Source organism: Denticeps clupeoides, chromosome 11, assembly GCF_900700375.1.
Source record: "Denticeps clupeoides chromosome 11, fDenClu1.1, whole genome shotgun sequence".
Taxonomy (NCBI): Eukaryota; Metazoa; Chordata; class Actinopteri; order Clupeiformes; family Denticipitidae; genus Denticeps; species Denticeps clupeoides.
The window spans coordinates 11,661,671-11,733,759 of record NC_041717.1 but is presented as its reverse complement, the minus strand read 5'-3'; the positions used below and the strand labels follow the sequence as shown (position 1 = coordinate 11,733,759).

At 42.7% G+C, this 72,089-nt stretch overlaps 2 protein-coding genes and 1 long non-coding RNA gene across 14 annotated transcripts; 1 reads left to right on the top strand and 2 right to left on the bottom strand.

Annotated features, from left to right (window-relative positions):
• Window positions 1-17,333: 17,333 nt before the first annotated feature.
• Window positions 17,334-50,648, bottom strand: gapvd1 (GTPase activating protein and VPS9 domains 1). 11 transcript variants are annotated; one of them, XM_028996553.1, is made up of 29 exons: window positions 50,460-50,648; window positions 43,599-43,817; window positions 42,566-42,833; window positions 41,842-42,417; window positions 41,029-41,115; window positions 40,811-40,945; window positions 39,613-39,805; window positions 38,299-38,379; window positions 37,524-37,681; window positions 36,976-37,105; window positions 36,568-36,729; window positions 36,185-36,358; window positions 33,888-34,025; window positions 30,092-30,226; window positions 28,773-28,892; window positions 28,498-28,575; window positions 27,159-27,496; window positions 26,802-26,889; window positions 25,814-25,846; window positions 25,240-25,308; window positions 25,022-25,135; window positions 24,793-24,922; window positions 24,592-24,701; window positions 24,338-24,497; window positions 23,605-23,792; window positions 23,146-23,359; window positions 22,905-22,977; window positions 22,614-22,811; window positions 17,334-20,328 (listed from the first exon to the last, which is right to left on the bottom strand). In XM_028996553.1, the coding sequence occupies exons 2-29, from the start codon at window positions 43,781-43,783 to the stop codon at window positions 20,188-20,190; spliced, it is 4,476 nt and encodes a 1,491-aa protein (XP_028852386.1). In that variant the 5' UTR covers window positions 43,784-43,817; window positions 50,460-50,648; the 3' UTR covers window positions 17,334-20,187. The 11 variants fall into 11 exon arrangements, 10 of the variants coding, with proteins under 10 accessions (XP_028852386.1, XP_028852391.1, XP_028852388.1 ...); XM_028996558.1 differs by having other exon boundaries at window positions 36,568-36,693; XM_028996555.1 differs by having other exon boundaries at window positions 37,524-37,678.
• Window positions 50,649-50,988: 340 nt separating this feature from the next.
• On the top strand, window positions 50,989-70,106 carry LOC114800051 (uncharacterized). The gene is made up of 3 exons (XR_003751324.1): window positions 50,989-51,026; window positions 66,399-66,498; window positions 70,090-70,106. It is a non-coding gene; the product is annotated as an uncharacterized LOC114800051 (long non-coding RNA).
• unm_hu7912 (un-named hu7912) lies at window positions 52,723-61,655 on the bottom strand. Of its 2 annotated transcripts, none has more exons than XM_028997107.1 (2): window positions 61,437-61,655; window positions 52,723-58,439 (listed from the first exon to the last, which is right to left on the bottom strand). In XM_028997107.1, exon 2 carries the CDS (start codon window positions 58,383-58,385, stop codon window positions 55,122-55,124), a length of 3,264 nt encoding a protein of 1,087 aa, XP_028852940.1. In that variant the 5' UTR covers window positions 58,386-58,439; window positions 61,437-61,655; the 3' UTR covers window positions 52,723-55,121. The 2 variants fall into 2 exon arrangements, with proteins under 2 accessions (XP_028852940.1, XP_028852941.1); XM_028997108.1 differs by having other exon boundaries at window positions 52,723-58,435.
• Window positions 70,107-72,089: the final 1,983 nt, after the last annotated feature.

Sequence of the window (72,089 nt, the reverse complement as noted above, 5' to 3'; positions counted from 1 at the left end):
GGGCACAAGGTGGCACCTGCACGGCGGTGCCACCTGCGCCTGCCGCCTCCCTTCATTAAACCGGGTATTTATACTCCCCCCTGCCCTGCCACCACCCCCCGCACCCCCCCAACCAGCCCCCGCTCCGCTCATTGCTGCACCACCACCACCCCCCAAAATATCACCCCTGCATACCAACCGCCCCGGCATCGCCGCTTCCCACCCACGTTACCAAAAGCACCCGGCCTTTGCGGGGGCCCCGGCAAATCGGGCCGCTTTATTAGAATTAATGTGGCACTCTGTAGCGGCGCCTCGGCGCACTTCGTACCGGGGTGCCGGGAGAGGGTCCCCAGCCCTCCTCTGTCACTTTGAATAAAGCTGCCAATGCAAGGCGGGGTGGAGATGAGCGTGGACAGCACATGACAGAACGCTTTTCCGGGTCCAAGGGAAACCAAGGCGCGTTGCTCCGTGTTGCAATCTGGCGTCGGGTTTACAGGATGTGTACTGCACCAATACACCACTTTACAACAACGTCGACACAATGAGGCCGATTAGCGGATAAGCTTGTTAGCCGTGAATAACATGTACAATATGAGAACTATTCATAAATAACGGTCAACCTTCTGTATTGTTCCTTTCATTTATTTTAAATGTATTTTGTCACTGAGCTTGAAATGCCTCTGTTCTCAAACAACAAATAATTTTGAAAAAATAAACCATAATGTATAATTCCTGTCAATGTTCATCATTAGTGAACATAAAATATCCCCCACAATAAACATGAACATTGACTGGTGATTATATTGATTTATGCACATCATGTTAACAGATCTTCAGCTCCATTATAATTTTATCAGAGCAATGTAGTAAAGTAGTAAATTGTAAATTAGCAGAAATATTTATACTCAATCTCAACAGGCCTGGAATCAGTCATGGTGAGGTGTCCATGAAGGTTTAGGGTTTAGTAAAAGTCTGGCAGTCACTGTATGGTCTATGAGGTCTGATGTTAAACAGACATAACCAGATCCAACTTTGCTGTTACAGGATGTTTCATCTTCCAAACAGCAGGGGAAATCAGGAGGAAAAGGGGACTCGGAAGGTCCCTTTGTTAGTATTAAACCTCGTTAGGAATTTTGTGGCAGATGTGGGCTTTAAGTCTTATTAGTCTGCGTCATGTTTTATGAAGCACACACAAGGCATCCACTTAAAAGCAGCCAAGGAGGAAAAAGAAAGTCAGGCATAAAAAAGTTTAATTAATTGATTAATACTTTTCTGCTTTGAGATGTAATAGTTAGACTCGCCCTTATCAAAAGAATTCATCAAAGAGGATGTGTGACTCCTACGCTTCCCCAAGGTCAGGGATATTGAATTATAAGATCATAGTGAATACGAAAGGAAAAGTAGATAATCATTTTGTTATGATTAACTTTGCCTCCCACTCAAAGAAGCCCTGGCACAAAGTCTTACATAAGAAGAGGAACCCAGGACCCTGATCTGGAGAAACTATAAAATATGCCACAAGAATGATTGACTGCTGACATGCAAGGAATTTGACTGATAGTTGCTGATAGCAAATGCATTATTATGGGGAAGAGTTATACAAATAAATTATCATTACAAATGAAAAACAATAAAGCATCTACATCCTACATAACATGGTCGAACGCAATAATGCGCTTGCTCAAGGTTTACTTCATTATCAATTCAAATTTTATTCACATTTCAAAACCGGATTGTATGCATTAACTGAGTTAATGATAAATATATAATTGACTGTGTGTGGTAATGTGGTTCCATACTGAAGTGAAACGGTGCTGCATTGTTACATTTACACATATCAGCCATTTTAAAGCGTACGTTCCTATAATTCCCTGTAATTAGCCCAGGTTTGTGTTCGAAGCACTCAGCTCCCGTTCTTGGAACGGAGCGTCGGTAGACTGGGCGCAGCAGCGCTGGGGAGACATGTTTTCAGGCTAACCTCTGCTGTCAGTGGTCTTCCTGAGACGCGGTAAATAGAAGCCCCCAGCCGCCGGTGTGTGCTCTCTCCGAGAGGTGTGCGCCGGGGCTGGGCCCTGCCGCTTCCCTCGCCGTCACTGTGCTGTCACTGTTCATTGGCTGCCCGGGCTTCTGCCGCGCGCCAGCACCTCAACAGGGGCATCGCTCATGATAGAAAACAATGAGCATGATTTGTGAACTCTTGCCGTCTTTGTAATTTCATCAGTGTAATGGGATTATATTTCAAATCACCACTCCTTTGTTCATTACGCCTTTAAACTCCTCTGACAGACAAAAAACTTAAATAAAATGTGCGTGTCAACCCTGGTTGACTTCGCCGGCTCTCGTACTTGATTAGACAAACCGTGTGTTGGGGCCGCAGAACAGGGAGGGGAAATAATGTGCTCATTTATTCATTTTTCAGACGAGTCACAATAGATTTTTAACGACCAATGTCTGACCTCCCTTAGGTACTCTGTGCTTAGGGGGGTTAATAAACCCTAACACTTCTCTTTTCTTTTTTTTTGCCACAATGAGATGGCAGGCATGAAGAGAGAGAGAGAGAAGACGAGTAGCATGAAAAAAAAAAAAAATCGAATTGAGGCCCTGAAACAAACCAACCCCCCACCCTCACCCCCCCACACCCGTCTCCATCTCAGCTTCTTTTGCCACCCGAGAGAGTAGGGAAAAAGCGAACGAGAGACGGAGACCAAGACTGCTATTCCACTTAGTTTCCAATTCCACAGGTCTCTGAGGGACAATTTAAGCAAGTGTGGGAGAGGTGCTTCTCCTTCTGCGGCGCTCTCGAGCGTGCATATTAAAATACGGCACCCCTGGCGCCGCGGAACGCGTTCACGGCCCGCCGAGACGGAGTGGACACAGAGGCCGCCGCTCAGAGGAAACGAGAGAGAGCGAGATTGTGCAAAGGAAAATGCTTTAACTCCAGGGCAGTTAGCTAGAACAAGAGTTTAAATGTTTAATAGGCCCTCTAAACTAGGTTGGGGTTTTTTTTGTGCCGTTTTATTTATTTAATTTTTGTTCCCCATCACACTGTGGGAATGGAAACGTGACACGCAAGTATAAAAATGCACCAGAGAGATTCTTCTAGAATGGAGAGATGTTTTGGAAGGCGAGCGCATGAAAGATGTCGCTTAGTCGTCAGCCTCATATCCCTTGGAGAGTTCCTTCACATAGATTTCCCCTCTGATAATGGTAATGACCTATTTGAGATGGTCGTTGAGGCAGACACCATGAACTTTAAAGGCCATCCAAAAAAAATCAAAGTGGAGCTCCGATCTGGCATGACACTACCATGTCCGTTTATTATTAGCCCAGCCACAAATTTGTTTTAACATTAGCATTTTGCATTGCCTTCACAGAATGGTCTTGAAGGCCACGTCATCTAAATTAGATTTTCGGCAGTGGAGGAAAAGGGAGCACATGAATTCCTTTCGTTTTTTTTTTTTTTTTCCTTGCCCTGAAATGACTGAAAAATTAACGCATGCATCTTTATCGGGTCCAGCATCGCATTAAGTCCAGGGCCATTGCTAAAGCGTTTAGACCGCTTTGACAGGAGGGAATAAAGGGAAAATGCCAAAATGTTCTTTTTAACTCTACATATCCAGATCAGGCTGGTGCCAGCAGCATTCATCTCATTTACCCCGGTTCCCACGCCGCACCATTTCTCTACATGTGTATCAGTTCAGCACAGTCAGGTCAATGGCAGCGTGGCCGACGATGGCAGATGTTCCTCAAAAGCGTACTGTGATCCAAATTCTCCAACACTACCGGTCACCATTTAACGTTACTCCAAAGGCAACCGTTTTGAGATCGGGCCACGACTGAGATTGACCATAAGCCGTCATAAGTGTTATGTCAGCCTAACTTCAGTGGGACTAGATGTCCTAGGAACTATGTGTCCTGTCTCCCTGTCCACCATGTCGTGCACCTATGCTTCCTCCTCCGGTCACAAGACAAGAGCAAGGAACCCAAGCAACACCAAGTAAGTACTTCTAAATAGATATATACACACATACGCATACACACACATATCATGGGGCAATTCTCTCTCATGTCCCATTCATCAGTTCACTCATCACAATTCTTAGAATTAAAGTTCTCATAATTTACATGTTGTGTTTTGTGGACATTTTTTTGCGCAGCATCCTGACTCTTAACATATTTATGCCAAAGCAAATGACCGGTACATAATAGCTGGACCCTTATGGTGATGAGCATATCAAACTTGCAAGGTTTGATAACATTGTTGGTCTGCCAGATTGCTGTGAAGGTCAGAACGCACCATATGGCCAAGCTTTGTTTGGTACACCCTGCCTGCCACAATTCAAACCTCAGTTGCTCTTTCCCTCTGAAAATGAACACAGCAGCTGCAAAGGTGACAACAGCAACCTGCAGGCATTAAGAGGGTTATCTTGCTTCAAAATCTGAATTGGGTCATCTGACATGTATCCATGTTCACCAAAGCTTTTCACCAACAATAAACGTCAAGGTCTTCAATCAGAGTAATAAAGTTGCCATTAATGCAACTTCTGTCAGGGGGTTCGGCCGTGGTGGCCTAGTGGTGAAGGAAACGAAATACATCTGTATTTCGTTAAAGATCATTTTGCAACAGAATGCTGCCAACTGAATGGACCACAGCTGGAAAAATGTATTTACTAAAAACTTTCATGCAAAATATTGTTTTATTGTTGCAACAACCCTTCATTACAGTAATATACTCAACTCTATGCTTGTCAGTATTAGTACTAGTATGCTGATAAGGTCTTTTAAATGAATGCTACATCCATTTTTTGGCCAACAAATGTTCCCGTTTAATACATGTCTAGCATAATAAATACAAAGCACACATACATATGTGTCCAGTACTCCAATCCAATGAAAATGAAAATTGCTCTTTGCATACACACACACACACACACACACATAAATAAATAATAAGTGTGCAGCCACTTTCATAAAAAAAAAGTCCATCAACACATTTTTGAAATCCGTGCATTATTTTCAATTCATTGTTCCTTCTCTGCTCCTCACTCCAGCAGCTCTTTGTCAGGGGCCACATGGGAGGAGGGCAAATTACAGACTACCTGATAATTAGCAAAGTTCAGAGCAGAAACTAAAATCTGTGCCGTTGTAGGAGCTCTGGCTGCTACTGGCAGCTTTCTCTTAGCAACTAATTAAGTCCGCCTCTGAGGTCTCTTGCAGTGGTGGTGGTAGATGCTGCAACAGCAGAATTAAAAAGAACAAGGGGGGGGGGTGCAGAGCTGGGGAGAAAGAGAGAGAGAGAGAGAGAGAGAGAGAGGGGAGGTTGAGTTTTCTCTCCTTTTTTTGTATAGAAGAATAAAAATGACACCGCCGTTCCCGGGGGGTATGATTGTTTTGCGCTCGAGTGGCTTTTCTGAATTGAAATAACAGTGGTGGTCACCATTCGGCGCTTATAGGAAACAGCGCAGCCCACTCCCTTCTTAATATTCTTTAATTATTATAATGTCATTATCCATATCTAGCAATGTAGCATGAAAAAGGAACACCAGACGCCACTGGGCATTAAGTGTAGGTTTTTAATCTCCGGGTGGCTGAATTAAACTCCATTTTTGAAGAGCCACTATTAGTGCCGCTAATATCATCATTATTGCAGAATATTTGGGGCGGATGCATCAACAAAGTCTCTTTTTTTCACGTTTGATTATCACCACAGGATCGTGGTGGGCAACAATAATGCTCTCTAAGTGTTTTTGTTTGGTTTCTTAGGAACCTTCCAACGCCAATGCTGTTCATTGTTTTGCTGTTCCTCATATATGCCCTAAAGAAAAATTAAACTCAAGGCCTTTCTCATCGCCACTCAACCCCCTAGAGCCCTTAGGAAGCAACGCACACAAGACAACAGATACAGAAATGATGTAGGCTCTTTGACACACACAAAAAAAACACATTCGTCAAGAGACTGTTTGTGATGCAATCCAAGGGAGACACCATGGCCAAAAACCACGGCAGCCAGTCATTATTTTTTCAGCAATTAGGAAACCTGAAGTCCTTGATAACGAGCGAAAAAATGCCACATAATTAGAAATACACCGCAAACACCATTATTGTCAGGAGAACACAACAGCATAATGAAGCAATTATAAATGAGCGGCTGTGCACTTGTCATTAATTTCAGCTTTTAAGGATCGGGAGACGAGGCCACGGCTAAACGTCGGAGCTGCGAGGATGCTTAAGGTAGTCAATATGGAATAAGCCACTTGAGGGTTCCCGCTGGTAGATAAAACCTTAAGAGCACCAGCACACGACCCTAAAATGCCACAGGCGGGGATATGGAACATATTGCTGAATGAACGGCAAAAACAGTAAAATAATTCACACAACATAATAAAAACAACAACAGTGTTGTATTAAATTGTTTTAGTATAATACCGGTATTTCAGAGAGTGATAATGTCATTAATTGAGTTTAGTAGCATTTCCTTTCTTGACTTCTTCCCAACAGAAAATTCTGTCAAATTGCTAATAGGGTGGTAGTAGCCTAGTGGGTAACACACTCGCTATGAACCAGAAGACCCCAGGTTCAAATCCCACATACTACCATTGTGTCCCTGAGCAAGACACTTAACCTTAAGTTGCTCCAGGGGGGGGCTGTCCCTGTAACTACTGATTGTAAGTCGCTCTGGATAAGGGCGTCTGGTAAATGCTGTAAATGTAAATGTAAAATGCTAATGCTAATTGCTATGGCCAAGTGGTTAGTGCTAACTGTAATTAAGAACAAAGTCCTACTGATCTGTTTTATTATCAGCTAAATGGTATTGTTATGCATTATTACTCTTCTATAGCATTATAGCACTATTAATGTGTGTTACTATTAGCTAAATGCTACAGTTACATGTTATTGTTAGCTTAATGCTGTGGCTAACTGGTAATGAGTGTTATTGTGGTAGGTAAAAGTGGTAGTGTTGCTGTGAAGGTGAAACTGAAGTGATCATCATTGTGAAGCACAGCAAGCACAGCACTAGGTGTCACAACGAAACGTGTCCTCTGCTTTTAACCATCACCCTTGGTGAGCAGTGGGCAGCCATGACAGGCGGCTCGGGATTCGAACCAGCAACCTTCTGGTTATGATGCCCCACTGAGTTATCATTAACTCATTTCTTTATGCTGTAAATAACTAAAACGTTATTAAGGTAATATTTGCTTACTGTTTTTTGCATTTTGGGGTTTATTCAATAGGCTTGTGGTAGAGCTTGTGTGTTGTTATGAATGCTTATTTATATATTTATGATCAACTCATCTTCTGTTTTGCTCTAACCATGTACCAACTGTACAATGGAATAACATTTCTTCTTCATTCCCTGGTGACATATAGGCAATATTTTCTGGCGAGCCACTGCAGAAAGCCCTCGTGATTTAACTGGGATTTAAACATAGAATACAAAGCCACATCCTCAGGCCGCTGACGTACTGTGAGGCCTCTGCATTCGGCTTCAGCGGGTCTGCTTCGAACTTTTCTGCTGTTTAGGGCTGAGTTTACACGCTCTGCTATACAGTATGCATGAGTATCTGTTTGTTTGTCCTTTGGGTGTAGTACCGGGGGTGGAGTGGAGGCTGTTGATGTGCGTGCCGTCGAAGAAAGAGCGCACGATGAAAAGCCCTGGCAGATCAGACGTCTTTTCTGGAGAGCACTCCATTATGAACTCACTTAGATCTCTGTGTGTTCTGAGAAGAGACCGAGAGAAAGGGAGGGAAAGAAAGCGAAAGAGCGAAACACCCCTCATGCCAGTTGAAAAAAAACCTCAGTGTATTGATCTCGCTTTGAAATGCATCACTATGCTCTCCTTAAACCTGAGCAATTAAAAAAAAAAAAGAGGAGGAGATGCATTTCATTAAAATGCCAAGCGCTTTATTTCTTTCCCCCTCTCACTTTCCTCTCGTATCTAAATATGGATGAGCAAATACTAGATATAAAAAATATAATAATTCTTCTAAATTCGCCCTTTGTGGTGAGATTAATGTATGAGCTGCAGTTCTATAAATAACTAAATAAATAAATAAATCAAGAAAGAAAGAAAGAAAGAAAGAAAGAAAGAAAGAAAGAAAGAAAGAAAGAAAAAAACAAAAACTCCACCTTGTAGACACAAGGAATTGAAGTTGGAAGGAAGCGTCCTCCTCAGTTAGAAATACAATCTTATTAATAGGCAGACACACGCTACAGGCACACTACATCATTATTGTCTTGAGAGTGCGCTTGTACAGAAGGGGCAATTAGACCGGAGAAGCTGTGAGGTTGCCATTATTTTAGCATTTAATGACCAGGCAATACGGCAGGAGCTTGATGTAGAAATGAGGGCCGCAACGCCGAAATTATGCATAATCTGGCAGCTCGTGCAGCACCCCCCCAAGAATATTTCCTTAGCCTTGAATAAATTTACATGGAAATGCTTATTTCTCTAATTTAGGCGGTGAAATTAGAATATACAATACAAATCTCCTCACAGAAGACACCAACTACACGCAGTTTTCCGATTTTAATGACCTTTTTTTATCTTTTCTTTTGCTTCCCCACTTACCCCCCTCCTCCCTTTTCCGCCTTCATCTTTGTTTTCATTACTTTTATAACTTCGGGTGATGTGAAGTGAAACAAACGCTGCTAGTGCATTTCAGGTTTACCGTCCCACTGCATTCCCGAGTTTTAAACAGAACATTGTCCTGTATGTGACGGCCTCTTTGGAGGTCCCGAAGGAAGAACAGAAAAGAACCGGAACCAGAGCAGGAGATAAATCACTAAAGGCCTTCCTATCCCCACATGCATGAAGATCCAGAATTTTGGCACAACAGAACTACATCTCAAGCATTTTCTATTGTTGTCTGTCTAGTACCAAATGTTCCTGTTTCAGATCCTATCAGGACTATGAGAGCCCAGGGGAAGCTGGGTGACAACACTGCAACATCAAGCATTCATTTATTTCAAGGTATTAATTTCTTTATGTAAAGTTCCCCCACTTTACTCAGTCCATCTCTTGTGATGTCACAGGACGTTTTTTCACTCCCATTCCAAAGATGAAAGGGAAAATAACCAATACCAGAATCCAAAGCCTAATTGGTTCCAGTTGGTTCCTAATTTGGCATGAGGAACAGTTACACAAAAACCAAAGTGCTGCAATTCTTTAATGGGCAACAGCAGCAAATAGCATCGTTGACCTAATGGACATATTCATGAGGAATTCTACTGATATGATGGAGTTTACAGAAAAGTGGCCTGGTGAGGTAAAGCTTGTCTAACTAGGGATAGCCGTTAATTAAGAGATTTTAGACAGATAATCCAATATCAGCCAAATCCTTGGTTCGATGACCCCTCATAAATGATCGCGCACCAAGGCCATTAATGGATCCCCAGTTCTTTTGTGTTTTGAGGGCCCTCGCGATGCCAGTTTGATTCAGATTCAGACTCACAACAGGAATCCCGCAGATGCGCTGTCAGAGGTGATAACTCCTGGGCGTTAGCACGCCAGCGACTTCTGCCTAAGAGTGACGCCAGCTATCGGGTAGTGTTAGGAGTTGGGAGGTTTTTGTCTTTTCCCCCCCCCCACCACAGCTGAAAGATGTTCATCATTCTTGATCTGGCTCTGTCAGGGCCTGGTGTTTTAATGCCTCTCGCGATTAGGCAGAACTGACAGACCAAGAAGGCAGTGAACGGCGGGAACGTGTGAAACGAAGTAGGGCTGGATGGGTGCAGGGGAAGGGAGAAGTGGAGTGTGGCCGTCATTTAATCTGCAATTTATCTGTTTAGGCTGCACCTCGTAACAATGGAGGGATATTGCTGCTGCATTCCGAAGGGATGAGGGGCTGTCTGTCCCTTCCAGTCTTTTTCCCTGTCCTCCCTTCTTCCTGTCTGCCTACCTCTCCTTCTACATTTAACTTTTCCTTCTTCCTTTTAACATTTCAAGATTTTTGGATCTTTATTTTCATACTCTCATGAAACAGTGTTTTTTTCTCATCACCTCAGACTGTGTACACTTGAAGTAGGTTCTCTCCTTATAAGTTTGGCACTTGGAGTGAAAAAAAGGCACATAAAACGGTTATTGCTTGGCGTTGAATGCTCTGGTATTAAAATGTCCAGATTAAAAAAAGTCAGTAGGAAGTCAGTGTCTTTTGTGGTGACGCAGTTCCAAAATCTCCTTATTATCAATATGTTCATTAATTCGCTTTACAAGATGCAATATGAAGTCTTTCTTTCTTTGCCTGTCTCTTGGCTGAGGTCATACACAGAGGACCACCACTGTCTGCCCTCCCCCTCCAGCAGACCACACAATTATTCTGTCCCAATCAATCCTCAATTGGCATTTCTTCCATTAGGCCTCTCTATTAATGTCCTTTAGAAATCAGATTTGTATGAGTTGTGATACGACTCCGGCAGCAATGCCCCATTTCAAAGCCAAAATGGATTCATTCATTTGCCGTTGTGCGTGATATCATCTTAGCAGCGAGGTCCCAGCTAACCAGTGAGTGTGTGTTTTAATGAGATGCTCCCCCTCATACAACCGTAGACTCCAAAGTGTAGAACAATCCTCGTACCACCTCCTCCTTCTATTTTTTATTTTTTAAGGAGAGAGGGAGCACTGGCCAACGGCTAAATAATCTAATCCTCCTTCACAGCGCTGTCATTCAGATTAGCTCCCTTGGCAGCCTTTCCAGGGCCAGTGTTTAGTAGAGTGTTACAAAGCCAAATCACAGTTTACCAAAGAGCTGTAGCTACTGCACCGCTGGGACCTGGTGGCTCCAGCTCCCTTCATTTGCTAGTGAAGCCTCACCTCGCGCGCTCCATTTGTAAAATATCACCGGAGTCTGTTCACAGCCGGCTGAACGTGCCGGGCTGTGCAAAATGTGTCTGAGGTAATGTATAAAGACTACCTATAATGGCTTAAACCTGTGTTGTTGTGGTCTTCAAAGACGCTTAAAGATATTACATTAACTCAGCGTCAGGGCTTTCGTGGTGCAGCTTGTAGAAGCACTAGAAGGAGCTTGCTGTTTGGACTGTATTTCAATCCGGTTTATATATGTGTGGAATAAATATGTGCTACAGAAAAAAATATATTATAGTTATAGTGTGTTGTTTTTTACAAGGTGATATGCTGAATTCTGTGCTCGTGAATGATTTCACCTTTCACCTTGGAATTGAGGAGAAAGCCACACAAAATTAGTGTCACAAATTTTATATGTATCAGATTGAAAATATGGAAATCTAAATGCACGTTTCCTCAACGATTCGCCACAGGTGGGCGGGTCTTCAGTCTTGTATTTTCTTTGCTTTTTTTTTATTTATTTATTTGCCAGTAAGGATTTTTAAGCGTTCATCCACAAAAACGATAGATTCTGCACGGTTGCCGATGATGAGTGGGTCTGTGTGCAACATTTCCACTACAACACAATGGACAAAAGAGCTCTACACAGCAGAAAAGTTTCGGTGAGGAATATCTGCAGGACACCTCAGATGGAAAATAATAAAAAAAAAAAAAAGACAGTGAGAAAGAGAAGTAGGGCATCTGCAGGAGGAGAAGTAAGAAGTCTCGGCAGAATTACCATGACACACACACACACACAAAAAAATACTTTAGTTGCATTGAAGTAAAAGGGTGTACAAATGTAACTGACAATATCAGAATAGAAACATGGCTCACAATGGCTCAAACCTTTGGATGCTGAACAGGACATACCAGATGTGTGCTTAGTGAGTCGACATTCACTTTGCATGCTTGAAAAGGCGCTGGGAGAAATTGGACAAATAATTTTTTTAATAAATTCTGGAAAGGATGCTGTAAATCTGCACTGCTGTGATAATGGAAGGTGGGGTAAGTTTGGTGAAACATTCAGAGCTGTTTAATTATACTTACATTACTCTTCCATAATCAGAATTTTCTGTAATGGACCCGTTTTACATATGAAGCTAATTTATAACACACAGTAATACAAGGATTCTACACAACACATCAGGCCTTTTTAAGTTGTTTGGGGTACTTTTAAAAAGAGTGAAAGACAGGAAACTGTGATTCAAATCCAAGGTAAAACCAAGCGGGGAATCCATTTCTATAGACGGCAGTTTCAGATCATCACACCACAATAATTACAATAATAATGCACAAAAATAGTTATTATTCACAAGATGAAAAGGAGAAAAAAAACAGGTCTCTTGATGCCACTCCCTCCTGGAGGTCCAGTGAGCAGGAGAGAAGAAGTCCTCTCCTGGTCCATGCACCTTCTAGGGTCTCACTTGGCTCCTTAGCACCCTGCAAGACTGTAAATTTTAAACGTGGGAACAACGTGAGATGCACGGTGATTTTACACTCCTTCCTCGCAGCTTTTTATTAACTTTTTCCTTGTTGGCGGGTCCAGACACCGTTACACCTACTTACTACCTTAATAAAATCTAGTGACTAAATAATAAAAGTCTATGGGATTTTATATGGTTTAATCATTATTTAATAATATAAAACTGAAATGAAAGTCAAGAACTTGTGTCGTAAATCAAATAAAAACATCTGAAACCACTACTGCTGTAGTCCCTGACCCCACAATCAGATCTTACCCATCACTCCCCACCCCAACACCCCTCCCCGGGTGCAGGTCGCCTGGTGTGCCGAGGTGACTGGGTAAAAGCTGTCATCTGTGCTGTAGGGACTGTGGCATGACCAAAGCGGGTCACATTGGGGCGCTACACAGCGGCGGAGGGAGGAGAGATGCACGCCCTGACTAATTTCATAGCGTCTCTTCGTCAGCTCTGTGCTCAGGATCAGTGCTGATCGCGAGAATTAAGCAGGCGTCAGATTCGCCTATGAAGGGCAGTACACTCGCCTCTCTCGGACCATGAAGGGACCGGCGGCACTGAGTGTACATCCTGGCTCTCTGGTGGGATTCAGCAGGTTCAGTGATCATTAAAACATCCGAATACAAAGCTACCTTAATACACAAGCTTGTACTGGATCCCGGACCAGGAGTTTATGGGCTGAAAGGCAAACAAAACACCAATGTCCAACAACCCACACCTATGAACAATTCACCTAGTGTACATGCCATGGGGAGAGCGTGCAAATTCCATACACACACACACACACACACACACACACAAGGTCTGAGCCGGGATAAAAGATTATTTAAAAAATAGAATCTTTCACTTAAGTTAGATTTATTTAGGATATATGTCCTAGTCCTAGTGTGTGTCATTTTACTGTCCTAGTGAGATTATCAGTGATTGCGAAATTTTACAACTTATCCAAATTAAAGTAATAACAACTTCTACAACCCAAGACCACAAGACAAAATAGGCTGTAAGTTTCAACTTTTCAACTCTTGTAAAGATGTAGACTATGGGCTGGAGGGGGGGATCACTGTGCCACTATGAACACTTGGAAGATGAACTGATCACATAAAGGTGGCAGATTTCATTTCAGCATATTATGTAAATTTGAAACACAATAAAATGAAAGATGGAACCAACACCAGGTAACTTTTACCAAGTTTTCATAGCTTTAATTAGCTTACTGAATGCTGGCTTCTTATAAGAAAGGCCAAGAGATGCAGATTTGTACACTGTGCCAATTCTCTGTCTCCTCTAAGCTACTCAACAGCATCCTGAAAAATTAAATAGTTGATTTTTGCATGCACAAATCGTTGAAGTTTTTGCATGCACCAATTCTGGTAAATCCCATGTTCACCACTGAAATGCTGAGAACAATTGATTTTGTGAAATTATTGCTAAGTAGAAGCAGTGCATGTGTATAAAAGCATTGGAGTTACATGTAATAACTCTTCATGTGGGCTACATACATTCGTTGATGCAGAAGAAAGCACTTGCAAGCAGCCAGAACACTTCAATTCTGCCAATTGTTACTATTTATTAATATTTTGCATCAATGGCGCACAATGAGAGTTCGTTGCAAGTAGCCCACAGTGCTGCCAATTCACAGTCAGTTCATCTTGCTTTAAGCTCCTCCATCCCTCTCTCTCTCTTCCTCTTTCAAGGCTTTTTTTTTTTTTTTTTTTTTTTTTTAAATTCCAGAAGTGCAGAAGCGATCGAGCCGCAGCACTTTCCGGGCTGATTCTGTGCATATCAATGCTCAAAAGTGCTTCCCTCTTCTGAAGCGTTCCCAGTGTGTGCTTTGGGCCTGGCCCTGGAATCATCACAGAGGCCGCTTTCATTATTTACGTGTCTTATCACCCCGGGCAGAAAGACTTTGTATCCTCCTGAGTTCTAATCTGCACGTCTCCCAGCATCCTCCGGGCTATTTCATTTAGGTTCAATATGTGCGTTTGACGTTTTGTTCATTTAGCCTCCCCCTTTAATTTAATTGACGTGCCGCTGCCGAGCTGTGTTTGTTTTCTCGTCAGTAAGTCACCCAGCTCACGGATTCTCATTCGGCCGGCCCACTGAGAGTCTGTGGGCTGTTTGCAGACAGGTGGCGTCAACACGTGCGTGGAAATATCATTACTTAACAACGCTGCTCTGGCAAGCCTCCACGCCACCTCGCTCAAGTTCACGAACAACGCCGGCTTCTCACCGCAAAGTCAAAGACATAAATACGTGGATGTTCAGGAAAAGTGTGACCATAGCCGCATGCCTCCATGCCTCATCAGCAGAACTGTCCCACTGCACGAGATCAATCGAGTAGATCTACCTGAATTAAAACCAGTTAGGGGAATTATGACAGATGGCAGGCTGCATGAAGGCACATATCGATTCTGCCGCTGCAGAGTAATTTGAATGTACGGTCGCAAGGGGGTAATGTGCATTAATTTGTAAATAGCTTTGACTTCGGCGGTTTGCAGTGAGAGTGCAACGCTAATGGTGAACCGGCTAAATTAACGGTGACGCACACCTTTCATTATTGCCATTAAATTAGGTGCTGCCGATTGATGGACTCGTTTCTGGGCCAACCTAAAAGCCTTTTTGTGGTTTGCATTAATTTAGGAAGGCCTTAAATGCAACTCTCAGTGTCACAATGGATGTGGATGTTTCTGCTCCTTCCTTGCACCACATTCTCAGGATCAAACCATTTGACAGTTTGGGTTGCATCGTTTATATGCATTTGGCAAATATGAGGTCAGTTTTTTTATTTTTAAGACTAACTCTGAAAAATACAAACACTGGACAAAGGCTATTTGATTCGTTACAAACAGAGAATCTTTTGGCATTTGTATTGCATATGCATTTTGGGCCTCGTATCTCAAATGCTTGCTATGCTGAAGATATACAGACATGGTCAATACAAAGCATGTTTCTCCTTATTTAATTCCTAATTAAAATTCCCATGATAATTTTGTATGAATAACACTGGTTCCTGCGGTTGCTACAGTGGAGGGAAGTGATTGGTACTCTTTGTCCTGGAAATACCGGCTACGGGAGCGTCCCACATGACGCGTCTGACATCTGCTGGCGGCGGAGGGAACTGCAGGGCCGCGGTTCTTTTACCGACAGCGCCCTATGACCCAGGGGAATTGGGGCTATTAAAGCTTTTTGTTGTTGTTGTTTGAGGGTCACTCTTGTCCATTTGTGAGTCTGAACAATCATATTTAAACTTGGATCTTTAGGTATTGATATTTTGCAGTGGAAATTCAAGATCCTACACGTTGCATCATTGAATTACTGGGCATGATCACATGATCCCAGACATGATGTCAAAAATCTTTCGCAATCAATGCTCCTACTACTTAAAAGTCACATGGAGGTTTATTGAAGCATTTAAAAATAGAAGAACAATAGAGAGAGAGAGAGAGAGAGACTGTGTGTGTGTGTGTGTGTGTGTGTGTGTGTGTGTGTGTGTGTGTGTGTGTGTGTGTGTGCGCATACATGTACTCATTCATGCACAAGCGTCACTGGACTTACAATCTGTGATTTCAGGGCCATGTGGGTTTGGCCCCGGGGCTGTTTATATCCTCACCAAACACTGACATCAATATGCAACAGAGCTGCTTCACACAGGCCCCGTCCAAATATCCCTGCTGTCAATCATGGTGGAACGTTATGCGAACATAACCAAAGGCAAGAATCACCCCCATGGGAGGCCTGACACCAAACCTCTCAGAAGCACCCATATTTACAATGCTGATAATAAGCTAAGTCACAATAACAATAATAATAATAATAATAATAGTTTTTCACATTTGGATTGTGGGAATGTGGATGTTCAGACCAGGCACACGGAAGGGATCTGATTAAGCGACACATGGACAACAGTGTACTTTTTTTTCACACGTTCAACTGAAAATGCAAACAGCACTGACCTGAAATCAGTTTCGCACTCTTATAAGAGATACGCTTGCCGGGTGGGTTAATTCTGATTCTAAATTAAATTGTGTGTGCGAGTGAAGACCCTCATAATTTCTGTATACGGACACTGAAATTATGTTAGTTAAAACTAATAAAAAAAGTCAGCCATGTTAAAAGTAATTATGGAGGATGTGGTGACACTTTATGACACTGTCACCATGGGTTGCCATTGGTTAATTATATCACATTTGTGAATGCTGATGTATTATTTGTCACTATTTTTTTTGTGATCAGTGACTTATCATTACTGAAATGTGTTTTACATTCTTATCTTTTTACAAAGTGAACAAGAAAAAAATAAAATGGGCCAAAAGGGTTAAAAATTAGTCTAAGAACATTAATAATAATAATTCCAGCAGAACTCAGGAAAAATCAAGATAAACAACAGAGCATCTCCTAATCAGTAACGCACGTGGCTTATTAATACAACTAATTAACTTTCCCGGCTGAATTTGAATTTAAATTAAGAATTGGAGATATCATCAAGCAATACAAGGCACCCTACAGTGTGCTATTTTTGATGGGAAGATTACAATTAGAGGCTCCATAAGCTTGGGTAGAAAAGAAGAAGGCTATTAAACAGGGGAAGGGGTGGGAGGAAAAAAAAAAAAAAAAAAACTCCAATTACAAACCCGCCATACACTTGTCAGCAGTAATTAAATGTTTGGTGAGGGTTCCTCCATTCGTGGCAACAGAATAGGGCCATCTTGTTCGGGTGCCTTCCTCTCCACACTTAAATTCAATGAATAAATTTGATCAGCACACTGGCTAAGATGTAGGGGGAAATAGCAGCAGAAAGTCAGCCCAACTTCCCTACAGATAATAGCTGGTCATTTAGAGCACTTCATGTGGTGGTTCAGTAATGTTTTAGACCCAAGCCCCTTCACACCCTTGGAGGTGTAATCCACCTCGCTAACAGACACACCACCATGCGGCCCGAGCATATGAGTATAAAGCAGCAACAATAAAACAATTATATTATTTATAAAAAATAAAATTAAAAAAATGTAAAAAAAATAAACACCCTAAACAGCTTGACTGAGTAAAAGAAGAATCTTTCGGTTTTAATAGTTTTAAGGAATTATATCATACATTAAATCACATGACAGACAGTACACCTTCCCCACACATGCCTAATTGTGCAAGCTTGCTATAAAGTAAAAAGCAATGCATAATAAGTTTTGTTTTTTCTTCTGCATGTTGCAACCCTTCTTTCCTTTAGAGGTTGTGGTACATATATGGCAAAGATTGTAAAGCTTAAAAAAAAAAAAAAAATACATGAAGGGAAAAAAAAAAAAAAAAAAAGAAGAAGAAGAAAACATCTTGACCTTGAGCTGGCCTGTTGTGCACATGATCAGTATCTGAAGTGTAATGAGAATTTTGTCAGGATTCCTCCCCTAAAGCACACGTTTTACACACGCTAATCACGTTTTGGCATTTTTGTGGAAGTGAAGCAGTGCAGAATTGCTGGTTTGAGGACCAAAAAAACCTTCATACACCACTGAAATGTGTCACTGGGTTTTAACACTGCTGCCATGACCCTGTGACCCCTCCTGGCCAACATCACTACACAGTTGATATATTCTTATTTTACAGAACACACAAAAAGCAGGCTAAATAGTCCACAATTGTAACTTTTTTTGCGCAAAGTGAGGAACTATCTACATACCATGTATTCAAAATATTGTATATACAACAAAAAAAACGTATCTGTAGGAAAAGGTAGAATGATTTCATGAAAGGGACGTGGTGTAGCTACAGTCAACATCATTATGGTAATAATGCCCCACCTCAAAAAAATTAACTACCCACTTTAATCAAATATTAATACATCACAGGTTAAGGACGTGTGGACTAAAATATGATGCTTGTGCAAAAACCCCGCAAATTGTGTTTCCCTCTACAGTCCATTTTGCATCAGCAAATTTCATAATCTAACAGTATTGCTCATCTTTCCACATTCTAAATATTACTAAAATATGTATACAGGTCCAGATTATTAGCATTGTTCTACCGTTTTTATATGTATAAAGAAAAAGTCCAGTAACTGGTATCACCACATCATCTGTGACGTGTAATGTCATAACCGAGCACAATGCCTCTCAGAAAGATGGAGCCACAGGGTGGAGAGGGGGTTGTGGCAGTGCAAAGTAACACTATCATAATAATAAAATTAATAATAATAAAAAAACATCCATTTCCAATGTCAGTGAGAGCTACTGAAAAGTGCACAATAGAGAGGATATCGAATCATTTGGCTCATCTGAACATGACACAGTGTTAGTGACTGGCTGCCATTAGCCAATAGAGAAGCAGCATTGTGCAGCATTGTTTTTATGGGTAAAAGGTGGGTGGGGGGGTGCAGCATGTTTTTAACAATCCCTTTGTTTAGATAATGGGGAGGTAGAGATATGAACTTTGAGGTGTGTGTTGGATTAAATCTAGAGCAGGAGCACCCTCAAAATCCATAAGCAAAGATGTACAAAAAAACCTAAGAGATGCGGATTATAACATGTGTTTCACACAGATAGGCTATGGATAAGTGTTGCACGGTTCGGAACTTTTTATGCTATTTACTACAAATGTGTTAATGTACAGTATGAGTACATGTGGTGACATAACTGAAATACACTAGAAAGCCACTTTGCCAGATTTACTCCTCTTGAGGTAGCCTAATAGTATGATAGAACACAATACTACTACACTTCACACTGCGTGTGCAGCCTTTACGCAGACAATTAAATTTAGTTAGTTCTTTGCACATTGAATCATGTACAAGGTTCCTAGTTTTGCTATTAAACAGAGAATTGATACTTTGCATACGCTCCGAAAGTCATTAGAACTCTAAACAGGCCAACACTGGAGACCAAATGCTCCAATTTAAGATTGGTGATGTGATGAAGTCTTTCCATGATGGCAGGAAGTGTTGTCTTACCTCTACAAAAGAACCATACAGCAAGGCACTGGTTTGATATATGAACACAGGAAAAACAAAAATGATCATCAATACTATTAACCCAAAGTTCCAGTTCTATAGCTCTAGCACATGCCCACGCATGGAATCCTCAGTCTTCCCTCAAATGAGTCACTAAATGTTAATAAAACCAATAAACATTAAATTCGGAAAGAACGTAATAAATACAGGTTTATTATATAAATATATGGGCCCTTGCATCCAAATTTTCGATGAGGATGGGAAAAGAGACTAAGCCATCATACATTCTCCAAATAAGCTGCCCTAATAAAGACGTGACGGGAGTAGCAGGACAAGTGAGCGTTAGCAAAGGGTAGTTTCATGACAAAATCCTCTCTCTATGGGCAGCTCAGTTGCGGATGAGAAATAACTGCATTAGGAGGGAAGGAAGTGATGGTGTGTAGAGGTGGGTGGAGAGGGGTTTGAAGATTGCACAAATTTCACAAGGAGGCACTTTCCACTCCCGGAAGTCTCCCTAACACCAACAAGATCATCATAAGGTAGCCTGGTCCCTTTTGATTTTTTATTTATTTTTTTGTTTTTTTATCTTCAATAATATATAGGTTTTGTACTTTAGTTGATAAATAAAAATGTTCTGCAGAAGTCCCTACATCTCACTATCAACTACAGAAGAACATTGAGTGTAATACACAAATTTAGCTAACGTTAATAAATGCCATTTTCCCACTGGCTTTTCATTCTCTTTTATTCTCAATAGTAAAACCAGCCATGTTCTGTTTTGTTCCTTTCGAAAGAGCGTATGTCTGTAACACTATGTACAGCTATACACAGAGAGCAGAGAGAGGGGTAGACGGGAGGGAAGGCGGGAGGGGGCAGACGAACGAGTGAGCAGTTGGTAGAGAAGGCTTTCTCCTCCTTTCCCGCAGTCTGCCCATACAGGTGTCTGTTCTGCTTCACTTGCGGTCGTCGATGGTCTTAATGAATTCCACTGCTGCTGTGAACTGCATCCACCAATAGCACTCCTCCCCACTCAGCCGGCTGGCGTAGAAATTATTGATGTACTGAATGGTGGACAGAAGGCAGGGCGGGTTTGCCTGGAGGAGGGGGGGGCAGGAAGAGGGAGAGAAGAGACGAGTGCGGGCATTAGCCTCTGAGACACATATGTACACAAACACAATGACAATGACCAATAACACACAATCAATATTATGGTTCATTTCATGTGATAAAATAGCATTGATGAAAAGAAACAGAAATTCCTTAATTATTGAAAAAAAAATTTTATGCTTTTTAGAGACGTCCTACTGCATATGTCCAATTTATAAAGCTTTACTAACTTAGATTTTTTACAACATAACTTTAAATTATATCAACATAGATTTTATAGAAGCTACATGTGATCAAAAAAAAAAAAAGTTTTGGCTCTGGAGTCTGTGAGTGTGGAGGAACAAGCGAAGTAGCTGAAGGCCGAACCCAGGCTCTTAGCCCCGGGTGGTTAAAGGGCTGTTGCGATGTATAATGCATACGCTACACAAAAATGAGAGTGTTCGCAGCTCTTAGTACTACTTAGCATTTATTATTCATCGCCATAACTTCGCTGAGGGATCCGAAGGCACCGAGCTGTGGCAGAGTGCACGGAGCCCCAGGGTAGGTGGAGCAGAGGGAGTGGAGGTGAGACTTTAACATTCCAAAGAACCCTCACCTGAACACTCATTAAGCGACATGTACGGAGTAATATTAAAAATAAATATATACATCGGCACAATGATTACCTGTAACTTGACAGGTTTCGGGGCAGCGGTGTCCTAGAGGATAAGGAAACGGACCCGTAATCAGAAGGTTACTGGTTCGAATCCCGAACCGCCAAGGTGACACTGAGGAAGGCGCCACTAAGCAAAGCACCATCCCCACACACTGCTTCCCAGGTGCCTGTCATGGCTGCCCACTGCTCACCAAGGGTGATGGGTTAAATGCAGAGGACACGTTTAGTTGTGCGCACCATGTGTTGTGTGTTTCACAATGACAATCACTTCACTTTGACTTGTAGCAATTACTTCTAGAACTACATTTACACAAGTGGAATAAGCAGCAACTGTGCATTGTTTAAATCCTTTTGAAGCATATCACCCTCTATCTCAAGTTGCACCATTTGTATTATTAATAAATTAAGTTTTCAGGGCAGGGAAAACATCCCCATAGTCTTCTTACTGCTGGAGTGATGGGTGTTACATAATGCCTCTTGAACTTGAACTAGTTCAGTCTGCATAGTTTTAAGGCCCCAACCACACAAGAATGTTGTTCTCCAAAACTGTAAAAGTTCTACCCAATCTGTCCATGAGTCCACACAGCATTTCAGGTGCCCCAGAAGGGTTATTCAGAAGGGTTCCAGAGCGAACTTGACCTATACCTGACCTATAACTGCAAACAATTCATGGTTGTTGTCAGTGCCCAATCCATATAACTTGCCCGATCGGCTCTGCGCATGCGTACTCCTAAAGCCACCATGTTAGCAGCCTAAACCTAACCCTACGCCTAACCGTTGTGCATCGAGCTAGCTGTACGGATTGGGTACTGAGAGTGCTGCAGCGTCTACAGAACCTCATAAAGCAAGTACAAGAAATCTTCTCTATGGTGCACATTTCTAATGAAAAGTCCAGGCTTGAGAACAATAATGTGTTGTGGCAGTTTAACGCACGGAAAAGAAAACTAGACACGAAACATGCCGCGAGAGCAGGGAGTTACAGCACCACTTAGAGGTGTAGAAGGGGGTTAAAACTGTGTATGGGACGTTCTCTGTCTGTGTAGATGACAACATTTCAGGTAATGCTCCATGTGGATGCAAGTTTTTAGAAACCGAAAAACCTGTTTCAGGGAAAAGCGTTTGATGAAGATCCTTGAGGAAAAACTGTTGACACTCACATGACCCATAACCAGATATTAAACGTGCCAACTGTTGGTATAAAATGTCGCCAAAGAGCTACAGCCAATGAAAGCTTAGGATACAGGATAACAAAACGAAAAGCTGAAGCATGCTACCCACGTGCAACAACTCCCTTCCTGTCCCATAGTCATTTTTGTGCTTTTTCAGATCTGATCATTGGGCACAAATATTTTAACAATCATTCATTTTAAAAGCTTTGGTTCTGTGGGAGGGTTGTGTCATTCCCTGTCACCTTTTGCGACAGAATATCATTCGAAGACCCAACCAAACAGATAAAAAAATAATAATAATTGCAGAGTGTGAGGCCCCATCAGCAATCACTGGTGCAGCACTAACCCTTAATGACCTGATCACAAGTCAAATCACACGCCCTGTAGTCTGAGCTCAGCATAAGTCAAAACTGAGCAAGAGGCTTGCATGCTACTGTGCCATTCACACCTTGATGAGGACGAAGACGAGTACAGGGACAAAGTCATCCGCTCCGGGTACAGAGTCGTCATTGGCCAGGCTGAGCAGGTTCATGATGGTGGAGCACATCCGTAAGATGCACTGCACCTTGTCCCGTGGGGTCTTATATGCACTGATGGTCCTGATTTCGGCTTGCGCGGATGGCCAGGGAGCCTCCTTCAGATACACCTGCAGATGCAGATGAATGCACAGCATTAGCATTCTGGATCTTCCCACTGTGCAGCTGCTGCCTTTACTCACAAAATAAAACAGCACCGTTACCTCGGGGATTTGAAGAGCTTTGTGGTTTGCTGTCACTACTTTGGAAAGACGTTGAATGTGCTCCTGTAAGACTCTGGAAAAGAAGAAACAGTGTTCCCATGAATTTCTAAAGACTGTAAAAGACAGGTGTGTGATAGTGAAATTTTTTTATATAGCAATTAAACAAACCTTAAAATAAGATAAATGTGTTCATATTGACTGCTTTAAGCTGGAGTTGTGTATGGGAGTGCATGTTACTCACTGGTCTCTGAGGATGTCTCCATCCTGGTTGGGGTAGAAGGCCAGTTTGAAGATGCGGTTCATGACGCTGCGCTCGATGGCCATCTGGGCGTCCTGCAGCTGCTCTTCACTGGCGTACTGCCAGATAGCATCATGGGCCATGGCACCGTACAGGTACCGCAGGAAGTCCTCAACGGCCGCGGTCTTATCGTCCGCCGCTGTGAAGCCCTGGAAGGCTGTGGAGGTTTTAACACAGTAACACTAGTATTACACAACCAGGATTTTGTTCAATGTAAATGTAACATTATTATAATGAGCTACAATACACATTAATTGAACAGGATTGTAATTATATTATATACCGTAGGAACCGTACAAACTCTGTATATAGTACAGATGCCATTTTCTTTGAACTAAGAATCTGGGTAATAACAGCAGAATAATTCTTATTTATGTTGCTGAGTGAAAATGATTTCAGCACCTGTAATGAAGTCAAGCATTTTGGACTCCATGTGCTCCAGCAGCAGTCTAACACACACTGTGGTGAAGTAGCGGTTGGCCACCTCCTTGTCCCTGAGAACCCTTTGCAGGAGGCGCTCTAGGTGGGCCTGAGATGTCTGTAGGCCCTGCCGACACCTGGTCAGGTATGCAATGTAGGGCGCACGCTTCCTGTAGCAGATAGAAGAAAAAAAATCAAAATGACAAGAATCACACAATATCTACACCAGCGTTACCACTTTGTTGTAAAAGTTCAACTATAAAGCAAGGTACAAGCGCATCAAAGTGGCTACAACTCGAAAACACAACAATGTATGGAAAAAGGTGCTAATTTTCTAATTTAGCTCACAGAAGGGGAAGAAAGCACAAATTGCAGACCATTTAGGGCAAATGGTTTATTTTATGATTAGTAATATGGGAGTGCATTTATCTACAGCATATAATCATAATCTACAGCTCACATACAGAAAAAATATAATGCTGCCATTTTTTTTTTTATTGTTATTATTTCAAAGAAACATTTTCATTATTTGTGGAATGTGCCTGTATCTATAAATTAATATTAATCTAATAAAGAAAATCCACATAAATGCTTTCAGAAAACAATCAATAAACCCAAGAAAATACATTGCTTTATAATCTTTACAAGCTTTACAAATGACCCACCTCTCCTTCCCTATGGGCGTGGATGGGCGTGTGGTGGAAGAGTGTGTTACCTATAGTCCTCAGCGATGGCGGCGAGCAGCTTCCTGCAGGAGCGCGAGTCGTAGTGGCTGACGCAGCGCATGGTCTCCTGGATCTGAGCCATCTGGTTCTTATCCTGCAGGTTGATGGCCTCCGCCAGCTGCACAGTCAGGAAGCACACAATTTCATTGTCTGAGGAGGAAGTGGAGGGAGGAAAGCAAGAGTTTAAGATTGAAACACCTTATGAAGCACAGGCCTGATCAGATTTGTGAGGGTAACCGAGTACCTTCGGGGTCTGTGTGGTCCGGGAGGCCGTTGCGTGCGCAAGTGGACATGACGGGAAAGACTATAGAGTCTGCAGAGCACAGTGCCAATCGCAGCTTCTTCTTGGCATCACTGTGAAAAACACAAATACAGAACAGGTTAACATCGTCTCAATATGTTCTGAAATAACAAGGCTGACAGACTTGAGTAAATGGACCCTAACCTGAAGGAGAACTTGGAACCTGGTGGCTGAGCAGTCTGGCTGGCCGAGTCAGGCAGGTCATCGGTGGAGATGTTCTGCAGGGCGTCATCTCTGGGAGAGTCCTGAATGCTCTCTCCATCACCAATAGGATCTGAATGAACAAAACATATTAAAACATAAAAAGTACCAATATTAATACGTGTATTGGCAATATCAGCCAATTGTTTAGGGTTTTGAGACAAAAACAGACCTGGTCCCTCGTATGATCCTGATGCGGTCCCTTCATTGGGACTGGGCCTCTTGATGTTTCTGTATTTCTCCAGAATGTCCTCTGCTGCTTGAGCTTGTGCACTTGGTCTAGAAGCTGGTATATGAAACACAAAGAAAGTTAAAAGGATGAGATTTTTTTTTTTTTTACAAAGAAAGTATGAACTCATGCATTAAAAGGAGAGCACAGCAATAACAGACCGGCAGAGACTCGCTCGGATCCCATGTCATCCTTCTCCTTATCCCGTTTCCGGAAGGCCGACATTTGAGCTGTGCAGAGATAGCGAGACAGAGACACAAAGAAAATGGGTCGCGGTACTCTAAATATCTGACATTTGCAAAAAAGGCATCACCAACACTCCAGATTTTTTTGTTAAATTCACACAACTGATGACCAAACAGCACATGACTGATGAATGAGCAAAATCAAACTACTGGCAGGTGGAGCAAAAAGGCTGTTGAGGAGCAAACTTAAGATCTTTCTGTTTAGGATTCATTTAAAAAAAAATTGAACAGACGAACACTAAAAACCCCTCACCCAAAATGAATGACTTACCATGTTAAAAAGAAAAAAAAAAAAACAGAAGAGAAGCTAATTCAAATGGACTGAAGATGGCAAATGAAAATAAAAGAAAAAAGAAACGATGTGAACAGGGAAGCTCAGCTGTGGTACAGCACAGCCGTGACCCATGACAAGGTCGTCATGTCAGCAGGGGGCCAGAACACAGCCCAGCCTGGCCCAGCCCACTCTAGCAAGCACGGAACGCAACGTTACCTGGCAGTTCACTCTCTGCAGTCCAGTAGAGCACTATGAGAGGAACAACAGCACAACACACACAGAGTTGGCCACAGACACTAGTCGCGTTTCACTTGTACCTTCAGATTGCGCAGACGGAAAAATGATTGCTAGCGGAGCAGAAATAAGCCTGCCAAACTCGAGAGTGCTCTGAGCATCCATTTCCAAGATCCTTAGAATCACATATTGCTGTTTTTGTCACATTAATGATTTAAAATGCAGCTATATCACAACTGCGTTTTATAGACATTGTGAAAATGCTTTCGTTGTGCACCATCCGAACAACCTCGCCTAGCTACTGATGTGAACTGAAGATTTCACCCCACGAGTGACTGGAAATGTAATAAAGAGAACTTGTCTGAGCTGTTCGTCTTAATGGCAGATCTTGTTATTAAGGCGACGGACGCGTGATGAATGGTTTGAGACTTTCTGAGGCTTTAAAAGATCCCGTCTTTCCCTCAGTCAGAGGAACAATGACAGAATTATCTATTTTAAGGCCATTAGCTTGTTGATAAGAGATACGTGACAACTGCTGTGGCTGCAGAATCTGCATGTCTTCAGTGATTATTTATGTTGATTAGCAATTAATTTAAAGCACGGACAGTAAAACGTCTCATTAGGGAGGCAAGTGATTTATGTGTCCCACTTGGATTAAGAAGTCTTTTTTTTTTTTTTCCTCCATTATGAAAGTAATAAGATAAAAACTATGAGAATGTGCCATTTGTCATTAATGGTTAGTGCAATGAAAGTAGGAAAGATTTCAAGATTCAAAACTTTGAACATTTACTAGATTCACAATATTCAAATTATCAAACTGGCAAACTAGTATATGTGACAAATGTGAATGTAGTGCCACAATTCATGAGTAGGTAAAGTATACACATAAGCTTAGAAGGACCCCCTTATTTCAACATAGTACCTGGTCACTTCCACCAAGTCCCCGTGTCATGTCCATCATAGCACTCACCTTTGGGGATTGCTGGAACAAAGCGCTTTTTCCACCAGGGCTTGTTGCGATCGGACTTCTCGTCATCGCTGTCCTTCCGCTCGTCACTCTGAGTCGATCAATACATAAAAAAAATAGGTGATTCCACTCAACCTAGGATGTACAGCACTGTTGGACAAGTCACAAAGTACCCAGTGTAAGTTTAGCCCATTTTTCCTAATTACTGGAGTATCTGGAAGTGCAGCACTAAATATGCTGGGCTTCTTTGTGAATTTAGGAGTGAAATTCACATGGATAAAATGTTTCTTGCTAACAGGTATTTAAATATTTAAAATCTAACACTGACAGAGCTTCTGCAGGCAGACCACTTCCACTCACATCGCCTTTGAGTGAGATTTTGCTGGGGGAAGAGGTGGGCCCAGTGGAGAAGACCCCTGCAGACTCCAGGTCCTCAGCAACGGTCCGGCGAATTAGGCCAGGGTCGCTGGTAGGTCTCCGCCCGCTGCAGACGATGTCAGTGCTGCGGCTGCGCACAAGTCTCTCCGGGAAGGAGTTTCTCTGCTTGCTCTGCTCCAGTTCGGGCAGGAGAGGGAAGAGTGGGGGCCGCGGCTCTGACGGCCCCATGGCGCAGGCCTCGGGAATGGGAGGGTCCGGAGGAGGGTGATTGGGCCTGGGGTGGTGAACCTTGGGTCTGACGATAGTGCCAGTGGATGAAACTGGAAAAGGACAGAGGCTGGGTAAACAGAACATAAAACAAGGTACCTCAAAGAACCTTAATAAGAACCCTAATAATTATTGCATGGGTTGATAATATTATCTTATGGTACATATTATTGCACAAAGTGCATTGAACCCATGAGTCACAGGTAAGATATTTATATTAAAAAAAAAAAAAAAAAAAACAGGAAGTCATAATTAAGGGTCTGCTAAAATGTATTTAGCCATTTGTCTAATGTTGCTAAATGTGTGTGTTTATATATAAAGACAAGTCAAACATAGGCACACACAGGTGAAAAGGGTAACAAAAGCTGGTGAATGTGCTTGAGAGAGCTGTCAGCGAGAGACAGACCCCAGGTGAAAGTAGGCCACCTGTTCCAAGGGTACGGCACCTCAGCTGTACACAATCCAATGGCAGCCGGGTGCCTTGGACACAGCGAGGACCAGGGACAGTGCCAAAGCGCCTGGGGTGAGGTCTAGCAACCTGTCATCCCCCTCAACCTTGCCACACGCACACACACATACACAATACCACAAATGTCAATCAGAGGTTTTCACTTTCGCCTCTTCAGACCGCGCACGGGAAAAATTGGTTCTTGTATTATACAGAGCAGAGAACAAGTTCCACGCCACCACCACCCCAGCTTCCCAAACCTACATACAGCGGGGGGGGGTTGTCAAACGGGGCCAGGGAAATACTCATTTCCACAGGGTACTCATTTCCGTGATGTTAGTCATATTTTTGTCCTGTAATTGGACAAGTGACTTGGGCTTGGTTGGAGGGGGTGGTGTTGGGGTGGAGAAAGGGTAGAGAAACAGAAAAGGGGAGGTGGTGGGGCCGACGCAACGCTCGTTTGCTTCATTTCTCTCCGCTCTCAAGCTGTTTGGTGGGTTCCGGCCATTAGGCAGGAGTTAATGACAGTCATTTAATGACGCCGTTCGGCAAGGCCGGACTAGACGGGCTCATGACCTGCCACGGTGCTGTGGGACCTCAAATTACCTTCGCCTGAGGAAAGGGGATCGAACATGGCCAGCAAAGAGTCTGTCTGAGAGGGGCCACCGGTCAGAGAGTTTGCTCCTGTGACAAATAAGACAAAGTTGGACAAGAGAGAGAGAGAAAACAGAGAAGGACAGTCAGCCCATCACCAAAAACCCAACAATGTTGTTAAGCTCATGTTTAATGCCATCACCCAAGCTGAAGAATAAAGGAGGAGGACAGAATACATTCAGAACAGTTTCAGACTTACAGAGAACTGATGGAGACCATTCACTCACCATGACTTGACTCCTCCCCATCTGGGCTGGTCACAGAGTCCTTGCCCCCAAAATCAGAGCTGCACTCAGAACGGAGGTCCTCGATTTTGTTGGGGATGTCTTCGGATGTGGCACTGATGCCTGAAACGACAGAAAACAGGTCTTCGCTGAAATCCTCTCAACCAGACCCAATCCCATGTAGAGAGCAGAAAAAGGATAAGGGAGGAGCTTTCAGGTGTCCCACAACAATAGGGGTCACTGGAGGGCAACAGCGCTGCAACAGTTTAGATCTTTCCATGTTCCTCCAAACCTGATTCAACTCAAGAATTAGATGAATCCATTGTGGTAAACAATGGACCTGGGACTGTGATCTACAACCACTGTCTTCGCCAATACACGTTATACAGAGGAGGATGACAGAAATGCTAATGCATTTACCACAGCTAACCTAAGGCTGCTACTCTAAAGCAAAAAGTTGAAACATTTAGCTGATTTATGATATAATATCCCCTTGATAATGGCTAGTTTGCATTCAGACTCAATGTAAACAGCCTGTAACGCAATCTTAGCTTCACCGCCTATACGAACTCATCTGGGCTAGGACATACATTTGGAACACTGTGCTCTGAGCAACATTTAGACAAGAGTGATGGCTCAAACAAGGACTCCAAAGTACTTAAAGGAAATCCAAACCCATGCTCTCAATACAAATTTATCGGCAATTTGTGTTTAATTTCATTTGCATGTGCAACACCGTGCAACTTTTTGAACGTGTGCAGCTGGATATTACAGTAACACCAGAGGGCAAGGCAGAGATTTGCATAAACGGAATGCAGTCGGAGCCGGAGTGCTGCAAGCTGTAGCAATACCATAACGCTTTCAGGGGTTCATTTGTTCACACAGAGAGCATTGCAAGTATTCTCCAAAGCACATGGTAATTAATAAAAAAAATGCAACAAAAACAAAAATAAATTATGAATCGTTTAACACACAAGGAGACTGGAGGGGGAGTGCGAGGGCATGTGGATTGGACTAGACATGGCCCAAGTAGTACCACACATATGCTTTCATGCTAATCAGGCTGATGAAACACATTATTCACGTGAACAGATATGGAATACTTGTAATCTTTCATCTTCAGCATATTATGCATTTGATTTTGGGGTTCCTGGGCATCAATGGTCACTTTAAAAATGACTGCAGATTGAAGATTTTGTCCAGCTCTTCACAATCAATGAATAAATCCAATAGTTGACAGCATAACATTTGAAACAATCTGTGTCTGTGGTGTGTTTTGTGTAAAGAAAAAAGGAGAACTAAAAGACTGAAAGTATGCGAACCTGATACCACACTGAGGCCGGGGGTGCTGGGCCGGGAGCTGACTTCTCTGACTTCTGTATCATCAGAGGTGCTGCCCACCCCAGAGCAGCTCTCCAGTTCCTGCAGTCTCTCCTCCTGTTTCAGGTCTGGAGCCTCTGCAGAGACGTAGACAGAGGGACAGACGATTAGAACATCAGTCACAGCCCCACACAGGGATCTGAAGCAAAACTTTACAATGGTAACACTTCCTAATAAAAGGCGAGGTTTCACCAGCTTCTAAATAAAAGGCTAAAAATACAACCAATTATATAATATATTTTGGTGGCCTTAATGGTCCACAAATATAGATGCTTCCAAGACAGATAAGAAAGAAATGCTCTGATATGATGAGGTTAAGTGTGTTAGCGGCAGGATGCTAGTTAGCATATAAAAATGTATAAATTAGCTGCATCATAAAAGCCACAGTTCTCAACAGGTGTGAAAAAGTATGAAGTATATGGCTTATAAGAGGAATTTGAAGTGAAAGTGAAGTGATTGTCATTGTGATACACTGCAGCACAGCACACAATGACACAACGAAATCCTCTGTCCTCTGCATCACCCTTGGTGAGCAGGGGGCATCCATGAAAGCTTCTGATTACGAGCCAGTTTCCTTACCCGCTAGGCCACCTCTTACCCATGAATAGATTTATGGTACTCATGCATTTTTGTAAACACATCTTAAAGTAACTCTTACTTAAACTTTCAGAACAAGTAGCTGTCTATTATTCGGGAAATTAAAAGAGAGGGCAGTTTGTCAATATGACAAATTTACACAAACACTTTGCTGCCATGGAATGTTCCATCCCCCCTATAAAAATGTGATTTAGATAATGGATTGTTCTTGCACTTACAGAAGCGCACAGTAGCCCAGCATAAACTTAAATTATGCAAGTGACAGCAAGCGCCTGAATGTGGATCACAGGCAATGAAGACTCAGAACATTGCACCACGAGGGACAAACTTGTGCTGAGCAACGGATAAACGAGAATGTTTATGTCCCTCTATAGAAAGTGCCGACATGTGTCGTGACTGCGCAATCTGTGTAAAAGTAGTCGTAAATAATAGTTTATGATACATTTTAATAAAAAACCTCTTGCCTTTAAAATTTTCTTTAGCCCCTGAAATGTGCAAAACACAACAAAATTTACCAGTAAAGCAATTAATCTCACAAAGCAGCAAAAATTAATGTTACTAATTTTCCTGTGGTGGTAAGAGCCTAGTGGTTAACACACTCGCCTATGAACCAGAAGACCCAGGTTTAAATCCCACGTACTACCATTGTGTCCCTGAGCAAGACAATAAACCCTAAGTTGCTCCAGGGGGGGACTGTCCCTGTAACTACTGCTTGTAAGTCGCTCTGGATAAGGGCGTCTGATAAATGCTGTAAATGTAAATGTTCTAATTAATAGTTTTTCAGTCTTTTTCCAGTCACTCCATGCTCCAGTACTGTAATGTCTTAGAAAAGATAACTTAATAGTTTATTCTAGTAAATCAGCTTTATTTTGAATAATTATTCAGACTGCTGGCCAAACACCACAGGACATTAATATTGTGTACACTTTGAGGTTGAAATGCCTCTGAAATATATTTACTTTTTTTTTTTTTAAGAAAGAGTTGATTCAGAGATGAAGGATCTCAAAACACAAGAGCAATGAACTTGCGATGTGCTGACGATGCATCTGGTGTTTTTTTTTTCCCTCTTTAGGCATGTAGAGAAACCAGGCGAGAACAGATTAAAATATTTAAAAACACAGCACAACATGACACAACATGGAAAACCACCCAACTCAGTCAAAACCGGATCTGCACAAAAGCAAAATGTACAATACATTTCTACATTAAAATCAACAAAGACATCTATGTAATACCACTGTGCACAAGAAGTGAAAGATCAGACTCTAGCGTCATGTTGAGGGCATGCTGAGGTTACAACTTACACAAGGCAGGCTGCTTTCTGGTGATCAGTGCTGGGAATAACGGTATTAAAATATTGGTGTTACTGAAAGGAAAGTAATTTTTCAGTAAACTCACTACTGTTACCATAAATGACAACATGTGGCACATTACTGTAATGAAGCTTTTTTCTTTTCTTTGATGAGGGGGCGAGATATCCACATAAGCCTTTACCCACATTGGGAAGGAGCGATTCAAATCTGCTCTCATCACTTCACACAACGAATAGCCAAGAACGTGGAGGTTGACAGCAGCACAAACCCAAGTGCACCTAACGTGAGGAGTCAAGTAATCCATATTATTTGAACATTTCGAGTTACATTTCCTGGTAATTAGTGGCTTGTGCTGTTAGTTTGTAAAAGAAATGTGCCCAACACTGCTGGAGATACACTGGATATTCACTTAGAGACAATATATAGCTAACACATACAGCCAGTCAACTTCCTGAGGTTGGGAGATTTTCTGTAGGCCAGAAAAGCTGAAACATTCAGATTCAGGAAATATGGGAACTACAGATTGTGAGAGGCTGTGTTTCACATAAGATGTGATGAAAGCTGGATAATGTATCTAATTAAAAGAACACTTTAAATGAAGGTACCAAACATTGCCAATGTGGTCCCAGACAGGCTCTTAATAATTAGCCAATGAAGTAACAAACTAAATTAGTGACTATTGTGAGCACTCAATATTGGCAGGGCATTTGGGTTCATTTTAAAAAGTACAAACCCAGCACCTCTATGAGTAAACTCACCATCCCTGACACTGCGGGCTCACTCTGGCACTCTCATTAGCCCATGCGGCTCTCATTAGCGAGCTCGTTTGCAATAATGTGCTGGCGAACTGCTCTTCTGAGTCTACTTTTCTGCTGCTTAGCCATGAAACCAGTCCTGAACCCTCACACGGCCCGGCGACCAAGCAGAACGGGGCAGTGAACAGAATAGCAAGCATGAAGACTAACAAGAGAGCATGACCTGCTTTTTAAGCATGACCTGCTGGATCAGAGTTTATTTTTCTTGTTTATTGTTAAAGTCATAGTCTGACATGATTTCAATAGTTTGATTCCTGTATTCAGTAATTGCAGAGAAGGAAACAAATAAAGGGAGAAGAATTTGCTTCCTCTTGGGGAAATGAGGTAAAAGTCTGTTGGACCTATCAAAACCCAAGATGGAGTCCAGACAGGACATGTCAGCCAGAAACGCTGACTGGCTTCTCGGTGAGACTGGGGACAGATGCCTCCATGTTCCTGACTGGCGGTTGCGTGGTGTTATTTACTCCTGCACCGCAGGTGTTGACGCAGCTGGATGGTCCTCCAGGGAACCTGTCTGGACGTCTCTTATGGGCACCGCCAATTCTGCCCGAAGAGAGCTGGGCGCACACTAATGTGACAGATGTGATATGGAGATGGTCCAAGCCACACATGCTGTGTCCCCTCCCCCTTCTCCCAAAAGTGAAGGACGGATTCAAAATTTTGATTCCGTACAATAAAAATGTACAGCATGATCTTAATTAAAAATAATTTCAATCTGAATTATTGTTTGATATTCTCAAACTATATACAGAGTAAGGTGGCATAAAAAACATTACAAAGATTTAGAACAAATGCATTTAATTGATGTGAAAGTTTATGTATTATTTAAATCGGTTACATTTGTTGCAAGTATTTGTAACTTCTCCTTGTAGTAAATATTTGAAAAAGCAGGAGCGTATATATTAGTAAGTGTAGGCCCAAATTTCTGCCCTTTGCTGTATGAAATCATCTATACGTTAAACCAACTGTGTGTGAAGGAGTTCTGGAGGTGAAAAGAAGCGCTAGAGCCCCACCTGAGTCACTGGGCAGGACTTCCACGCTCCAGGCCTCGCTGGTCATCTCTGAGATGGTGGAACCATAGGTGTCCAGGAGAACTGAACCAGAACTGGGGAGGCACAGCAGGCTGCCCAACATGTTGTCCACTGTAGCCCCTGATAACAGCCAGAACACACAGAGACGCACACAGGGAATGCATGCGTGAGGTCAGAGATACACACAGCTAGCGCCAGATCTCCGAGAGACTGGAGCAGGGGACGATCATGGGTTAATGGTGTCATCGCCTTCCGTGCAAACATGTGTGGTGCGCGCACACACACACACACACACACAAACAGTACCCTGCAGGTCATGACTTTCAGGCATCAGCTGAGCAGGGCATTACTCATCCGCTCATTACCGCCTTAACCAGCCTCCCACAAACTGCTTCCTTCCAGCCCTTCCATGTGGAATGCCATCGGCTAACAAGGCGGAAGAATGCATGCAGGAGAAATAAATAAAGAAATACACAGTGAACGAAAGAAATGATTGCGTGGGGGATGGGGGGAGTCAGGTGGGCAGGGGGGGGAGGGAGGTTCGATGTCCACAGCCAATGCACAGATCATGAAGGCACCATGTGGTACCAGCGGCGTCTAGCACACCATCATTCCGTCTCGCTGCACGTCCACACAGCCCACACCCAGCAGTGGTCTCCAGGCATCAGAAGGGCCTGGTTCACAGTGGCAGTGGGAGAGCTTCACCCTGCTGGCCGTGTTTACAGTGCTGGAGGTGGGGGCGCACGGCGGCCTGTCTTTCAGGTGGATGATTAAATGAGTGGCACCGGCAGAAGTGAAACAATTAGAATTTCTGCCTCATTATCATGGTAATCTTATCAGTGGGATAATGAGGTATTAATGGATATTTAATGTGCATCTCATAACCCAGTCCCTTGGAGAAAACACATAAGGAAATCGCTGTAAATTCACTTAATGATGGAAAAGTCCCCCAACGCCATATTCCAACAAATGAAAAATGGTGGATGCAAATGAGAAGGAACCAAGGTCAATAAGACGGCAGGGACTGAGTGAATGTCAGAGAAAGAGGGAAAGAGAGAGAGAGAGAGAGTATAAGCGAGGGAGAGAAACTGAAAATGGTGGGATACCCATGAAAGGAAAGTATGCATGGAGAGAGTGTAAAAGCAGAAACATGATGGGATGTGAAAATTCCCTGTTTTTCATTTAGGATGCTGCAATAAAAGCTTGTTGTGATAATAATAACACCACCCTGTCCATCAATCCCTTTACAAACTTATCTAAACTTAAATAGATACTGAAAACACCTAAAGAATCAAATTGGTTGAACTGAATTTTTGGAGGACCCATGGCGTTTTTTCTATTTTATTCAAATCCATTATTGCAATATGTCATATTAATTTTTTAAAAAATCATTAGCAATGGAATATTACATTTACACATTTATTAGATGCCCTAATCCAGAGTGGCTCAGTAGTTACAGGGACAGTTCCCCATGAGTGTCTTGATCAGGGACACAATGGTAGTAAGTAGGGTGTGACCTGTGACCTTTGTGGCCTTTTTGTTCATAGATTAATGTCTTACCCACTATGCTACTACCATGCATAATGATATTCTACTGTAAGGGCCTGTGAAAGCCCATTAAAACATACTGTATATGATTTTGGGATAAATAAGAAGTATTTATCTAAACTGTTCTCCAAAGTAGTTCCCAATATCGACCACAAGGTGGCAGCAGGTGTAATTTTTTGGCCAAAGTGCAGAGCATTCTTAATCAATGGCTTTAAATTAAATCAAAATGATCAGTTCTTTGTAGATGGCATCAAATAATGAAATATCAGCTTTTCTGTAGTTTGGGTTTGCAATATGAATCATTCACACTCCATCCAGATCATTAGTACATTCGCAGCATTTATCAGACGCCCTTATACAGAGAGACTTTCAATCAATAGTTACAGGGACAGTCCCCCCCTGGAGCAAGTTAGGGTTAAGTGTCTTGCTCAGGGACACAATGGTAGTACGTGGGATTTTAACCTGGGTCTTCTGGTTCATAGGCGATTGTGTTACTCACTAGGCTACTACCACCCCCTATTCAATTACAGATTACCTTTTACATTTCCAATTACAAAATAAGTATGTGCAGCTACCTTTTTAACTAGCTACCCATGCAACATGATGTTATTATGTATTAAAGTTATTTTCTTTTGGGCACAGGCCATACAATTCTGTTTAGAAATCTCACTTCATCTCGGATATTTTTGGCAGGGTCCTCTGAATAGATATTTTATTAGGTATCTGATAACCTGCAAGGTCCTGGAGTCGGTCCTCTTCCACATTGGGGTCGAAGTCACTGCCCAACACATCAGTACTCCAGGTTTCACTGACGGTCTCAGAGTTGTCACGGTCATTTGTAAAAGCAATCATAGCACGGATCTCAAACTTCCGCAATTTATCATCCAGGTTGTCCTGAGTTGTGACTGAAAAAGAAATTATATACTCATCTTAACAGTCAAACCTAAAAAATATTTTTAATATACTTTACAAAGTCCAAAACTCAGTGGCTGAATTATAAGTCTAATTACCAAAGGTCTATAAGTTTCAAAGAGAGAAACACTGTATATTTGCCCTCTTGCACTTGCAATGACGAGACACATTAGCATGCATGCATTCACACGTCTGCACCTACCCTGCTCCTGCTCCAGTAGTTGCAGAGCCTCCGCCCCATTGCTGCCAGATTGTCCAGGACCGAGCTCAGAGACAGACTCAGCCTCCAGGTCCAGAGAGGAGACAGAGTTGGAGCGATTTGAGGGTCCTGTACAAGACATAGTCAACTCATCATATCTGCAAGCTAACAGATATGATGCTTCTGTTAAATTCATAGAACTTCACCAACGAAAAGAAAAAAAACATTAGGTCTGGCTGGAATAACCAACTACGCTCTAATATGTAAACACTAGTTATTCTTACAAACCAAAAACTTTGTTAAATTGGAACTTAATTCTCAAAATATTACAGTTTATACCATAGTACAAGGCTGATGCGTTTGATCATGAGAGAGATGGCTCCCTCTGCTGGTGCCTATGGGAACACACACCTTCGGAAGCGCCCTCCAGGTTGTCGCTACATAGGGAGAAGCGCAGGGTTTTGTCTGGTTTGCCGTGCAGCTTGGACTCGTCTGTTGGAGCTCCGCCCGTCGCCCCATCAGACAGCTGCAGAGTTAACACCTGGCAACAAGACAGAGTGGCGTTCCAATTAAACCAACCAGAACAGCATATGCAGGAGTTATTTCAAGTTACTTCAAAAATCAGAAAAAAAAGACCTTGTGTCAATTTAGCTATGATTACATACAAAACTTGCTAAGCTTATAAAAAAACAAGTCATTCTGCCAACAAGAATCCTAAGATTTCAACTGACTTATTTGTAATAAAATGACCAGATGGATATAAAAAGTGAAATTAATGCATAGGCCCACATTATGTATTGCAAAAATATGTTATTTGATGGACTGCAACTGTGCGGTCAAATAATTCGATTTTAAAACCCCGTATTATAACTTATTATAACTGAATATGAGCTGCTGATACTATTTATAGCACGCCCTGAGGAGTAGACCTAGCCAGGCGACCCAGCAGATCACGTTACCTCGTTCTCTGACATCATTCCTGGTATGGTTTGCTGGGACGTCCCTAACGATATGACCAGCACTTCCTCTGGCGGCACCTCCTGCAAAGATTCCTGGGAGCTGGCCTCTGGCTCCCCCTCCTGGGCTATGTTGCTACGGCTACGGCTGCGTGAGGCTGCTGGGAGAACGGGCGGGGCAGTTAGCAGATGATACTCAGGGAAGTTAGCATTAACTTGTTTAGTGCTCATTTAGGTCATATTATCTTACAGAAAAGGCTGCACAGTGAGGTTCAGTTAATGACTGAGCATATACAGACAAAATAACACATCATGGCGTGGCCAAAAAGAAAAACTTGTGACTAGCATTTACATAAAACAACGTAGAATTTACTAATAGGATAAAAACCCAAACTGTTTCAGATATATTGTGAAAGAGGAAGTTATGAATGAAAAATTAAGTACAGATGGTGAAAGCTTTCCACTGCCCCGCACTGATGATTTCACACTTTGGGTGGTGAACAAAAAATTGTGCAGAGGAGAAATTATGTTATGCAAGCATAAGCCTTAACGCTTGGCCCTGAAAAATCACACGTTAGGAGAGCACATTTTAAATTTAGCAGATTACAATCTGATACTAAACATGACAGGAGCACACAGACATTCAGAAACTGCACACAAGACAGATGCACATGCAGCGGTGCAAGCGCTTACAGCACTGTGTGTGATGGCTATGGGAGCGGGTGGAGACAAGGGGGTTAAGATTAGCCCTCCCACAGTTGCCCTGTGGGCTACCCACCAAAGGGGGTTACTAAGGGAAGGTGAGCGGACAGGGTGGTGGCTGAGGGGTCCCAACAGGTAATGGCAGCTAACTGTTGTCCTGGAGGCCATTGGCAGCAAGAAAGGAAAGGAGAAGAGAAGAGAAACAAAAAAAAAAGGAGGGGTTTAAGGAGTGAAAAAAGGAAGGATAAGAGGCGAAAGAGGAGGAATTAGGAAAGGGGAAAGAAACACAGGTTGTGTCAGAAAAGCATGAAAAACAAGTCACTGACACACTGTACATAATACAGATTCATTAAATAGCCTTCTGCAAATGAGAAGAACGACTTTAAATGAAAACTTCATTTTCAAATGTTCACTAAAAACATGCAGATATATTAGGTCAAGAGCTTTTAGGAAGGTATACCTGAATTATGCAACTTGTGTATAGATTTACCATGCACCAATACTGTGGTTAGCCACCGTTTGGTTGCTGTTAAGACTCTGGCCATACACAACTACATTTTGGTGAATCATAACATGCTGTTAAGCAGCCCCTTGAAAGCTTTTGTGTCTTTAAATGCCCAATTTCTTTTAAAAAATGCAGTGCATGTTGCTGTGTTTGTATATTTTTTTTTCACCCTGAAATTGACAGGGGAAAAAAAAGGCTGCCAGTGGACAATGAAAGTATTAATATTAACACTACAGTACCATTTTCAATAAATTATGAGACATAAAAAATGCATACAGGCATGATCCAACGACCAAATACCCAGGAATAGGCCATTTCAATAAAAAAATTGAGCAGGAGTGTAAAATAAATGACAACTCCCTTTAATTCTGTCTGAGAGCTTCTGTTCACATGCATCGTAGCAGAAGCCACATTTTCAGCAGAATGGCATTAGTGACAACAGCCACTGGCAACTTTGATTTGTAAAACAGTCAAGAGAAAAAAGGATATTGGCCAAATTTGAGGAAAGGTTGCGAAGACTTAAAAAAAAAAAAAAAAAAGGTTAATTTGTGTAGCATTCAGAGGGGTGTATTGTTTGATTGTTGCAATCTCTACCTTGTGAATACCTGGTGGGACTGACTAAGCACTAAACCATGATGACACGGCCAGGACCAAATATTTCACTGCTGGCACCGCGCTACACTTAATAACCCAAGGCTGTCTGGCTTTAAATGTCGAGCAGCAGCGCTTTACGAGGCTACGCTTAACATAGCATTTGACCCAGCAAGGAACACAGTGTAAATGCAGCCGAAACCAAAGTCATTAATCCACTTCGTTAAGTGCTGAGAAAACGGAAGGCTAAACCTCCAGGGTAAGCCCAGTTGGAGATATGCCTGAGAGGAGTACCTATGGGCAGCCTGTTTTTCTTATTGGCTGGAGTTGTGGCTGGAGAAAGCTGCGGCGTGTTGGAGGGGGTGAGCTCCAGGCTATTGCTTTTCACTGTACTGGACGAAGGGACGTTAGCCAGCAGGGTCTCCAGGGCCACCTGGTCTTCCTCTCGGAGCAGATCTCCTGCAGTCACACTCCGCACAAAGTCCACCTAAGATACGGAGGATATGTTGAAAGCACAAGGCAATTTGCCCATTGGCTATACCAATTCTAAATATAGTATATAATATATAATACAACTACTAAAGCATCCTTCAATGGATACCCATAATTTGGATTATGTGCTTTATGTTGAACCTGGTGTGCTTTAATTAGAACTGGGAATGTGAAATAAATATCAGCGTGCGGCACCAGCTCTTACAGCTGTCAACTGTAGATTCACTTAGGTGTCAAAGCAGTGTAACCCTATTGTTTTAGTTTGTCATTTTGAGGTGGTGTCATAATAACCACCTCTTTATGTTGTTCATACCTCAGGAAGTGTATGGATGAATCAATCAATAATTTATATTTTTGTGCTCTGATTCCTGGGAGGCTGTACACTGCCCATAATTTACTGTAATACAAACTAAAGTGCAAGTAAACCTATAATTTCTCTACTGTCAATATTTTCTTAGCAAATCATCAAAAGACAACTTTGTACACATCATATTGACTACATATTTTGGACACATACAAAATTAGTGAAAATTAATCTTTGGCGACACTACAACACAATATCTCAAGAATAGCTCAACATGACAATCTGAAGTATGTCATGTGACAAGATATATCTAAACTGGTCAAACTCGTCTGAGAAGTATCTTATGATGCACGTTAGGGCATCAGGAAAGTATCGCATTTGCCTTCATTTGAATTTTGTACACAAAAGTGTGCTTCACTTCACGTGCATCATACAAGGACCACAACCATCCAGCAAACCTTCTGGCAGGGGGTAGAACAGCATCCAGACTGGAAAAAAATATGTCTGCATTTGTACATATGACAAAAAAAAAGCTACTAGAATGTTAAACTTTTGTGGCTTGGTTATGTAGAATCAAGAATCTCCACAACTTGAGTGTGAGCACGCCTGGCACTTTTCCTGGTAAATTCTCATGATTACACACTTTTTTTTTTTTTTAAACACATATCCACCCACCCACCTTCATGGCAGACCTACCAGTCCAAGCAGCTGGTTGTGAGTAATGTACACCACAGTCCGGGTAAGGCCTTCCAGTAAATTCAAGGAGGACATAGGAGGGGTTTCCACAGCCCTTCCACCAATGACAACATCCAGAAAGGCAGCAACACAACTCTGCAGGAAAATGCACAGAAAGTCAAATATGAGGCAGACATTTGGAGACCAAAAAAACAACATGTAAATCTGAGAGTTCTTACTTTGTCAAACTTGGACAAGCTACTTTTCCTCCGAGGGTCTCCATCGTCAGCATCAGCCATAGCCAACTGCTGGAGCAGCTGTCCCACCTGTTACAGTGAAGACAAAAGGTCTTCATCACTCATTAATTCATCTTCAAACTGCTTGTCCTGGTTAAGATTTAAGCCTTGAAGCACCAAGCTGCTATTATCTACTAACATTCAGGTCTGTTATTTAAAAAATGTCAACGAGTTGAGTCCTTTACAAGGAAATTGGCTAAGTTATTTAGGTGAACGCAAACTGAAAGGAATAGAGAAACCAAAAACAAACACGAAACCTGTAAAACCCCTCATCAGTGACAGTGTAATGTGTTCCTCTTTTCATTCTTTTTATCAGGAAGCACAAAAAACATGCAAGGCCTTCCTAGTAAATCACATCACGCAGTTAATCTTCAGTGTTACAAAAAGCAAAATTTGAGTTTCAAAAGAAAATGAGACACTAACTGAATTCATATTTGATATTTAAATATAGATTGCTCAGGCTAATAAATTGTGAATTTATCTGTAGTATCAAATTATGAAAGTCCAAAATGTATAAGTGTAATTACAATGTAATTGCAGTATAACAATTGTAATGGTATTGTTACTGATACTGTTTTGAAGAGATCCTGGGTAATAAGTTTAGAAATACAAATGAATAAAACATGTTGCATTATTATTTTACTTGAGAATGGGGCAGACTGCATTAATAAATTAAGGTCCCTAACACTTAAATTTTGTGTTAATAAATGCCACTAAGGGCTGAGAACCAATGACCCCAGGCTTGTAGGACCGTACCTGCATCAGGTTGAAGCGAGCCACCTCGTTGATGGGTGCATCTGAAATGATGCCATACTGCTCGGGATTTACGATGGCTGGGCAGATGAAGCAGGTGAGCAGCAGGTCGGTGCACATGGTGCGCACCTCACCCACCTCAAGTCGCTCCACCCGCTCCAGAGTCTTGTACATCTGTGAGACAATCCAGCGCAGGCTCTGCGGGAAGCAGTAGGTGTTCTGCCTAAGACATGTGATGAAAGAGTTCACCAGGGCCACCAGTTTGGCCTCGTTGGCTTCCACTGCAGCCTGAACCTTCTGGCGGTAGCCCTCAGAGCCCTTCTCCCCAAACAGCCTCTCCTGCTGGGCTTGGGTGAAGCGCTCAGTCAGCTTGGCAGGGTCTGTCTCCAGGTGGTCTTCATCTTCCACCAGGAGCTGCATAATGGGCTCATGGAGCGTGGCTGTGAGGAAGAGCTTGGCCGTGTACAGGCCTTCAGAGAAGAGCTTAAAGAGGATGCTGAAGGCACATGTGCCCCGTCGGAGGAGCCGTCGTGGATTGTCGCTCTCCTTAAGCTCAAACTCCATCAGGTACCTTAGAACCTGGATGTGGAGACACAGTGCTGTAGGTTAGGTCCATGACTACAGTATTTCATTCTACATCTGCAAAAACATATTTATGTATGTAACTATGTTCATGTTTTGCCCGATGGAAGGCGTGACAACTCCACACGTTCAGTGTCCTACTAACCTGGAGGAGGTAGCTCTCATCCTCCTGCATGATGCAGTTGCCATACAGGGAAGTGAAAACTGTATGAATGACACTCTGCGTATGTTCGTGGTTCAGTCGCTCTCCAGCCACCAAGCAGGATGCCACCAGCCGAGGGTTCTCCCTCAGTCGGCACAGGAACTCGCCATAGATGCTGTCCTGGAATCCCAGGGTCTTGTAGCCGTCCACAAACTGCGCATCTTCCAGAAGTCTGGCGTGCTGGCAGCATTCGGCAGGGGAGGCTTCCGCACTGAAAAACAAACCATCATCAAAATTGCAATTGTGGTCAATTGTGGTCAATCCAAGGGTCACATACTACAGGACTCATTTTAGGTAGAATTAAGTAGGCTAAAATTGTCACAACCAGGATGGTTGCAGGGTCCTTATGATCAGTCATGAGCTTTTATCAGTCAAGATAAAATCAGTGGTTCTCAGCCTTTCCATAATGAGTTCCAACCACTACAGAAAGTACCGGTTAACATTTAACCTACTCAAGAGGTCTTAAAGATGTAGGGAAGTATAATACTTGGAGTGAGGAACGTTTTCCCTGAATCAAAGCTGGTTACCATAGTTACCTTAAGACTGAGTCCGAAACATAAAAAGCTTATGTAATACTAAGGATGTGACGGTAGAGGTATCCCCCAGTATGGTCCGTACCGTTTCGGTTTCTTTTTGGTACGTTTTCTGTGTGAAGAGAACAATGCTCAAGCCTGTTAAACTGTAAGCGCCATTTTGTCCCCAAAATTTAATAAGTATGTTGTCGCTTATGGCGTATTGGACAACACAGGGAGGACCGAACTGTTTGGTGTTTTACAGAGTGCCATTGCACCCCTATACAACACGGCTTCAGAATTTTAAGAATTATGACTTTTGAAGCAAAGAATCACTTAACCTATGATTCATTATTCACAGGGTGATTTCTCCAGACAGGCAGTGATTCTGACATCATTCCACTACTTTGACCTGAGGTGCATCTCCCTGTTTACTCGAGTATGACGAGAACCCGCCCGCATACCTGGTGAGAATCAGACGGTCGAGGTTTATCCTCTGCTGCTTGGCAATCCAGGCAGCGCGGTAGAGCTTCTCTGCAGTCTTGAGCACGTCGCCATTGAGCCGCTGGATGAGCTGCTTCTCCAAGCTAACGTACAGACGCTCCTGCTTCAGGTGGTGGGCCAGAGTGTGGATGTCTGGCTTCACCATCTTTCACCAGCTCGGCCAGCAAGGGCACACACTGCTGCAGACCCAACAGACCAAAATGTGTCAGTAAGTAAAGACTCAAATGTAGTGCACGTTCCAACTCATGTTGTGATACGATGCGTGCGTTCATACAATTTGTCTGTGTTGTATATAGTGTGTTTGTATGTGACGAAAAATATTGTGACCTGTAAGATAAATGCAAAATTCATCCTACCCAGAGACTAACGCTAAAAAAAGACGGACAGTGAATGCACGCATTTGTGCATTTAAATTATTTTCAAGTGGATACGAACGGATGCCACACACAGAGAGTGGAAATCAGATGAAGAATCATCAGAAACATGTTTTAGGTAGAAAGTTAACCAACTGAACTACTGTCTATTTTATTTCCCTTTAATTTACTCTCAGCGTCCACAGGGTGCTTTATAAAGGACAATGACTAAATCATCCTGTCTGATCAGCTTTCGCACTTGTCTTCGAATCCAGGTGGTGATTTCACAGGGACTTGTGGCATAGCACTCGTTGTAGAGGACAAGATGGCTGGGAGAAGCTGGCACTGCTGGTGTGGGAACGTTCCAAGATAAAACGTAGCATCTCCCACAAACAATCAATGGCCGCCAGCGCGCTGTAGCTGTCATTTAAGAACAATGAGTGCTGCCCCTCCCTCACCCAAACCCCCCGACGGCTGCTTTCAGCATCATGAATGGCCAGAGCAGGCAAATATGTAAATCGCATTAGATACACACACCCTCCCTCGCTCACACACACACACAAACAAAAACGCATAAAAATTTCAGCGATTTCCGAGACCATTCCTGAGCACAAAGAGGCCTTTGTGAAAGGACGAGTCTGGGGGACTGAGTGAGACATGGCAGAGCTTCAGACACCCCTATGTGAATCCTGGGGCTTTGAAGGATGGGTGTAGCAGGCTGCTCCCTCGGCCCTCCTGCCTCCTGCAACTGCAAATGAGATGAAATGAGCTCCTCTGGCCGGCAAGCAGATTTTTTTCCAGCAAATAGTCTCTCTGCACTGAATAAAGCGCGGCATTGTTGTGCCTCACCACAGAACGCTGCAGCGGATCCTCTTTGTCCGATGAGCCCCCCACCCCGCGCCGAGCATTGGGCTTTATGGTGGTGGCCAGTGAGGGATGAACTGCCCATACTTTACATTCCCACATCCTTCATTTCTGCACAGTTGCCGATTTTGCGGGGAGATTTTGGTCTAAATCAAGCCTTGATGGAACTTGACCCAACTACTTAGGTTAGACAAGGGGTGGGCAAACTCTTTAGCTCAGGGCCACATTGACTTTTAATATTTGACAGACTGGCCAGGCCGGCACCATATGCCTACATATCAGAGGTAAACAAACGAAAAAAGGCATTACAGTGTTCCTATTTACACAATCAGTAGCGCAGAATGTCAAGGACAGATCTCCTACACTGAAAACACTGGTATAAAAAAATTTGAGATATGCATTTTGTTTATTTGAAGTGTGCGTGTTTAATCTGTTTCTTTATATCTAGTTTTATTAATAACCGGTTTATAAATCATCGTTTTTTTACGTTTTAACTTGGGGGAGAAAGCTCCATCCAAACACCAAGGTGAAAATCTGGGTAACAAGGTGAAGCAGCACGAGAGGTACTGAATGGCAATGATGAGACTAAGATGTGTTCCTGGCACTTGCTGATAAGCCCCATAGGCAATTAGCAAAGTTCCTGCTATTCCAAAAGCATCATCCATGATGGTGTCCCCCACGATGAAAAAAAAAAAAAACTAAAAGTACTAATATAGAGACTGAGACGTATCGCATAGCTTGCTATCTTGCTTAATTTAAGTTTAAGAATTTAAGTGCGGGTAATCTATCCGCATGTGTCTCTCGGAAGTGGGTGTGGTTTCGAGACAGCAGAGACCACATTTCTGACGGTAAAAAGGTGCATTTTGAGTGAAGAGGGCCGATGGACACAGAGGAGCAAGGGAGGGGACAGCACCTGGTGCTACATCTGGGTGTGGGCGTGAGACGTGTGGATAAAAATGGGTTAAAACATCCAGAATGAGGAAGTAGCGGGTCAACCATCCCCATTGGCTACTCCCATGAAAGTAAAATCAAAAGATCTTTAAAAAAGCCTTCACTGAAAAGTCAGATTTTCTGTCTGAAATGTTAACATTAATGGGTAGAGGAGGAAATGAAACCATTTAAGGTCTTTGATTTACTACAATGAGCACAGAAAAGGTCTGTGTTCAGTCCGCACAACCCTGACGCTGCGAACAGCAGAAAAATATGGAATCAGATTGTGTCAATTTTGAAACAAAAGTGTCAAAAGTGTAAAACAAGAAGCTGGAATTTTGACAACATACATTTTTTTTTTGCTTACATCTCGCTCAGAGACGTAGAAAATCTGCTGATTTTAGAAAATCTAAAGCCGTTTTCAGACCGAACGCCCCTACACGCCAGTATGACTAAACTGGATCTATTTTAGCCAGGAGATTCTCAGTTTTAACTGGTGATACAGTGCACTTTGTCTACAAAGATTACGTCCGAATGGCTAGGTTACAAAACATGCGTACAGTATCTGCCGTTCAGCTTCTAAACACATTCTATAACCGACGGGAAGCACCTTCACTGAACATCTCGCACCAAACACCTTCAAGTCATTCCAACTGCACGGACCACTCCGAAACGAGCCGCCGCGTCCTCCCGCGGTAGGGTGGGACCAGTGGGAAGGAGATACTGTTTTTAGCCTCACTTTCATTACAACGGTCCCTTTCTCACTTCCCTTCTGGGTTGAAGAGCTAACGCAGGTGGAACAGACAGAGCGAGCAGGGGGTGGGAAGGGGGGGGGAATAAATACTGAAACATTTTTATTACACTATAGAGACCCTGAATTTGTAGTTAATCAATGCAAGCCGTTAGGGATGGGATGGAATTCCTAGACGCCGGTGTACGGTATTGTCTGAGCAGGTGTGTGTGTAAAAGAGAGCGGGGGGGAATGAAAAAAAAAAGGATATAGCTAATTCCTCATTTCTAGACTCTCACGGAGTTAAAGATCATGTGAAACTCGCGACGAGGGTTAACCGCCTGAGGAACGGTTCACAGCCCTGGACTGCAATACGGTCTCCGGTTTACAGCCCAAACTGGGGAACTTTGTCCTGCTCTCGGCTGCATTCATGCGCTCACTTCATGTACCATGGGGTTCAGCAATACAAATCCAAAATCCTAAAATGGTATTTTGGGAATATTGGAACAAAAAAAAAAAAAAAAAAAAAAAAAAAAAAAACACTTGACCAGGCAAAATTTACACAATTTTATATAAAGGGCGAGCAAAAACAAAAGAATGTCGTTAAATCTCTTTCATCGAAATGGAACATTTAGCAACATTAAAAATGTCAAATGCCCAGCATATAAAAGGCACCATTTCAAAGCAGATGTTTTCATTCTGAAATTAGAAACTGCCGCCACCGCAACAGAAGTGGAGAGGTTTGTGATCTATAAATATAAGAAACTCTAAGAGAAGTGGGGGGGTGGTGGTGGAGGATGTGGAATTATTTGAGGCGAGGGTCAGTAAATATCACACACAGACAAACGCACGCACACACCCACCCACCCAAGCACAAACCACGGTGTGCTATCAGACAGAACTCCTCTGCTTCCGTTGTCATGGAAACATTTTGACCGCCAGCTGCCCAGACTCCGATGTCCAGTTGGTGTGATCCGTCGGTAGAAGTAATTCCTGGGTTGAGGTGCAACATTCTTATTTTACTGCCTGCTGTGTGGTTAGAAGCGGCCTGATGGGTGCATTGAGTTGAACGTGCCAAAACTAGTCTGCCATGAGCGGGTTCGCGGCAAATTCCACGACCCACGGGGTTTTATACTTCGGCTGAACAGCAGCGGCACGGAGAATGCACATGAAAGCGTTCATAAAACAATTTACCGGAAAACAAAAGTCCAGAATTTTGCTTTCGCTTTAACCCTCGCTGTGCACATTTCTCTATGCGCTGAAACCAAAACTCCCTGAATATCAACCGCTGCACTTCCATGAGAACTTCTTCAAATGAAGCTCCAAGCCAGAGTGTTGCTACATTGTGCATTATGAAACATGAGGAACACTTGTGATTTCTGTATATAATTTCAGCCCCGGATATCATTAAAGTAGTCCTGTGCATGACAACATCAACCGAGTTGTCATGCTTCAGCCAGAGAGGTATCAACAATAAAACGCTACTTCACTAATACAAGACAAATACAAGAGTCCTGCAGCATCGGGGAAATTCAAACCATATTTCTGAATTGGGTTGGACGCCCCTTTTTACATCCAAATGGGGTATACAAAATGTGTGCGTTCATAATGCAGCCTTACGTGCATAAGTGAAGATCTCGGGCTATATTCTGCAGAAGCACAATTTGTGAGCATAAATTTCGATTTTTCACACCCCTGAGGAGTGGAGCAAAATATGTTCAGTAAAGAATAACCTGCCTTTTTAAGGCCACATTGCACCACATCGTCCACCTTTGTGTGGCTTTCATCTGCTTGGTAAATGTCAAACTGCGGTTCATTAGCATGGGTGCCTGACTGTAGAAAAATAAGCAAAAAGGCACAGCAGGCCGGTGAAACCCGGGCAATGCCCACAAACAGCCACAGAAAAAAAAAAAAAGAAAAAAAAATGAATGAATGAATGAATGAATGAATGAATGAATAGGGCTGTTATCAGTAGCGATCACTAGGGGCTTATATTGATAACCTTTAAATGAGTATCTAGGCAGTAAAGGATGATCTATTTAAATTTTTCTTTAACCATGAACATCCTCTGCCCATGTTCCACTTCCTGACGCCTGACCCTGAGGAAACGGTGGCTGATTGACCCACAACAGGCCACCAAACCTCAGCATCGGGCTTTTGAGTTCCTGCACTACTCTGAAATCATCACCACTCCAGCAGTTTGAGATTCAGTGAAAGCCGATGGCAATGTGGCAATTTTGGATGATTCGTGCAAAACCGCTGAAATCTCTCCTCCAGGTTTACACCATATATTTAGTGTAATTTAGTGCAATAACGAGAGGATGAGGATGCTCTACACCCCTGTAAGGTGTGGCAGGTTGTGTGGGGTTCGTCTCCATCGGCTCTGTGGTGTATGATGGCATCCAGGCTGACAGTCAGCGCCACCGCAGCCAGCTTCAAACCCCTCAACTCTGAGATTGCCCACAGTCTTTCCTGGCACCACATCCGCTGGCCCGAATTCATGGCTAAAGCATGGTAATATTATATAGGATGTTGCATATATATGGGGGCAGTGGTGGCCTATCGGAAGGTTGCCGGTTTGGTGATGGTTAAAAGCAGAGGACACATTTCGTTGTGTCACCGCGTGCTGCGCTGCAGTGTTTCACAATGACAAATCACTTCACTTTCACGTTCATATTTGAAATGTTCTAATGGATATTAAACACACAACAGTTTTACCCAGCATAATTCAACTACACAATTCCACGTAGTCATTTCCTGCCTTGCTGCGGACAACCTGAGCAGCGCCCTTCCCTCAAACACATTTCACTCCGATCATTCCAGAGTGTCACTACAACACCGTTCACACATATCTACAGCCCAGTGGGCCCTTCCGGCGGGTTTCACACCTAACAGCCGATGGAGGGTGGGAACAGGTGGGCAGAGGACGCGGCCGCAGGCTGAATGGTCCAGCCATGCAGCTGAAAAACACCTCCTAGGCCCAAACGACACACTAGTCTATACACAGAGCACTTAAAATGTGACAATGTGATGATGATAATACGTTCATTTTGTTACGTTGGTATGCGGTGTGAACGAAAAAGGCCATTTGCAATTCAGTGATCATGAAACGGATCAAACTGTGCAAACGTGTTCCCAGACAACAGTCCACAACCGGACTACCATGCTGTGATTTCCAACTCAAGTTCGCTGGCGTAAGTTCTCGACTTACGAATCATAACTAAAGTGTCATTAGCCTGTTGTTGAGCTAAATCAGACATTCACCGACATGGGCCATGTGCGTGGAGACTCACACAATAACAAAGTTCACCACAGACTCTCTCAATGACAGTTCACCAAGATCCTGTACATTATAAAAGACGGCCAATGGCAAAATAAAGGACACAGGACAGACTTTTTTTTTTAAGAAAAAAGAGAATATGTGGCATTGGGATGACGTCAACTTCCTCGCATCTTCAGACGGAATAAAAAAAAATAAAAAAAAGTGCTCAGGTGCCGACATCTTCGCGCACGGAATATCAAACACATAAAGAGGACGTTTCCTTTAAGCGCCACGGGGTTTTGGGTCTGCGCAAGCACCCGACATGTCCAAACAGACGCGGGTACCACAATAATCAACATAGCTGCGTGCATGAAATAAAGACCATTAAGGCCAATTAACGTACGGCTGCATAAGCGAGTTGCGTTTTTTTTTTTTTTTTTTTTTTTTTTTGCCACGACAAAATGTCCCAAGGTGAGCATGACACGTCCCTATAAACTCAACCCAACTCGCCGTGTTCTGTTGCTTAAATCGGGCAGCCGGGCGCGCAAGGAAACCGCTGGCGGCGGGAACGGTAACGTTAGCTGCCCTGCTAGCTGGCTACATTCGGGCTCCGACGCCGCGTTAATTCCCCCCAAAATAGCGAAAGGGGAGGAGAAAAAAATAACACACACAAGACTCTTACCGACCAAAAATATCGCCCTCCGGAACACGCGGGCCTGCTAGTGTTTATTTGTTTTCGGCCGCTTCTCCTCTCTCCGCTTCGGCCTGGCGGGGTGTTGTGTTGATTCCGGGCTCCGTATCGCAGAAATAATGGATGGGGAACGGCGAGTCGACGCAGCTAGCAGCTAGCTGTCCGCCTCTCTCACACAAACCTTCCTCACAACGCCAACTGTCATCGGGGGCGAGGTTGCCAGATGTCGCGATGGTCAAAGCCAACCCCCAAGGTGAATAGAAGGCCCATGTTTCTATGTTTTATATTTGTTTGTATTTAATTATTGTGTGTGTGTCTATTCAAAGTTCAAATATATAGAGTACATTTTTACATTTTAAATAAAAATATATATATATACATCTAACGGCAAGATTCCAATGTCGCTGGTAGAAAGCGGAACTGGCAACGCCGCCGTCGACGTTCTTATTGGCGGGAGGCTGCGGACTTCTCCGCCGGCAGGGTCAGCCTGACGACTCTCCGTTGATTGCGGATTGCGACTGTCGCGAGTCCAAGGGAGTGGACGGGTTGTTTTAAATGGTAAGAGCAGAGCATTTGGGCGGAATGCCAGTTGACGCATTTGCTTAATTCGAAAAAATAAAACGTGCTTTCAGCAGGGATGAGGTTCTGGTAAGGCTTGCAAGTGCGGAGTGGTTATATTTACATAGGCGAATTCTCATTCGGAATTAACATTTCGATAAAGTCGAGCACTTTTTGGTCATGCTTTTGAATACAGAATATGTAACAACGCACGTACGTCTTAAGTTTTTTTTAACCAAAAAGTTTTAATCCACCCAATGATGTCCTCATTTTGCACCGCGTGACTAAATGCCGCCTGGTAGTAGAAGTGGTTGAGCTCGGCCTTCTCGACGTTCTCTCTCTTTTTCTCGACAACCGGCGCTCGCTAGGTGGCGCCCATAACACCCAGACGCCGGGGACGCACGTGACTGTGTTTTTTTGGTGTAAATATGGGAGGTGGGGGGGGGTTGCGTCAGGTGTAAAACATCGAACAGCGAACCATGCGCACACGACGCGGGACGTTTCATCGTTTCCTCCGCGCACCTTCGTGATCCCGGGCCTCGACTAGAACCCGGCGTGCGGGGCGGGGAGTGGTGACGCGCAGCCGAGCGAACCTCTCCGCTCAATCGAGAATTGGGATCGCGCCTGAATTCGCGTCAAGACAAATTTAGATTTTACGTTCAAAAGTGATGTTGGGCATCGCGGCGGCTGCTGTCGACTCAAAGCCATTTCCAAAGTGTGACCACGAGATGGGGACAGAAGCCACATTTCAGTTCCCTGTTCGGGCGCCAAGTGGCAAAAACCGACATGAGGTTTAAACGAACTATCGGTTTAAACCAGCTAAATTCCATTAAATACAATTATTGCACATATGGAGGGGGGTGTTGGAGCAACGTCTTACGTAACATTCACCGAAACAATCTAAATATTTGAGCTATCTGGCACAAACCAATTTTTCCTAATAAATAATCATTCTGTGTATTCAGTAGAATCACTTCACGCAGTGAAACTAAAGACAGAATAAGAAAAAGGAAGACCAAATAGGAAGAAACAGTCAGCAAATCCGTCACCTGTGTCAGCTCTATTAATAACCGTGCAATGAAATGTAATAATGATTCTAATTATATAATAATACGAGTGAAAACCTGCAGTTCCTTTTAAAAATAGAATCAGTGTGCAATGGTGTAATAATGAATGAAAAGGTTTCAGATTGATCAAAAGTTTTCACCATGGCCAAGTATGATCTCACACCCCATACGTACCCTGGCACTTTGATTGGTTTTACAGTGATTCCTCTTTATTCCAGCTGGCATTTGGGTGGTAGTAGCCTAGTGGGTAACACACTCGCCTATGAACCAGAAGACCCAGGTTCAAATCCCACTTACTACCATTGTGTCCCTGAGCAAGACAATAAACCCTAAGTTGCTCCAGGGGGGGACTGTCCCTGTAACTACTGATTGTAAGTCGCTCCGGATAAGGGCGTCTGATAAGTGCTGTAAATGTAAATGAAAATGTCCTGTTTTAGACCAGCACCATTTCCCAGCGGTTTTCCCACTTCTTGCATTAACATCCATTTTGCATGCGTCACCCCCGCCCGCAGAAGTTCCAAGCTCCAGGCCCACATCACTTGACACTTTAAAAGTATGTGTTTTCATTGATCCATGGTGAAAGTTCATTCAAAGATTGGTCTAATGAGAAGAAGAAAGAAGTACACAAATTTAGTCTTATTATTTATTTTATGTAAACATGTGCATTACATATTTTGCCTTTCACTAATAAAAACTGACAGAAAAAATGACACAAATTCATTTGTTTATGAAAAAAGTGACCCACAGAAGCATTAATAAGCATTTACAATATTTCTGTAAGTCTGGTTGTACTCAGTGCTCTCCACAATATCGCATAGCAAAGGTTTTATTACAATGAAATCTAATCTATACTGTTAAATTTTACCGATATTACTCATCAAAACTATATATTATGTAAATGCAATGTGCTAAATATAGATATATATATATATAGAGAGAGAGATTTCTGGGGGGGTAACATCAAAATATTATGTTTTTTTTTTTTGCTTGTTTTTACCAGTATTACAGACCTATTCAGAAAAGAGAGTGCAGTGTAACAACAGCAGTATTCACTGATGAAAAACTAAAATTCCAAAATTCCATGTGCATTTGCCAAACAGTCACCTACTGTTATTATACTGCTGCAGAGATGACAGACCTATTAGCAAGCAGAACACATACAATCCATACCTTACACCAGCATAGGTAAGCTTATACGATTAATATTATTCAGCTCACAACAGGAAAGTAGCCACAACATTCTTATTTTTGTTGAAATCACATTGCAGTATCTAGTTCCCCGGAATCTCTTCTGTTCTGTACTGCGTTGAAATGAGACGGCTAATGGTAAACATAGGGTAAGCAGCGTGGCAACAGTAACATGGCAACGAGAGTCAAACTCACAAAGCCTCTTCCACTGCAATACTGATTACATAAAAAAGTGCACAGCGTCGTACAGTTCAATTTTATGCCATTACACACATGAGAAAACTGCTGAAGTTAAATAACACTGTGAAGAACAAATTTAACCAGTGCACATATAATTAATATTAAAATTAATTCCCCTCAAAAATAAAATGATTCTAAATGTTACGTTAAAATATACTAGTGGAGACAATATATTATGTTTTTTCCATGAAAATAAATTCTGTGTTAGTTTCACAGTGATAAAAACAAAAGTCATTTTTAATTGCAAGCAATCCACATGCAAATGCATGCCTATTCTTTATTTTATTAAAATTTTTATTTTTTTGCTGAATTTCAAAGCCATTCTGGGAAAAGTAAAATTTTGACACTTTAAACCGCTTGCTTAAATGTAATGCAATAAATAAAAATATATCATTTTTCCCATCAATGTCACCTTTTAAGTGCATTAAATATATCTGACATCTGACAATCAGCTGTCACCCTCAAAGGAACAGTTACAAACTTGCAAATATGAATAATTTATAAATCAATATTATTAATCTAAATAGTTTATGTGACATTACATGGATGGTAGGCTCCCATATTTTGAAACTTATCAAATGATGCCACATCCTTCAGCTTTTCGCAATATGAGAAACCAATGTAGGCACCTGTGGGGCTCGAGTTAAATGCATAGAATTTCACATTTTTTCCTGTGGCTAGAAAAGCTTTAATGTGTAGTACTTCAAAAATATCACTTATGTAACTTTTGAAAAACACCTCTACACACCATCTGCTTATTTTGCATTTGAGAAAACATCCTAGCATAGGATGATAGAGGGAGAAATCTTAAATATAGGTTTAATGGCACAGCATATAGGGTCGAGTATTAATTGAGATTGTTCATTAGTAATTTGATCTTAGTTGTGTTAGCCTAGATTGGTTTAGTAATAAAAATGCAATTTGGTATACTGTGTATTTTTTAAAATACAATTTGAATACATTGGTTGTCTGCATAAGTATGTAAAACAACTTTTTTTATGTTTAACTCTCAGTTATTATTGTACTTATAGGGTATTTAATCTAGTTGTTTTACATATATTTTATATGTTTTATATGTTTGATTATAACTGATTGATATATTGATATGTATTGACAGAATTCAAGTGAGAGCAATAATAAAGTAATTTTTTGTTCAAATTCAAAATGTCTTATTATATATTTTTGATACATAGCCTTGTACCGCAAACTATTAATTTTTTTACTTGTTCAGTAGAAGTACATGTTGGTAATGTGTCATACAATCACTTTAGCTGGGGTCATAAAATATAATTTTCTTAGCCTGAGTTCATTTGATTTAAATAGCAAAAGTTGTAATACATCTATGTCTTATTGCAACATTTTCCCTCACGGATACATTTGAATGGCAATAAAGCACTGGCAACACATGCTACCTTTTTCCTCTTACACAAGCACGCTTTCACACACACACAAACACATTGTGTCTACAAGCAAACACAGCCCTATTTGTAACAACCAATTTAATTTGCTTCAGTGCTGACAGCATACTGCCTAGCATCTACAAAGTAGTCATATACGAATATACCTACACTTGCACTGGGACGGTGTACACAATGCAGGGTTATATTATGTCATCTAATAGGTGAGGAGTGCTAACCCAGTCTAGTGTTCTTGGTTCTGAGGCAGCCATAATCATACACATGAACTGCCTGCCTGTTCTCTTGTCTATAGGATAAATTGTGGTGGGCGTGAATCTCTTGTTGCTTTCCACAAACTCACAGAGCTGAGTGTATATTTGGGGGTACTCATGACGAAGGAAGACCCCTCTGGTCCTGAGCTCTCGCTGAATGTTGATGAAGCAGACCTCCCTTGCCCTCTGGCCTTCCTGGCCATCTTTATCAATGTCAGAAGTTCCCGGTGGTGGGGTGAGAATTAGAGTCTCCATGTCACAGTCTTTCTTGAAGAACTTTTTGTCTGGACTGGAGGAGGCCAAAGTGATCTTGGCATATTTACGAACTGTTGGTGTTTGGATTCTGGGTGCAGGTCTGTTAGGCACCAGTTCACCAACAGCTATCGAAACATTTAAGAGAAAGCATTCACTGGGGTCATATTCTTTGCCTGCCTCCAGTAGGTCCTTGCAGTATTCACCAAGGCTGTCCTTGAAACTTTCAAGTTCTCTGAGAGACAAGTAGGTGGGGGACATCAGCAGGCTCTCAAGACCAACTTGCAGGAAGTTGTCTGCCGAGCCTGGGTTGGGGAACCCCAGGAAAAGGACCCCTCTGCCCCGTGAAAGATAGCCAATCCTCGCAATGCGGGAGAAGGCTTTATGAACATCTAAGGTCTCTCTGCAGTGCTTCAGAATGTGCCTGCAAATGCTGCTGATCCGGCCATGTAAGCAGTTCTCCTTGTGGCTGTCCCAGTCGTCCCTGCGACAGTTACGAGAGCAGTAAAACGTGTAGCAGCTGTGGCAGGATTTGAAATACAGGCAAGCATTGAAAAGAGTCTCTTTCCGAGCACACTTGACATTGGTGCACACCATAGCTTCCTCTTCCTCTGTGCTGTGGTTCAAGGACAAATCCTCCATGCTTCTCTGCAATCCATCGCACCCACTGTCTGGGTCTTTGGGACTGTCTGGACTTGTCTTTGAAGAAGAGAGTGGAGTCTTTATTGCTCCTTGGTCCTCTGAGCAAAATGAGGCCACCCTCTCTCCTTTAGTGTCATTGTCATTGATTAAATGTTTTAACTGATCCAGTAAATCTTCACTGTTCTTCCTACTGTTTGGAGGTTTGTAGTCCACAACAAGGTCTGCCAAAAGCTCATCGAGTTGCTCAAGGCTCTGCTGCAATGAATAACTGTTATGTTTTCTGTCTTTGGAGGTTTCGTGTGCACTGTCAGAGACTTCCTGTTTATGAACTGCTGCTCCTCCGCCATTAGGTACGTTCCAGCTGACAGAGCCTCCTTCTTTTTTCTTGTGGCTGTAACCGCGAATGTCGTTGTCGGTTATGGTGATCTCAGGGGTCACAAACCATTGGCGGCTCATACTGTTCCTTCCATTGTCACTACGGCACTTCTCCAAAGAGTTTTCAGAAAGAGATAGGGCAGCATATCGTCTTGGTGAGCTTGAAAGGTTGACAATAACTGGCTGTTGCCTTTCATCAGGAGAAACATCCTGTCTCCCATGACGGAAGAGGTTCTCATAGCTTCGTCCACGTGGCACGGCATGTTCCCTTTCTAAGGGAGGTATCAGAATGTTGTCCCAGGACTTTGAGTAATGCCTGGCTTCGGCCCCTAACTTGCATGGTTCTGTAAATCCATTGGGAAACCAAGGGGTCAATCCTGGGTCTTGTCTCACCCTTTGGGGGGTTGCCTGTGATGACGTGTACTGGCTTGAATATCCTGAAATGCTTGAGCGCTGCCAGTCATCTGAGAAGACCTGGGACATCCGAGGGCGCTGGCGACCATCTGTTTGGTAAGCCCCAATGGGAAGAGAATATTCTGCTGGAGACTGGCAAGGCCTTGTGTATAGAAGCTTGGATGCTTCGTTCTGAAAAGGAAATGCCCTAGGGTCATCAGTGTAGTATGTTCCTGGCGACGTTGTTGGTATAATATAAGGTCCCGGTTCACTCAATGAATAAGGCCTGTTGCAAAAGGGATCATCTGCTACTCGATGTGACTTGACTTCACTGTAGCATGGTCGTACTGGGAGAGTGTGAACCCAGCGAATCATTGGGTCCTGCACATACTGCCCATTAACTGAAGGGTTTTGGCTATTGCTGCTATTTGAACTATACTGGTCGTCTTGACAGTATATTCTGCCTGGGGGTTGAACGGGGTACCTGCAGGGATCTTCTGTATAGAAGAATTTTGTTGGAATGTTTGGGTTAGAAAGAGTTCTGTATTCCCTTCCCAAGAATGCCCTCGGATATGCAAATGGATGGCTTTGACTTAAAGGAATATCTACAGAATGACCATAGTTGTTTGGCATGAAGTTGGAATACTGACATGCTTGCCAATGGTCTCCACTGTAGCAGTCACTGGGTGTAGGTGTCGTGGACGTGGACGTGGACATCTGCCGGGGCACTGACACACTCCTGATCCCCGAAGCAGAGTAGCGCTGCCAGTGTAAGTCCGCTCTTGGAGCAAGTGGCCTCCTCGCAGTGTGCTGAAGAACAGCGGCATCTGGCTTTATATCCACACGACACCTAACATGAGGACTGACATTGGGTTTGTCTGGTTTGGGTACCTCAAAGCTTTCAGAGACATAGAGGGGTGTGTGAGGCTGGAGTTTGATGGGATGCACCTCATTCACTAAAGCTCGATTTGAAGGGTGAGAAGTCTCTCTTGCAATGCGTGTAGGCTCTGGTCTCCTTTGAGAGCCTGTTGGAGCCCGATGAGCTTCCCGTCCTCTCCTGGCTGTGGGTGGGGACACGGTGATGGGTACTGGAGTGAGCGTGGCCCTTGCTCTAGGTGCACTTATTGACCGTGTCTTGTTCAGGGGATCGCCTCTCGCTGTGTCGCTGGCTGACTCTGTGGTACTCTGCTGAGAGGGCAGCCTTGTGTTGAACAAGTCGGGTGAGGAAAAGCGAAGGTGCCCTGGCTGTCCAAATCCATTCCACAAGGCATCTTTATTGGCTGTCTGTCGCTCAGTCTTACAAGGGTACTCCATAGATGTCAAGGACTTTGGATCATCCAATGACTCTATGAAGTCAAAGCTACGACAGTGCCTTTTATTGATGAAGTTGTGGTTTTGTTCCAGTTTGCCACTCATTTGGGAATTACATTCTTTAGAGGATGCAAACAACACTGAATGCCCCGAAGTAGGGTTTAATTTCATATCTTGGTACACAGTTGATTCCAATAAGTCTGGTGGATCTGTCCGAGTCATCTTAAAGGAACGGCTCTAAATTTCCACTTCAGAGTGATGTAAGGCGAATGCTACCTAGAACAACAAAAAACATGTATCAGTAAATGAAAAAAACTTGACTCAGTCCATGGATCATGGCAATTCCAAAGTCTCTAAACCTTTTTTAATCAATAATGAAGTCAGAGGAATTATTATTAAGTTTCAACATGTTATATGTGCTTAAGTAAGGACCACACCAAAACTCTTGATTAAAAGCAAATCCCTGCAAAAGGCTATTCTAATTTAAGCAAAGAGAGGAATTAAGATTTTACTGTTAGTCATGTAGACTGCCATACTGTTAAATTCTCCACACATACACATAAGAAGTTGAAATAAATTGAAAAATCATGATAAATTGTGATAAAATTAAATCTAGAATTACAATACAAAGAGTAAACCTACATTTCATGGAAATTCATAAAATATCATGAGATATAGTGCCACACAAAGCACATTTCTGGGTTATTTCTGACTGCTCCAGTTCTTATACCACAAACTCATCTAACTCGTCTAATTAGGCTGTCCAGATGAAATAATAAAGACATGTTTTGCAATAACTGGAACACTTGAATATGTGAGAGCATCATCCAAATCCAGTATATAATGATACGCCTTCCAGTACCCAGCACTGGTCTAAATTAAGACACGTTTTAGGAACAAGATGCTTCTCAGCACAATCTTTCCAGCAGCCTCTGAAAAATTTTGATTAATTGTCAGTAGGGTGCAGAATCATCGTTTCGGCAAAGCTAACACAGCCATCTGGTAGCTGCTCCTGCTGTACTTGGCAAGTTCTCTTCCACTTAAAGTACATGGAAAACTTTCATGCTTTTAGCCTCATGCAAATTGGAGCCTCTTCTGTGGGAACTTAGGTCCTATCTGCAGTCAGGCAGCACACTATAAATATGTGTGCAGCGAAAGGAAATCTGTGAAATTCCCAAAACATGGGTTAATTAACAGCACGCTGGGAAATAACACATTACAAATTGTCTCAAAGTCCCTTAGATTTTTCATGTTTTCATGTGGATCATAATATGTCTCATAAGGGTCTGCATTTTACAAACGGGGTCCTACAGAACAGGGTCCTTATTGGCCCACTCCCACAAGTGAACTCTGCTGACCATCTGTTCATCCCGCTGAGAAATGACTGCCCAGGCATGGCCCGCTCCCCTGTCCCCTCCACACACCTTAGCCACATTAACAGATAAACACTGTCCCTCACCGTCCCTCTGTGCAACCAAAATTGAATAGAAATGATGCGAATTACCACTCTGATGTAACAAGCCTTGTTATACACTGAATTATATTTTAGAAAAAAACCTACATAATAATCAAGCAAGCCATGCAAAATGCAAATGAGATTTCCCACTGAGTGAACGGCAATTAATAGTGCATTTTAAAAGTTCATTTTTGATTCGCTTTAGCACCTGTTCAGATGACGGGCGGCAGACTCTCATTACTGAACTATAAACACAGTTCAGTCAGGCCCGGCTGCACTGCCAGCTTTACGACTCAAGAACAGACAATTATTTATTACTGATACACAACGCATCAAAAAATTAATGTTCATGTAGGACCCGGGTGAAAGTGAGAATGTACAGTACTTAAAAATAAAACACCTCAGCATACTATCCAACACATCCCTGTCGGCTTGAAGTGTGGGTGTAAAAGAGGTCATAAGACATACGGGATATATTTCTGGTTCCATACAGCCAGAAAAATCAAGGAGCTGAAAATATTGGAGGACAGAGACTGATTCATCACGCTACCGTTTAACCTCGTGCTAACATTGCTGCAGCACCGGTGAATATGGAGGAGCTTTCGACTTTTAGCTACTGTCAGTGTGTTGTGTCTCAGGTCTAAGGGTTAGAGAAATATGACGGGCTCTCATGCTGACTAAGGTAATGGGTGACCTATCGGCGTGGCAAGATCATCCCAGGACACGGCTGCCTGTCGGCGCTATAAACACTGTATGCTGCATTCGCTGCATGTTTGAGCATCCCATGGTTTGAACTAATACTGTACACTCCAAACTACTTGTAATCCACAGACTCCCTGGACTGTGCGTGTCTGTGCACGTTTACTGTGGTTGATGCTCATTAAAATAAAATCTACTCTGATATCCAAGCAGCGAAACAAATGATTTACATGGGATTTTTTTTCCCCCCACTTGCGCTCATATATCATGAATAGTGAAAGTGAAGTGATCGTCATTGCGAAACACTGCAGCACAGCACACGGTGACCACAACGAAATGTGTCCTCTGCTTTTAACCATCACCCTTGGTGAGCAGTGGGCAGCCATGACAGGCGCCCGGGGAGCAGTGTGTGGGGACGGTACCTTGCTCAGTCGCACCTTGGTGGCTCGGGATTCAAACTTCCTTACCCGCTAGGCCACCGCTGTCCCTGAATAATGATGGTTAACCCATTTTAATAGAGTATTCTGTAATTCAAAGGATTGTGTTTGACATCAGATTAGATTTCACATCCAAACAACAACAGGTCACTCGGGCTATTTATACAAGTTGTGAACGGTTCAACGATGAAGAACATCGTGAGCATCGTTTTAATAAAGAGGAAAGTGTCAGTAAAGGTCTAGTACAGAACCTCCTCTCTCTCTCTCTCTCTCTCTATCTCTCTATCTCTCTCTCTCTCCCGCGTCGCGCGCGCGCCCCGAGCGGAGTCTTCCTCACTTTCACCACGGCTACAGCGTCATGGGGAAGGGGGTGAAGATTTATGACCGAAATCGGGACAGCGCGCATTGTTCTCTCGACGTCTCTCCGTCCGTCCTTCTTTTAAACCCGGCGGGACTTCCCTCGCCCTGCGTCGTCACGGCGGAGCCTACTTTTGTCGTGACGGTTTTATTGCTGCGGCACCGCGCGGGTCTGTCGTGATCAATTAAAAAAAAAAAATTAAATAAACGAAAGCCGCCTTTTCATTTTTCTCCAAACGCCCCCCCGAACCCGGCCACCCTCCCCGCCGCCTTCCGGAGGCGAGCGCGTCGCAGCGCCTCGGGCGAGAACGCGGGAGTACGTACCGTGTCCGTCCATCTGTCCGGCGGCGTCGGTGTCCGGCGCAGCCTGCACGACCAGCAGGAGCGGCGGCGGCGTCGTGGACGTGGGCGCGTCCAACTCTTAAAGTGTTGTTTTGTTATTTATTTATTTGTTTGTTTGTCATTCTCTCTCTCTTGGTCGCCCACGGGTCTCTGATGGAGAGGGGGTGTGCCCGCTCTGTGTCGCGGTGGCAGGGGCGTGCGCCGAGCTGCGAGTGCGCATGCGTAACGCGGCGCGCGGCTCACGCTGGCCGAGCATATGCGGCGTCGGCGGCGCGCATTTTCTGTGCTCTGTTGGTCGTAATTGTGAAGAGGTCATATAACATTCATTTCGGGAAGGACTTTTTTGATTAAACCTCAGAAATGTGTGTGTGTATATATATATAATTTTTTTTATCCTCCCACTTGTTATTCAGTCAAAATTATTAATGTGTATATACAGTACAGGCCAAAAGTTTGGACACCCCTTCTCATTCAATGTGTTTTCTTTATTTTTATGACCATTTACATTGGTACATTCTCACTGAAGGCAACTATGAATGAACACATGTGGAGTTATTTAACAAAAAGTGGAGACCTGGCCTCCACAGTCACCGGACCTGAACCCAGTTAAGATGGTTTGGGGTGAGCTGGACCGCAGAGTGAAGGCAAAGGTGCCAACAAGTGCTAAACACCTCTGGGAACTCCTTCAAGACTGTTGGAAAAGCATTTCAGGTGACGACCTCTTGGAGCTCATCGAGAGAATGCCAAGAGTGTGCAAAGCAGAAATCAGAGCAAAAGGCAGCTATTTCAAAGAAACTAGAATATAAAACATGTTTTCAGTTATTTCTCCTTTTATTGTTAAGTACATAACTCCACATGTGTTCATTCATAGTTTTGATGCCTTCAGTGAGAATCTACCAATGTAAATGGTCTTGAAAATAAAGAAAACACATTGAATGTGAATGAGGTCCAAACTTTTGACCTGTACTGTATATATAATTTTTTAAATACAAAATCACAAAATCATCACAAACCATACAGCATCCTAATTTAAATATGTAAATACTTTAACTGAGATACTGCTCCCTGGGCGCTTGTCATGGCTGCCCACTGCTCCCCAAAGATGATGATTAAAAGCAGAGGACACATTTCGTTGTGGCACCGTGCTGCAGTGTTCCACAATAAGAGTCAGTCAGTGTTTGCATTGGTTCAATGAGCTGTGATGGTCTCATTGATCAGCACAGCGTAGCAATAAGTGCAGGACATGCTCAAAAAATCTGTCTGCAGCCGACCGCTTAATCCGAGAGGGCGACCACGTGACTGGAGGTGTAAATTCGTTTTTTCCAGGGACGCTGTTCAACACAGCAGGACATGCAAGCACAGACTTGCCAGTCACCAGAGGGACGTGAATGCTGCCGTCCGATTAATAATGTATTGTTGTAGTAATTAAAGGCACCAGCCATGGATTCACATTTAGAGAGATGTCACGCAGCAAAATGATCTTATGGTTTATTTTTTTAGGGTGGTAGCCTAACACACTCTAAGGAACCAGACGACCACAAAGTCACAGGTTCGAACCCCACTTACTACCCTGAGCGAGACACTTAACCCTGAGTTGCTCCAGGGGGACTGTCCCTGTAACTACTGATTATAACTCACCCTGGATAAGGATAAAATGTTGAACATGTAAATGTCTTCTCTTCAATGACAATAATCAGAAGCTTCGTCCTGTTAATTGTTAATTATTTTTGCTTCTGTGCTGCTCTTGACATGTGACACATAAAGAATACTGTCAATCATTGAATAATCATTTGTTCCTCCTCTGTTGCCTCATTGTTTTCGAGCTTGTTGCATTGCAATCGTGTGCTTGAGTGTGAATCAATGCCTCCTCTGTTCTGAAAAGAGCCTTCCTCTGCCTTGCCCTTATTGACTTCAATCCATTCCCCCATCTAAACAACCATTAATTCATTTTGCTCTATTATTATTCCAGCGAGAACTGTGTCATTCTTTTTCCTGTTGGGTCTGCGCAGTGATGCACTTCAGCAATTATTAACGAAGGTATTTCGTCAGAATTTCAGGCAATGAGGAAACTGACGGACACTTTCTTGATGCTGGGGGAAATGAAGAAGGCTTACAATTAGCACAGTTTCCAAGTTGAAGTGAGTGGCTTGGGAAATTCCAAACGGATCCCCTTGTACAGTTTTGCAGTGGGTGCTGGGAGAGCTCTGCCTTCGTTTTCGATGCCAGTATCATACTTCAAAGACTCATCTGTGCTCATCTAGGTCCTTGCATAATCCGCGTTCACCGCCCTTGGTCACGTCTACATCATTATGTTCCCATCTGCATCCATTAACATAAAAGTAATATCACAATATCACCCCCTCCCAGCCAGCTCACGCTCACCTCCAAACCGCAGAGCGGTCATTACAGGCCGTGCGGCGTGGGTGGCTTTATTTGGCCCTCTTTAGCGAAGTGAGACCCGTGAGGAAATGGTGAGCTTTTAACTGGTGACCTCTGTTCAGCCCGGGGGCTAATGGTCACTTTCTCCGCACCCACTCCTCCAGCGGCTGCCCCGTCTGGGTGGATGAGATTGATGGGTCTGCCCCAGTGAAAAAAACAGCACCGTTGGCACCTTCAACCAAAAAAAAATATGCAATGAGTTGAGGGAGACGATGTGAGAGATGGACACAGGGGTAGTCAAAGTCAAAGTGAACTTTATTGTCATCTTTGCTATATATAGTCCAGCATACAAAGAAGGGACAACAAGGTTGAAGTTACAACATAACAAGAAACAAATAGGACACAGAATAGGCATGTTTACATGGAGTAGGAATATGTGCACAGAGAAGGCATATACATAAAAATAATAAATATCTATTAGACTAATAGTGGCATAAACGTATGTAAAGTTTAACATGGACAGAACTCCTGAGAATGAGGTAACAGTCCGCATAATTCAGCATAAAAACACCCAAAGATCCCATTTTTGTGTGCTTCCTTGACTTTCTGTTCATCGTGTGATGAGAAAGCTCATTACTATACCAAATTGGCAAGGAGAGTTGGCCCTGACTGGCTCCGACCCTCCATCTGTCTAATCCCATATGGATTTGATATGATGCAGCATGACAGGCTTGAATCCCACGTTGCCCAAGGTGCAAGTCCAAGAGCCTGGCCCTGATCTATGGGAGCGTGAGTGATTCACCTTCTTTTCCTGGAGCGCGCTCCGGCATTAGTATGCAGCGGGCTGCACGTTAGCAGGTGTCTCAGCTACTTCAGAGGCTCTGAGGGGAAGGAGATCAATGGCTGCCTACAAATCCTGCCCGTGTTGATAAGAAGCCCCGGCGCTCGGTGATCAATCAGGCGAACACGCTCCTGATCGCAGTACTGGAACCGCTGAAACCAATCCTGTCTTCTTGTAGTGCACAGAAACATTATTCAGGTTAATAATTTCTAACGTGTCATTTTTTTAATTGCATTGTCTAGACTGACTAACATTCACTAATTACACGTGCTCCTACAGTAATGTGGCCATGAAGATTTTAAAGCAACATTATGGGTCAAACATTCTCAGTACAGTTGATTTTACCGGATGTTGCCTAATGTACATTCATGATTGTTATTATTATTACTATTTTGCAAATAGTCTTACCCCTTTTATAGATAAACCTCACAGTTTCTTTTTTCCAGTGTACTGTTGTAGTAGCATGATTGGTTAGAGAGGGGTTTTAAGTTAGGTCAACCAGAGGGAGACACATGACCCCTCAACTTACAAGAATAACATTTACGATTACAATTATACACACAAATAAACTTGCATGACATGATATTCATGTGCTAAAAAAACAACATGACTCCAAAATGACCTGTAGTCTACACCAAAAGAACTGTGAATAAGTGGAACCATGAAGAGAGCACATGAATATCATGTCAGTAAAGTGTATTTCACAAACCATTGAGGTGTAAGTTTGTGTAAAATCTTGCCAGGGTTAATGAATCGGAGAGTCTGGGCTCTTTATAAAGAGAGGGAGAATCTGCTATAGTGTGAGTTGGACGTAATAAATTCCAATAAATAGTACTCTTAGCTAGATCTTTTTTGGCATTTGAGTAAATAAGTGTGGCAGTGCTCCTTAGTTGTTTTTTTTTTCCTCACCAGAGTATTCCAACCATACTGCATGTGGCTGTGATGATGACAGGAGAACCATGTAGACCAAGGTTGTGCGTTACTGTGAAATGTACAGCATTTATCGGACGCCCTTATCTAGAGTGACTACAATGGAGGGGGGTTTGAACCAGTGACTTTGTGGTCTTATTGTTCATGGGCAAGTGTGTTACCCACTAGGCTGCTACTGTTAGTTACTTGGCAAAAAATGTTCCAGAATAAAATGAATTTGTGTGAAAACTGTTTGATGAATGCGTCCAAGTGTCGGAGTAGTGGAAGGGGATGGGAGTGTCTGTGTGTATTTTGACAAGAACTGTAATTATTACGTTTTTTTGTGCTTGGTATGGCTGCATTCTGACAGCTACAGAGATGTATCACTGATTGGGCCATTGAGTCGTGTGTGTGTGTTTGGGCAGCACATATTTGGAAAAACCTCAACTTTTATAATATTATTCTCACTGTTATTTGCTGCCCTGCTGAAAACCGGCACAGCCTAGTATGGGTTGTTTTTGTTGGTGACCCAGCATATTCTGTTCAGATTTTCCCAATTATTTAGCAAAAATACACTTTGCTTTGAGATGGATATATTTGGTTAATAGTGGTTGTTGTGGCCACTGCAATTTGTAATAGGTATATTTAAAAGGTATTTTTGCATGCAGAATTTGCTGTATTCCGATTCTGCTCCTCACCTTCTGGAAACCATATGTGGGTGTCATGTCTCTTTAGACTGTCTTTCACCTCAATTCTTCTTTTGACAATGATGACGTTAAATCTGCAAGCAAGGAGTGTGCTCCTGTTTCTTTAAGAGCACCCCATGGGGGAACTGACACCTGAAGGGCACCGCAGACCGATGACTGAACTGCCTGAAAAACCATGAGGCCATGAGCGTTCCTGAATGTCACGCAGGTATTTTATATTTTAAGCTGATTGTCTTTCTCATACACACAGTGCATATCTGTGTACAGTGGAGACACGGCTGCTTCATGTCTGCCCTGGCAAACACGTGTGACGCATTTAAAAAAAAATTCCATCACTTGTCAGCTGATTCAGATGCTGCGTCCTGTGGATTTGACGACGCTGCATTCCCATCAGATGCGTCATGCTTTCGTTCGTCAGCACGTCTGTTTGTTCATTGTCATAATTTGACAGTCTTGTTGCTCTTCACAGTCAAGAACTCCCAACTGCAGACTTAAAAGAGCACAGATGAACCATCTAAATTTAAACCACACTTCCTTAGCCCTGACTGTGCGGGCGCAATAAATGAAGGGAGACATGGAAAACGCATTAGGATGGGATGAAAGGCTTTGTCTTTTATGAAGATAAAGTGGATGAAGGGTAGATGGAGCTTGAATTAGGAAGTAATTACAAGCCCAGTGTTCTCAAGGGGTTCTGGGGTGTTGGTTTTTATTGTTGTAGCCTTTCCCACACAATTAATATTTCGTGCTGAAAGGAAGGAAACTGCAAGGCTGAGCGTGATGATTTGGGCCTTGGCTGTAGAACCCTATTAAGGGGCGGGCTGTAGACAGGGGGAGTTAGAGCACTAAACACAGAAGACGTGTAGATTAACGTAGATTAATGAGTTTTAAGAAGCGGCATAGTACACAATCTCCCAACGCCCCAAAAAAACCCTAAATCTAGTTTTCCTTCAAGCAGATCCTGCTTGAGAAGATTAAACGTCGCGGCCCCTCTCCTCAATCCCACAAGGAAGGTGCTCAGCAAAAGGGTATCCCTTAAGCTCACTGCATGTTTTATTGAAAATCTCTGTCGCTTCCTTGGCTTAATCTAAAAACCAAAGCTAGGTTGAAGCTTTCTTGCAGATAATATAGGCTTCAAATCGAAGACCTGTTATAATCAAGATATTTGGACCTCAGATGAAGGGACTGTCCCACTGGCTCTGTCATTTACTGGGGAAGACCCCCTCACAGAGGCTCAGGATGGGGATTCTGGCATCGGTGCAACAGCTCACTTAGCAATTGTCATCCAACACATGCCACAGAGCCTGAAATATCTGTTGAATGTATGACTTGGCCCCACATGAAAAGGAATTGTGTTAAAACAACATGAATGAAAAGCCAATCTAATAAGATATCATTTAGACAATGTACAATGCACATGTATCAGTTGTTGCTTCAGCGTGTGACGAAGCAGTTCCGATTGATCCCAGTATCCATGGTAACTTCAAGCAAGCTGAGGCCAAAAATGCAAAGTGCAGTTTTTTTAAGGGTGGGAAATGGCAAGCTGTGGGAAATTCTCCATGGAGATGAAGTAAAAAAAAATATCCAACAATAATCTGAAATGATGGTGAAAGCTAGTCGTGAAATAAAATGAGACCTAATCATGCACAATTAAATAAGGAGGGGAAGGTGCATTTGATGGCCATTAGAATCAATATTGCAGAAAAAAGCATTTAAGGTCATATCATGAAAGTACGATGAGGCTGATCCGACCACAGGTTTGCATAATGCAGGACTTGCTGCAGTAAATGTTGCTGAGATTCATTAATCAGCTGGCAGGCACACATTACAGGGGCCTGTGCAGAGCTGCTGTAAAATTCAGCAGAAGCTCTAACCCTCAGACAACAACTGGCTCAAAAATAGAAGAAATGCTGCTTGCACATCCAGCAGGAAATAAAGTAAAGTTTGGAGAAAAGATGTCCAAATCTTGTATTCAGTCCCAAAACCCTTTCTAGCTTCTCTCTCACAGTGAAATATAGCAATGGATGACCTTTTTTGTGTCTTTAATTAAGAGAGATTGATGTGGGGGGGGCTGAAATCAGTCTTTTTGCAGTCTTGCGGTGTATTGCTGCATGGAAATAATTCTTGCACTGCCATTTCAGCCATTTTCAGCATTGCCGTGCCTGTTTTCAATCAATCAATTTTTACAACGCATTTTACATCGTACATTAGCACAAAGGGCCTCACATTGGAACAGGACTCGAGGCCCCTAGTGAGCAAAGCAAAGGCAACAGTGGCAAGGAAAAAGTATCTGGGGAAAAAAAGAAGGAACCAAGATTCAGAAAGGGGAACCCATCCTACTCTGGTCAGTACAGGACTTCCCTGGGTTGTTCATCTTCAGTGAGATGATGAAATGCTGGCATAGAGTGATTATTGCAGTAGAGTTATGTATTATGATGTAGTGTTGAGGTAGCATATTAGTGTTCCAGCAGATGACTATAAAATGGAATCAACAGATGACTTGTAAGGCTCTGGCAGTAAGGGACAAAGGGGGAAATAGATGGAGGTCAATGATGTCACATACCGGTATGCTCTCCAGGAGAGATTTACCATCCACAGTGCAGTAGATGGTGAGGGATAAAGAAAAGAGAAGGCCGTGTTAGTATTTGAATGACAGTAGGCGAGCTTAGGGTTAAATATTTCCAGCAGCAGTAACCACTGCAGCATTACTAATGATGAGGAGTAAATGTAAATTTTATCGTGTACAGACAGTTCCTCTGTAAATCTGAAAAATATGTAGCTGTATCCAGTGTTGGGGAGTTGCATGTAATGGGGTTATGTAATTAAATTACAAAAGAAATGCACTCCATTGTTGGAAATCTAAAATAATTGTCAGATAGAAATAAAACAACCTCACAATAACAGCTACTATGAAGTATGGGCAATGCGTGGGATCACAGTGGAATTCTAGGAAGTATGTGGGAGACTAGGCAAGTGCCCAACCCAGTAACCAATAAATGAACCTGAATCACACCCAGGTCTCACCCAGTGTCTGGAGTCCGGTTATTTATATGATGGACTCCATTAAAGTCGGGTTAGAAAATATACTTAAACAAGAAATACCAGTAAACACCTGAATGTGTATAGTTTGGAATGACAAGGTGATAGAGCCAAGCTATTTTGCATGTCCCATGATTTCAGAAAAGTTCCTTCATGGTCATGTGACAAGAGTGACACTTTTAATTCTTTTTGCTTATCGAGTATTAGTTTTAGCATTTGGTGTTGTTTTAACAGTATCAGACAGTGTCTTACTTGGTATTACATTGGAAAGGAAACAAGTGTTGTTGTTTTTTTATTTACATTTTCCATACAACATATAGCCATGCAATTTCATTGAATATGTCATTTATTTCATCATCATACATGCCAGCAAGCATTTTGCACCCACAGGCTACTTGTGACTCCCTTTCTACACAAAAAAAGATCAAAAATGCATAGCCCAGTGTGGAAGCATTGAAAAAAAAAATTGCATTGTGTAGAGGCTGCAATGGTCAAACATAAATAGAGAACTGCTGAGTCCTGCTGAGCCTTTGTGTTTTCTTTTTACTACAGCATTCTTTCACTACAATCGCTTCCCTTACTGCACTAAAAGGGGGGGGGGGGGGGCAGGGCTGAGGGTCTCTGTCAATGGAAAGTCAATAATACTATAATCTGATGAGAGCCTCATTCAAGACCCAATATTCTATGGGCTCTCTGTGCTGGTGTTTTCAGTGAATTGCATGTCTGATTCAGCGTGTCACATCTGCCCTCCCTCTCTTCCCAGCTCCTGCAGAAGCGAGGCACCTGCAGCCTCTGGCTGGATCCTGCCATGAGTGCCTCCCGTGAAATAAAGTTTTGTTTATTTAAGATTTAATGTCTTGTCAGCTCTGAATGAGCCGCAAGCTATTTACATTCTGGGTAACTTCCTTTACGGAGGTGGTAGTAGTGGTGGTGATATGTGTGTGTGTGTGTGTGTGTGTGTGTGTGTGTATTAATGGGACCCTACCCAGCAGCATCTGCTCTCACAGTGGTTGAAGGCTCAAAGTAGGTCATCTCATCTTAAAGGTGGAAATTTTCCCCTTTCATTACTGGACACAAGTATTCTTCCCCGTTGTTTGTCTAACACACTAAGACAATTCCTCTATCTACTGCTTACAGGACACATCTGCACATAGATTCATTCTGTAAAGACTTTCGTTCAGCCTGACTTGAATAATGAGGGCGCTCCTCTTTGTGAGCCAGTCTTCTGGAATTTTTCTATGTGAATAACTGCATGTCATGGTGAGCCCAAGCGGCAAGACAAGCTACTTACAGCCAATGTGTCCTGAATTAGGTCCTGAAATAATTTCAGTTCTATCCACTGTGTTGGCACGGGGGGCTACTTGGGGAATATGATTGCCTAAAATGTCTAGTGAATGAGGCACAGGTCTGCTGGGAACCTGTCTCTCATCAAGAGTGCGTTTACTTCATGTTTATCAAACCTTTCCTTTTTTTTAAAGAAAAACTGGCTACGAAAAGTACTATAACTTCCATCCTTTTAATTTTGGACCAAATGGTGTGAATGGGGGGTTAAATGTAGATGAAGCATTGGGGGTGCTGAGTTTCTGCACGTGAGCATTCAGCATAACAACATCTCCTTATCGCATGGCAACAGGCTGCAGGGCCCTAGGTCCTCTGACATTTATTGAGATTTATGGCATACTTAAAGCCGAAGCCCTCAAAGGGTCATCTTATAAAGCAAAACAGCTCAGAGGTGAAGAAAAATGCTGCACATCAGAGTAACCCATGCACAGCAGTGTATGTGAAATTGTCTGTTGGGGAGGTAATCAAAACTTGAAAGGGAAACAGGAATTTGATAAATTTAATCAATATTGACCTCTTGGTCCTTTCCTATTTTTCTTTGCAACTACATATTCTGATGCTTCTCAAAATGCTTTGTTTCCAGTGTCAGTGTCCTCACACATCAGTTCTTAAATTAATGTTGCCAGATATGGGGTGAAAGACTGTGTCGCATATCATCACTGTGGGTAGCATTGATTTATGGGACTGCTTTGCCAATACTGAAACAGTTTCACAATCATTTGACCAAGTCTTGTTTTTTTTTTATGAGTTCTCCTAAAAAATGGTGCCAATCAATGCTACAGATCCATGTGAATTGCATAATGCTTCAAGCAAGCATTTTAATTGGCTGTGGGGAATATTGTCTAATGACAATAACACTGTTTAAATAGCTTTGTTTATATGTGCAAAAGTCACTTGCAAGTTTATTTAATTTCACTCTTTAGACTCATTAGAATTAGACAATTAGTGACTTCAGGCACTTGGATCAACCATTATTGCTATCATAGAGTAAGCTGCCCTTGATAGCCTACTATCGCTTATTCATGTGTCTGGGGAACCACCTACAAATATGCATTAGTTAGTTACAATAATTTAAATGTGCATAATTCACCCAATAAATAACTGGTAACAAACAATAATCTGTTGTGTTTTAGCCAGTATGGCCAGCGTGACCAGAATGAAAGCAAACATTCAAAAATGCCCCATATGGGTGATGGTTAAATGCAGAAGACATATTTCCTTCTGTGCACCGTGTGCAGTGCTGTGTATTACAACAACAAAATCACTTTTACTTCAGATGGTGGTTTATGATTTTTTTTGTCATTTTTTTCATGTGCAAGTTTTAACTAAACGTGCTTGGTTGGAAACTAAATGCACTCTCAGATTCCTTACCCGCTAGTGCAACCACTGCCCTGTGGATGGTATAGCATCCCCTCTCATGTG

Bases quoted from the DNA above. Each gene is read 5' to 3' on its own strand.
- gapvd1 (XM_028996553.1), bottom strand. From the start codon at position 43,783: ATGGTGAAGCCAGACATCCACACTCTGGCCCACCACCTGAAGCAGGAG. The intron at 42,834-43,598 runs GTATGCGGGCGG...TTTGTTTTTCAG, and splicing joins GACCGTCTGATTCTCACCAG to TGCGGAAGCCTCCCCTGCCG. The intron at 28,893-30,091 runs GTTCGCATACTT...CTGTCGTTTCAG, and splicing joins CGGCCTCAGTGTGGTATCAG to GCATCAGTGCCACATCCGAA.
- unm_hu7912 (XM_028997107.1), bottom strand. From the start codon at position 58,385: ATGACTCGGACAGATCCACCAGACTTATTGGAATCAACTGTGTACCAA.